Source organism: Silene latifolia, chromosome 11 (assembly GCF_048544455.1).
Source record: "Silene latifolia isolate original U9 population chromosome 11, ASM4854445v1, whole genome shotgun sequence".
NCBI classification, from domain to species: Eukaryota; Viridiplantae; Streptophyta; class Magnoliopsida; order Caryophyllales; family Caryophyllaceae; genus Silene; species Silene latifolia.
The window spans coordinates 4389197-4459504 of record NC_133536.1 but is presented as its reverse complement, the minus strand read 5'-3'; the positions used below and the strand labels follow the sequence as shown (position 1 = coordinate 4459504).

Below are 70308 nucleotides of genomic sequence, written 5' to 3'. Positions count from 1 at the left end.
TTATTATAAAAGATCAATATACTCGTTTAAAAACAAAGATCACTATTAGATACGAGTAAATTTTTTTTTTTATATACCTTCTATTATAATACCGTTGTTGATATTTGTATGTAACAGGAGCACATACCATAGGAGTGTCACATTGCAACATAATCACAACTGTCGACGATAGATTGTACAACTTCAACGGGACCAACATGCCCGATCCAGCCCTAAACCCGAGCTACGTCCCACAACTCCAAGCCGCGTGCCCCAAAGCAAGCACGTCAACATCGTCAGTTGTTAACATGGATCCGGTCACCCCAGCAGTCTTTGATAATAAATACTACTCAAATGTACTAGTAAACAAAGGGTTGTTCACCTCGGATTGGACCCTCAGAACCAACGCTGCCACGGCCGCCGGCTTGAACGCCAATGCCAATAACCAGGCTCAGTGGTTCAATAAATTTACGGCCGCAATTGTTAAAATGGGTAGCATTCCACTTGATGCTGGTGCTGTGGGTGAAATCAGGACAAATTGTAGGGTTATCAATTAAGGCCTAATAATAATAATATAGATAAATTATTATTATTATTATAAATATACGTTGATCATTCAACTTAAGTTAATAATTGTAATGATCAAAATGTAAGTTTGTTTACGTTCTACTCGAATGTTTCAAGTGTAATTCAGTTCGAAATGTTTACTACTCCGTATTTGATATTTTCAGCTCGATCTATTTCTATTGTTGGTAAGTTTTATTGGTTAAATTATCGCGGGTTTTCATGACATGACATGACATTGATCGAACTCTTGAGTCTTGTACAATAAATGTGCAAAATTTTACTTAATATGTTAAATTAAACAACTTAAAATCTCTACTCAAATTAGTAATGTTTTAAGTATCAAAACTCAAATAGAAATCAAGCTTAAAAAGCTTTCAAGAAATTAGAATAACGGTTTTTCTAATGTGTAGCTGTAGGACACACATTAATAACCTAAATGTGGTAAGATTTGCAGGATATTCTCACTAATTATGTTAAAAATGAGTTTATATTTGAACATTTAGATTATTTATGTCTTTAGAACACACGTTAGAAACACCGTTAAACTAAAATAAAAGTTGGACATTTGCTTAGAAAAATTCTTTCACAAATGATTGACAAAGTAACATCTTCAAAACTGTAAAAGTCGAATGTTAAGAATACAAAGTACTTCGTATTACATTACATGAGAAAGTTTGTTGTCTAATACTCCCTCTGTCCCCCTTAGTTGGGCTAGCCTCTTTACCTTTGTCCTCTGGCGCCTCTGGCTGCGCCGTTGTGACTTAACCTTTTCCCCCTCCCCTTCCCTTTCCGCTTCTACCTCTTCCTCCCCTTCCTCTTTCTGTGCCTCGGTCGCTTCCCAAGCTTTTACCTGGTCCCGCGCCTCTGACTGTCCCCCCACTACCCCTGTCACGAGTTCCACCCACCTTGATGCCTTTTGCTACCCTTTGAGCTGGGCCCCTCCGCCGCTTGGTTGGTTTAAAATCAACGTTGACGCGGCCTTCTCTCCCTCTTCTTCCTTAGCTAGCCTGGGGTGTGTCATCAGAGACGGTTTTGGTAATTGGGTTTTAGGTTGGTCCACCCGCTTCCTTGGACCTAACCCTTTCCTTTGTGAGGTCCTTGCCATTCGGGATGGGATTTTACGCTCTAGAATCCTTGTGAACAATGTCTTGATTGCCTCTGATTGTCTTGATGCGGTTACCTCTATTTTATGCCCCTCTGCCCCTTGTGGACCTTTTACTAACATCATTCTTGAGTGTAGGACCCTCTTGCAGGACTCCCCGCATTTGAAGCTTGTTTTTGAGAAGAGATCGGCGAACCGTGTTGCGGATGCCATTGCCCATCACTCCATTAGAGACTCTAGTGATTTGTTAGGTTGTTTTGAGTGGGATTTGCCCCCTCCTTTTGTTGTAGATCTTTGTACGTCGGACTCTGTTGTGGCATGTGCGCCTCTTTCCCCTGACCCGCCCCCGTGATGTACTCGTAACTCTTTGTTCTCATTTATATTATTGTTCCCTTGTTCCAAAAAAAAAAAAAAAAAAAAATACTCCCTCTGTCCCGGTCATTTGTTGTCATTTTCCATATTGGGGTGTCTCAGTCATTTGTTATCCTTTCTATTTTGAGAATGAATTTGAAGAGTAATTTGATCATTCTCATTCAATTTGTTCCACTTGTCATTTCGTTATTGGACATTTCCTCTTTCCTTGATCTTTGTGCCAAAACGAAAGGACAACAATTGACCGGGACGGAGGGAGTAATCAACATGCATGCAAGAAGTGGTCGACTTGAGCCGAATGAAACTGGCTAAGCTGAAGGAACTGAGTTAAACTAAAGTGAGTTTAACCGAACTGAATGGAGCTGAACTATAGCGACAAAGCGAGTAGAGCTAAGCTAAACTCAGCTGAATCAACTTAAACTAAAATGAATTAAGCTGAAATTAAGCTAAATATATAAAACATACGTGGCCCGAGTCGATCACAAGATAATCGTATATACATATACATGCAACATGGTTCGGAGTAGAAATTTCTCCTCAATTATTGCATGATAACGTCGTTATAACTTGAAGATAAGCCACTAGGAAGCTAAGCTTTCTTTGACAACGCAAATTGAGGTTATTAACATTTGATAACAACGGTAGTTACGTTGAATTTTCTGCATGGCCGTCCAACTTTCATGCATCACGCTCATTATTTATTATTCTTCCTTTACTATGATTCTATTAATCGAAGTTATAATGAAATATTGTAAAACTTAATTATTATGAAAAAGTGGTGGTTGACGAAAAATATTTGGTTCTACTCGCGTTGTTAAGATAAAATTAATATCATTAGGTTTGATAATAACACTTGAGTAAAACGATTGTATACAAAAATCATTGTTATGAATTATTGAAGACGGGTTTTCATCAATGTTTAGAATTTTGTTGACAGACTTGCTGATAAAAGTAACTTCACGTACCTTTCTTTTTTAATTGTAATCAAATCAATCGCTCTATATACAAAAATTTGTGATTTTATGATTTTTTTCCTATAGAAAGGGGGAATGAAAGGGGCAAAATGATAACAAATGTACTGTAGTGAGTAAAATATATACTCAGCACCCAATTAAATTTGAACATTTAATCTCGTGTGTGAATACTAACAATCAACAATTGAGCCTACGGGTCGGTGATAATTGACTCCCTAAACTGAGTATCAAAGGAAATCATACACCCTCGTGACTTAACTAAGATCTCCCACTCACCACAAAAACTGTATATCCTCATTAATTTCAACATTGTTATGATAAGTTGATAACTAGTATTCGAACTCTAAACGTATGATTAAGTTAGATTAAACTTTTATTAGCTGATCTAAGTATTAATTATATTAATAAACGAAGGACACACGTTAATTAACCTAAATATGGTAAGATTTGTAAGATATTCTAATGAAATACTCCCTCTATTCCGGTCATTTGTTGTCCTTTTCATATTGGGGTGTCTCAGTCAATTGTTGTCCTTTCTATTTTAAGAATGAACTTGATAATCAATTTGATCATTGTGATCAAATTTGTTCCACTTGTCATTTAGTAATTGATTTATCTCTTTTTTTTTCTTGGTCTTTGTGCCAAAATCAAATGACACCAACTGACCGGGACAAAGAGAGTATTCAAATATAAACTCATTTTTACCATAATTAGTGAGAATATCTTACAAATATTACCTGCTATATTTAGGTTATTAATATGTGTCCTCAGAACACACGTTAGAAAAACCGATTTACGAAGATATTAAGACGTAACTAAACGTGTGTCGATCACATAGCTCAAGAATTATTGTACGTGTACTTTATTTTTTGCTATAAAAGGGTGGCCATAGTGTGCATGTTCCTACAAACTACGAAGAGTAACTTAAGAAGAGTAATAAAAAAATGAGTTCAAAAATGCAAAGCAAATGTTGTATTGCTCTTCTTGTTTTGCTTTCAGTTTTCTCATGTTTTGAAGCACAACTTCAAGTAGGTTTCTATAGCAAAACATGTCCGTCAGCTGAAACCATTGTTACACAACAAGTTACCCAAGCGTTTGGGTCGAACCCTGGCATCGCCCCTGGTCTTGTTCGAATGCACTTCCATGACTGCTTTGTTCATGTAAGTTATTATGGCCACGTAAATTATAATCAGTGACGCATTCAGATAATTCTATCATTTAATTCGAGTATATATAACAATCTATGTTTTTTGCCGATTTTTCTAAACATAGTTGAAAACTGAAAAGTACGCTTTAATTTGTTTCCTTAACAGGGTTGTGATGCGTCAGTTCTCATAGACTCGACTGCTGGTAACCAAGCGGAGAAAGATTCGCCGATTAACAAACCTAGCTTAAGAGGGTTTGAAGTGATCGACGCTGCCAAGGCTGCCCTTGAAGCGCAATGCAAAGGGATCGTTTCATGTGCTGATATATTAGCTTTCGCGGCTAGAGACAGTATTGCTTTGGTAAGCTAATTAATTTAATTTGCATGAAATGTCGTCACCAGCTGGTACTGAATCTCCGTACCATCCCAATTCCTAAAATATCACGTTCCGTCTTGTACAGGTTAAAGGTCCAGCTTATTCCGTTCCATCTGGTAGAAAGGATGGTAGAGTTTCTATGATGTCAGATGTGCAATCAAACATTCCTTCACCAGTAATGAATGTTAGTGCACTCACCACACTTTTCTCAATGAAAGGACTAACTCAGGATCAAATGGTCACTCTTTCAGGTATTAATTAGCTCGTACATTTTCCGTATAATCTATTTATTTATCTTTGATTAAAATACTTATTACAAAGAATAAAAATAGTAAACAAATGAGTGGGACTAAGGGAGTACGTAAATGGACAATTGACGATGCATGGTTATCTCACTTGGTTAAAATTTTAAACATACATGAAATAATAACTCATACTATGCGGATCTTTGACAGTAAGTGGATTATACATCTGATGTACTACCACTACTTTTGTAGTTTTTTTAGCATTATAATAAAGTGTTGAAGTTTTTTTTTTAAGTTTCTGAGTTTTATTATAAAGTTTCTGAGTTCAGAAAACATTAGATCAAAAAATTAAAATATAACTCAAAAATATTATTTAGCATGCATCTCATAAATTTAAGTTTTGAAGATAAAAAATTAAAATATAGCTTATAAACTTTAAAAAGTTAAGAAAAAATACATATACGTAGCTCAATAACAAATGAAGTCTGAGGTGTTTCATCCGAGGTATTTTTCTATTTCTCGTATATTTGACTATATGGAGAAATCAAAATCAATTGAATACAAAGATGTAAAAATCTAACAAAATATACTTGTTCAAAAACAAAGATTACTATTGGATAAATTTCCTTTTTATATACTTTTTATTAGTAAATATTCTGTAAATATTTACTAATACTTTTATTATAATACCGTTGTTGATATTGTAACAGGAGCACACACCATAGGAGTGTCACATTGCAACATAATCACAACTGTCGACGATAGATTGTACAACTTCAGCGGGACCAACATGCCTGATCCGGCCTTAAACCCGAGCTACGTCCCACAACTTCAGGCCGCGTGCCCTAAAGCAAGCACGTCTACATCGTCAGTTGTTAACATGGATCCCGTCACCCCAGCAGTCTTCGATAATAAATACTACTCAAATGTACTAGTAAACAAAGGGTTATTCACCTCGGACTGGACCCTCCGAACCAACGCTGCCACGGCCGCCGGCTTGAACGCCAATGCCAATAACCAGGCTCAATGGTTCAATAAATTTACGGCCGCAATTGTTAATATGGGTAGCATTCCACTAGATGCTGGTGCTGTTTGTGAAATCAGGACAAATTGTAGGGTCATCAATTAATTAAGGCCTAATAATAATATTTATAAATTATTATAAATATATACGTTGGTCATTCAACAAAAGTTAATAATTGTAATGATCAAAATGTGAGTATGTTTACGTTCTACTCGTATGTTTCAAGTGTAATTCAGTTCGAAATGTTTACTATTTGATATTTTCAGCTCGATCTATTTCTATTGTTGGTAAGTTTTATTGGTTGAATTATTGCGGGTTTAATTTTCATGACATGATCGAACTCTTGTGGCTTGAGTCTTGACTATCCATGCATCCATGCAATAATTAATCTTGTACGTACAATGTGCAAAATTTTATTTAATATGTTAAATTAAACAGCCTAAAATCTCTACTCAAATTAGTAATGTTTTAACTCTTTTAAGTATCAAAACTCAATATAGATCAAGCTTAAAAAGCTTCCAAGAAATTAGAATAACGGTTTTTCTAATGTGTAGCTTTAGCGCACACATTAATAACCTAAATGTGGTAAAATTTACAATATATTCTCACTAATTACGGTAAAAATGAGTTTATATTTGAATATTCAGAATGTCTTGTAAATCTTACCACATTTAGATTAACACGTTAGAAACACCGTTAAACTAAAATAAAAGTTGGACGTTTGCTTAGAAAATTTCTTTCACAGTCAATCGACAAAGTAACATCTTCAAAAGTGTAAAAGTCGAATGTTAAGAATACAAAGTACGAGTACTTCGTATCAAATTACATGAGAAGGTTTGTTGTCTAATAATCAACATGCATGTAAGAAGTGATCGACTTGAGCCGAATGAAACTGGCTACGCTGAAGAAACTGAGTTAAACTAAAGTGAGTTTAACCAAACCGAATGGAGTTGAACTATAGCGACAGAGCGAGTAGAGCTAAGCTGAATTCAGTTGAATCAACTTAAACTAAACTGAATTAAGCTGAAATTAAGCTAAATATATAAAACATATGTGGCCCGAGTCGATCACGAGATAATCGTATATACATATACATGCAACATGGTTCGGAGTAGAAATTTCTCCTCAATTATTGCATGATAACGTCGTTATAACTTGAAGATAAGCCACTAGGAAGCTAAGCTTTCTTTGACAACGCAAATTGAGGTTATTAAGACGGGTTTCCTTTACAGCTGCCCAAAAAAAAAAAATTTGATAACAACGGTTACGTTGAATTTTCTGCATGGGCGTCCAACTTTCATGCATCACGCTCATTATTTATTATTCTTCCTTTACTATGATTCTATTAATCGAAGTTCTAATGAAATATTGTAAAACTTAATTATCATGAAAAAGTGGTGGTTGACGAAAAATATTTGGTTCTACTCGCGTTGTTAATTAAGATAAAATTAATATCATTAGGTTTGATAATAACACTTGAGTAAAACGATTGTATACAAAAATCATTGTTAAAAATTATTGAAGACGGGTTTTCATCAATGTTTAGAATTTTGTTGACAGACTTGCTGATAAAAGTAACTTCACGTACCTTTCTTGTTTAATTGTAATCAAATCAATAGCTCTATATACAGAAATTTCAATGATACGAGTAGTTATTCCAAAAATCACAGTTTTGGAATGTTTCGATACGTCTTCTGAGAGATGTCGATATGTTATTGAGAGCCATTTTACAATTTGAGGTAATTGTATCAAAAGTAACTAAATGGATATCTATAATATAAAAAGGGTTTTGCTAATAAAAAAAGTGACAATCTGCCATAAAAAAAAAGTACGATTTATTACGAAGACATGTTCCGAATGAAACAGTCGATACACGATGACAATGTTGCAAGACTAGCAGACTAGATATGTTAACAGTGGCGGATCCAGAAAAATATGTTTTCGGTGTCCCTTATAATATTTTAAATATATTATCAATGAAAATGATATTTCTAGCATAAAATTAAGGCAAAAAACATACAAAAAAAGTTTTTTCCGGTGTCCGAGGACTCTTTCCGTAAGGCATGGATCCGCCAATGCCTGTTAAGTTTGACTTGACTTGAACGTGAGCAAACTGACTTGACAGAACCCGAGAATATTGCAACTCGAAACCGTCCTCTAACCCGACATGACCCGATGATCATTTGCCCGAACCTAAACCAGACCCGACCCGACCTGATATTAACCCGGAGACCCAAGTAAACTGATGACCTGGCAATTATTAAGTTTAATATTGATCAAAATGGAAGTGATTTTGTATTTAGATTGATACGTTTAACTTAATAACAATGAAATAACTAAACCAAATAGTTAAAAAAACTAATTTAATGGTAAAAAATTGAAGTAATGTAATAAAGTAACCAGGCTCAAACCCAAACCCAATAGGATAGATTGACCCGATATAACCTGATCTGACTTAACCCGACTCAAACCCAACCCGATTGACCTAATTGTCATCTCTGCGGACCATGTTATTAGGTCGGGCAATATCCATTATACAATGTTGCAGCCCAAGTTATTGGGCCGAATTTGTTTGGTAAGACTACGGCATAAAAAGGACATTGCCTTATGTGTCTCTGCCCTAGGTTTATGGACTTTGTTGGAAAGTCCTTGGTACTCCTGGTTATATAACTCAGTCAATGTTTGTCGTCGACAAATTATTAATTATCGGCTTATTGTCGACATTCTAACCTAAATTACCCTAAATACCCCTTACTTTCCTTTCCTTCTAATTAAAACTCTAAAAAAATAAAAAAATCAAATAATTTCACAATAGCAAACTAATTAAACTAACAAATCGACAAATTATTAACAACAAACAACAATAGTTTAGTTCGGGATATTGCAAAAAAAAAAAAAAAAAAAAAACTAAAAACTAACATGGATTTAATCTAGAAAATGCAAGAAACAAACAAATTAATTAAACTAATCGGAACTACAATTACTAACAACAAACAACATTGATATAATCTATAAAATTGCAAATGACAATTTTTTTTTTTAAGAAAGGAGCTAAAAAATCAACAACAATGACCAAAACCAAAACCGTTATTGTTGATTCATAAATTGATAATAACAAAAAAAATTATTCAATTAAAAAAAATAATCTGGCTCAAACATGAATATCCCATGTCCCGACATGAATCGAGATGTAGGAGAACCACGTCCAGATGTTCCAACCTAGGTCAGAGCATGGGAGAACCATGTCCTCACCCTAGGCGGAATGTGGGAGATCAACATCCCCACTTAGGTCGGAACGTGGGAGATCAACGTCTGGCCATTATTATCGATAACAAATGGCAATTTTTAATATTAAATGTCTTAAAGCAAACCCGTAAACTTTCACGGATTTATACTATTGGGTGTCACACTTCCTAGCCATCACAAGGTATTCATTCATACAGAGCTATGTCAACACTTGCTACTAATCTACTATAATATCCCCAAATTGTGCAAGATTATATCCACTTGATTGAGATTAAGACAAATGACCTCCAACAATCTAATCATACTCGCACTATATCGTCATTTTAGTACGCAATTAAATTTAGATAATTTACATGCATGACATATCTTGGAACGATAGGCAATATTTAAAAACTAAAAAACAACCTCTCCAACCACCTTTCCTGGCTTCAAAATGTGAAATATATAATCTCATTTTCTTTCTTAAATAGTACTCCATATAACAGTGTTTTAACGTGTGTCCTTATGACACATTAAAAAGCAAATTAAAAAAAAAAATTACAAGATTATTTCATTAATAATTATGATAAAAATAAGTTTGTACATCAATTTGTCATGATATATTCCTACAAATCTTTTTTTAATTTTTTAACGTGTGACCTAAAGAATAAGAGTACATGTTAAAAAAAATCGTATAATCTAATTATACAACTCCACTTAATAATATAGTTATGAACAAGTGGACTTAGTTGTCTCATCTTCGTTAGGCCAAAATAAGATTAAAGCCTAATCCACATCCACTTAATAATATAATTATACTCCCTCCGTCCCGGTCATTTGTTATCCTTTGATTTTGGCACAAAGACCAAGGAAAGAGGAGAGGGTCAATAGCTAAATGACAAGTGGAACAAATTGGGTGTGAATGATCAAATTACTCATCAAGTTCATTCTTAAAATAGAAAGGACAACAAATGACTGAGACACCCTAAAATAGAAAAGGACAACAAATGACCGGGACAGAGGGAGTATATGAATCAATTAGGTACGTAGACAAGTTGTATACAATTCCAAATTTCCTTTATTAGCTTAGCTTCTTCTATCACAGATTCACAAGTACGACTTGGTTAGAAGAAAGAGAATTGTTATTTACCTTTTCCTTTTAACTTTCGAATCTCCCTATCTTGATTCTTAAAGCCGATTAAAGTACTCCCTCTCATTCACAATAAATCTCTCATTTCATTTTGGCACAAAAATTAAGGAAACACACTACTCCACCATATAATTAAATTTGGACCACACAAATACACTACCCCACCATACAATTAAATTTGGACCACACAAACACTTACCAAAAAAGGAAATAGGGAGGTTATTATGAATAACCGAAAAAGAAAATAGGGAGGTTTATTGTGCATGGGAGGGAGTAATATATATTGCATTGTATGAGGTTGGAATACCATACAAGGTATAATTGTAAAGAATATATTACTCGAAGTCGAGGCTATTTATTTACTCGGGTTCATACTATTTGGTTTAGTCGGCATTCAAGGGGTATACGTATAAGCAATAATGGACTATCTTGAAATAAAAATTAAAAGGTGCCAAAATAAACACTTAACTTCTTGTGCAAATAGTTACGCTCAATCAACGAGCAAAGAATAATTGAAGTCGTTCGAGTAATAATATCTTCCTTAAAATATATGGACTACCGAAATAACCAGCAAGGCTCTGGCCCCCTCCTTACATAGTTACATATAAGATTGATCCTCTACTCTGATTAGAAATGCGGGAAAGCTCTATCTCATGAGTTTCTTCAGTGGCCATAAAAACGATGAAACTCTACCTTATGATGAGTTTTAAACCGCTACATGTTCAGCACGCAAATTCAAAACTTCTTATTAAGTTAAAATAACCACTTAATTATCAACTAACCTAAATAGTGTTAAGATGCAAACCCATGTCTCACATCGGTAGATTAAAGATGAAAGCTCATCTTTATAAGTGTCTACAAAATATAATAGTACGAGGCATTTTGGGAAGGAGCCCAAGAGTAAATCCGTGAGTGTTTGGCCCAAAGCGGACAAGTATATCTAGTAAGCCGTAACTAACTAAACGTGTGTTTATCACATATCCGGATACCCCTAGGCAGTTACCACAAATACTATCCTAGAACCAGTTATATATTAGCATCGTACAATCAATATATATCTAACCGAGTTTATATGTAATTTTTTTGAGTTTTCTTAAAGTTTTTTTTTTATGCTTATGTGGTTGAGTTCATAAACTTTATGATATTTAGCTCGGATTCTTCAAAACAAAACTCGGAAACTTTAATATAAAGCTCGGATTCTACACCGACAATTGTACTACAACTGATTGTATAGTCTATTAACTGGGCAGTTATTCTCCCGTAAGACAGAGGTATCCATCTTAACGGTACATTAAAACAAGTGAGATATCATCTCACTTTATAACATTTATGACAAATCATTTGTTTTTTACTATGCAATCTGAGTTTGTCTTATTCATATTATTTGACCCGTTTTAAGCTTATTACGTCCCATACACAAATCTTAAACAAGTAAGGATTTATCCTAGGATTATTGTACGAGTGCTTTATTATTTCCATACTCTTTAAAAAACCCAAACTTGGGTTACTGTTGCTGGAACAGTGTCACACGCTTTTATCACGTGCACTTACTTTTCCATTTTTACAACTGTGACTTCAGTCATTCTCCTCTTCGTCCTTCATTTTCAATTTACCAAAGATTCCCTATTTCTTCTACCAAATACTAAGATCATCCTATCTATCTATTCGACTATTTCCCTTTCAAATCCAAAACACTATATCGATTCCCTATTTCTTCCTCATTTATAATTTGCACTGATCATTTACTTGTGAATTCCACGGGATTAATCCGCGATTCCTAATTCCAAATAGCTGACATGAATGAAGAAGAAGGAACTTATGCATGCAACGTTTTCCTCTTCATTTGTAAGTTTTTTGTTTGGTTTTATATTAGATCTTTCCTGTAAATGGGGTTTTGGGGCTTCTTGTGAGTAATTAGGTTATCTATTTTACCATTTTAAAATTTGATTATTGAGTTTCCACATTATTTTCATGTTATCCGGTTGATCATGAAAGAAATCAACCCAGCAATGTCATCAATTAATTAATTCTAGGTATAGTGTCTAATGAAATCTAATAAGAAATTGGGATTATAGTGTGTTAGAAATAGAAATTGTTTCCCGTATCTATTTCATATTCATAATTTGGAATGCCGTTTAGAATTTCACTTCAATCGGTTATTTCTAGGGTTTTCTTCATTTACTGCAAATTGTTTTTTTGAGTACCAAAAATTGCTTGCTTTAGTTGTTTGTATTGTTGTAGATACTAGATACAGTACGATACTTATGTGCATGAGACAGTCTCACACTATGAGGCGGTCTCCTTATGCAAAAATATAACTTATTTATTAGCATAAGATGAATAGTATTTTTATAAAAATGGTCCATCGCACAAGGTGAGACCGTCTTATTAAAATAATTTGTGACTTCTGTGATACATTTTCGTTCTGTTGTGCTTTATTTATGTTATTTTCGCGACCCTGATGAGAAGTAAGAATGTTATTTAAAGTTGTTATTATGTGCTCGAGTCGGGTTTACATTGTGTGCAGGTATAGTTTGGCAATTGATATTAAGAATTAAGATGTTGGGTGATCTTAATTCGCTTGTTGTTGATGTTAGGATTTAGGTGTCTCAGTTAGTACTCTTCTGGCTAAATATTTTAGGGCATTGTATGTTATTGCAAACAAGGGTTATAACAGTTACATGTTATTCAGGAAGCCATTTGTTCTTCTTCACCCCTTCCTGTTAAGCAAAACAACCAAGTGACCGATGTTTTCGAGTTGCAAGATTCTCAAGCTTTCTTTACTCTTTTGGCCTCAGAAAATAATGGTATTATTTCTACAGGCTTTCGGAAGGTAAGGGAATCAGTTAATCATTGTTAACTTTTTCAAGCTTCATACTGTTTAGTTAAATACTGTTCTTTGGTGTTCGTTAGGGTCAATTTATCCAGGCGTTTTTTATTGAGCTGATGAAGGTAGGTAATTGCATGTTCGGGATATTTATCAAGATGATGGTTGTTGTCATCTTCACCGCTCATTCTCCCTCTTTCAGTTTTAATTTACTCTTCAGTTCCTTCCTCTTACTCATTTAGTCTACAACAATTATTTGGGTGAATGTGTGGTTGTGTTTCTGAATTGGGTGCGTTGATCGGGGTGATATAGGTTGTTGATTGTTGTACTCGTGGTGTGACCTGATTTCTTTTCTTCCTATGCTTTCGTTGAATTTACAGATGAAGGTAATGCATGTGATTGTCAAAACTCCGGTATCCAGTTTTTAATAATTCGGTGGTGATGTTTGGGTTATAATCCTGCTAATGTTTTGAGTCTGATGACGGTTGAGTGCTGAAGCAAGACGCAATGATCTGATCCTATCATCTCTATTATGTTCTGCTCCTTCATTTGGGTTACTGTTGCTGGAACAGTGTCACACGCTTTTATCACGTGCACTTACTTTTCCATTTTTACAACTGTGACTTCAGTCATTCTCCTCTTCGTCCTTCATTTTCAATTTACCAAAGATTCCCTATTTCTTCTACCAAATACTAAGATCATCCTATCTATCTATTCGACTATTTCCCTTTCAAATCCAAAACACTATATCGATTCCCTATTTCTTCCTCATTTATAATTTGCACTGATCATTTACTTGTGAATTCCACGGGATTAATCCGCGATTCCTAATTCCAAATAGCTGACATGAATGAAGAAGAAGGAACTTATGCATGCAACGTTTTCCTCTTCATTTGTAAGTTTTTTGTTTGGTTTTATATTAGATCTTTCCTGTAAATGGGGTTTTGGGGCTTCTTGTGAGTAATTAGGTTATCTATTTTACCATTTTTAAATTTGATTATTGAGTTTCCACATTATTTTCATGTTATCCGGTTGATCATGAAAGAAATCAACCCAGCAATGTCATCAATTAATTAATTCTAGGTATAGTGTCTAATGAAATCTAATAAGAAATTGGGATTATAGTGTGTTAGAAATAGAAATTGTTTCCCGTATCTATTTCATATTCATAATTTGGAATGCCGTTTAGAATTTCACTTCAATCGGTTATTTCTAGGGTTTTCTTCATTTACTGCAAATTGTTTTTTTGAGTACCAAAAATTGCTTGCTTTAGTTGTTTGTATTGTTGTAGATACTAGATACAGTACGATACTTATGTGCATGAGACAGTCTCACACTATGAGGCGGTCTCCTTATGCAAAAATATAACTTATTTATTAGCATAAGATGAATAGTATTTTTATAAAAATGGTCCATCGCACAAGGTGAGACCGTCTTATTAAAATAATTTGTGACTTCTGTGATACATTTTCGTTCTGTTGTGCTTTATTTATGTTATTTTCGCGACCCTGATGAGAAGTAAGAATGTTATTTAAAGTTGTTATTATGTGCTCGAGTCGGGTTTACATTGTGTGCAGGTATAGTTTGGCAATTGATATTAAGAATTAAGATGTTGGGTGATCTTAATTCGCTTGTTGTTGATGTTAGGATTTAGGTGTCTCAGTTAGTACTCTGGCTAAATATTTTAGGGCATTGTATGTTATTGCAAACAAGGGTTATAACAGTTACATGTTATTCAGGAAGCCATTTGTTCTTCTTCACCCCTTCCTGTTAAGCAAAACAACCAAGTGACCGATGTTTTCGAGTTGCAAGATTCTCAAGCTTTCTTTACTCTTTTGGCCTCAGAAAATAATGGTATTATTTCTACAGGCTTTCGGAAGGTAAGGGAATCAGTTAATCATTGTTAACTTTTTCAAGCTTCATACTGTTTAGTTAAATACTGTTCTTTGGTGTTCGTTAGGGTCAATTTATCCAGGCGTTTTTTATTGAGCTGATGAAGGTAGGTAATTGCATGTTCGGGATATTTATCAAGATGATGGTTGTTGTCATCTTCACCGCTCATTCTCCCTCTTTCAGTTTTAATTTACTCTTCAGTTCCTTCCTCTTACTCATTTAGTCTACAACAATTATTTGGGTGAATGTGTGGTTGTGTTTCTGAATTGGGTGCGTTGATCGGGGTGATATAGGTTGTTGATTGTTGTACTCGTGGTGTGACCTGATTTCTTTTCTTCCTATGCTTTCGTTGAATTTACAGATGAAGGTAATGCATGTGATTGTCAAAACTCCGGTATCCAGTTTTTAATAATTCGGTGGTGATGTTTGGGTTATAATCCTGCTAATGTTTTGAGTCTGATGACGGTTGAGTGCTGAAGCAAGACGCAATGATCTGATCCTATCATCTCTATTATGTTCTGCTCCTTCATTATTTTATGTCTTTAGTACATATGCTTAATAATTCATTGGCCCCCATTACACACTCAATTGTCCTGGTTATGGGTAGAAATAGTTTTTGATTCAGTAATCAAGTACATTCAATAATAATACTATTGCAGTAATCTGTCTAATATCCCATAAGTTCCACCGATGTCTTCACTTTATTCTTGTTTAACAATTGAGTCCTACTTTTGATGCTGGAACAGATGCTGGCTTGCTTACCCAAGTGTGACTGCCTCAAAAGTAAGCAAACTGGAGAAAGTTTCTTCATTTAAGTATTGTGATTTGCAAATTGAGGCGATTTATATTATTGGTGGCATATTGAAACTGAGATAAGTCTAATATTTGTTTCAGCAATTGTTAGTTTTGGTGATATTTCTTGCACACAAAAGAAGGAAGCTGATGATGATGCTGGCTTGTCTTGCTTCACCTGGGAGGAATTTGCACAATTGGTAAAATAGTTGTCTTCACTTAAATCTTTTTTTCGGTACAGGAATATCTGAAAGATATATATTTGTAAGGGGAGGGGCATCATAATATACTTGTAACGGCTATTTGACGATTTCAGAAAGATCATTTCTACATAGAAGATGAGATTAGTGAGCATTTAAAAATTTCCGTATTCATAATTTCAGGGAATTGCAGATGGTGAATTTCCTGTAAAACAAAAGAGCAACATCTGCACAATTATGTAAACAAGTGGCACAACGGGTGAACCAAAAGAGGTGATTTTACACAATGAAGTTTGCAGAGGTGTACTCAATGGATTACCTTCTTAGAGAGACAGACAAAGACTGCGAGTTGTCCTTGAAGTGCTACCAAAATACCTATTTGGAAAGAAGAAACAGAGAGAGAAGATTATTGACTTGATTGTAACAAAGTGCAGGTAAGCATGTGATTTTTAATTATTACTCTCTCGTCTGTATGATCACTTACATAAACAAGAAATTCATATTATTTTGCAATCCTTTATATTAACTTTTTCTCTATTTATTTTTATTAATAAAAGAATAAGCGCCTTTATAATATTATCACTCATTGTTTTTTTAGTATCATTTTTTTACAATTTTTTTGCTTAGATGCAGTTGAAACCCAAACTTTTTACGAAAATGAGAATAATATCACGAAAATGGGTCTATGTCATCCCCTTTTTTAACTCCGATATCTAGCTAAGTCGCTCTGCTCCATTTAACTTCATAGTTCTTAGTCGTGAGTTATGCTAGAGCGTTTTTTTAGCGAACTTACGTCAAATAAGGCTAAATTACATTTGTTGCATTGGTAGAGATATCAGCAGGAGGTGAGGAGCTTAAAAAACCTAAAAGGGGGAGGAGGAGGAGGAGGAGGAGGAGGAGGGAGAAAAAGGGGAGAGTGAAAGGAGGAAGAGGCCAGGGTGGGGGGTAGGGGGAGAGGATGAGAAGGGAGAAGGGAAGGAGTGGGAGTGGGAGGATGAGGGGTAGGAGGAGTAAAATGTAGTAGTGTTGGTTTTAGTAATTTAGTGTGATGAGATGGCCATATCAACGTAAAAACTCGAAATGGTTGCAGGAAAAACTCACGAGTATAACATTTGTTCTCTGGCTTTTTAGTTGTTATTGTTTTTTTATAAAGGTTTTAGTTTTTTATAAAAGAAATCTGGACTTCGATTTAAAACTTATAAATTTACCTTGACTTTTGTATTATGTTTCACTCCCTTTTTGTTTTTCACTTTTCCCTTTTTATATTTTCGCATTTTGGGGTGTGCGATCAGCCGATCACCCATGGACGGTTCTAATGGATGATTCATGTCAACTGGCTCCAAATCATTTTGCGATTAAGGCTCTAATGTTGTTGTTGTTGTTGTAAAGGTTTTAGTTGTTATTGTTATGGAAAGCATTTAGTTGAAATGCTTATATTCCATTATTCCGTTATCTAAAGGCGAAAAAATCATAGGATCAATAACAATAGAAAGAAAGGAGATGTTGGTGTTCTCTTAATTGAAAGCATTTAGCTGTCAACCTTTAGATGAAACGAGTTTGTTTTTTGCAAACTTACGATTCTTGGTTTTTATTGAATTTGACATTTTCGAGTTTTTTTTTGTATGTAGTCATTTTATGTGGAACATTTGCTCTCTGCTCTGAAGACATGCAAAATTTAGCTTACTCTCAAATCAATAAGCTGCTGATGAGGAGCTGTCTACGTATAAGTATGGTAACTCAGTGTCAATTGCTTTTACTTCTCCAGTAAAGCGATTCCTTGAGAAACAGAAGAAGCTGCGGGCAGCCTTATTATTACTGGTGTTGTTCGGTGCAAGCATGGTCATTGGTGATGGTGTGCTGACACCTGCTATTTCAGGTGCTTACGATAAAAGCTTATGTTGCTTGTACGTGTTTTCCAGTATTTAAAGTTTTGTTGTTGTTTCAGATTTAAACACCAGAGTTACTAAAATTGCGAACTTGCACTCATAACAAGTAAATGAGTTCAGAGAAGTGTGTTCTTAGTTTCCCTTATCTTGATTTTCATAGAAATAATACCACCTGAGTTGCAATATCTACCCGAGTGCCTAGCCCCTTCCCCTTGGCGGCGTAAAGGAGTTTAAAACTTCAAATGTACTCAGTTTTACCTCTCTCAGTGTTTTGTCAAAGCCATGATGAGAAACACCACTTCACATTATATAAGAAGAGAAGACAGTTACCATTAGCATGTAATTGTAATTGTGTACTCGGTTTTCCAATTTTGGTTCCAATGACAAATTTTTTTCCCCTGAATGGGGATAGTTGTTACGGGAATAATAAAGCTTGATTGATGAATCGCTATTGTATTATAATTGTACATTCTCAGAGTGTTTTTCTCTACTGTTGTAGAATTCCTTCATAAGCTATAACTCTCTTCATAAATCAGGAATACCCTAGCCTAAACAGTTCTTCCAGGTATATAGCAGCCATTATTTTTTACATGTCTATATATTAATCAATTCACTCACTACAGATCTTAATTGTTGTGTTCTGACTCTTGAATGTTGTCCAGATATCCTAAAGGTGTTCCATTAATCACCATGTTCATTCATCCCTCAATGATTGAGATGTTGGATGCATATATTGATGATGCTATTGAACGTAATAGCTGGTAAGTGTCTGTATTGTGCTATAAATTGATCTTAATGATCTGTGATCAAACTTGTTGACATGATCGACCGATCCGTGAATGTCGTTTGTGTCGGCCCCTCAGATCGTGGGGAGTGAAGGAAAGAGGAGGGGAAAAGGAGGAAGGAGTAAGAGGAGAAGAAAAGAGTAGAATAAGAGAATGTTAAGAGTACCCTTTTTAACCACGACAGTTTGAAAGATGTGCTGTTGTTGGAAATTCTGGAGATCTTTTATTGAGAGAGTATAGTAAAAAATTAAATTTGTCATGATGTTTGTGATACGAGACAATAAGGCTCCGTTAGTGAGGTATTTCAAAATTTATATGGAATAGTATTTTTAGATTCAAGGTCAGGGACTATTGCAGCAATTGTACTTATTATTAGCTTCAAGGCGTGTGTAAATCATAATATTTTTTTTCTCCTGCGTAGCTCTTTTACTTTTTTCAATATGAAAGAGAGAATATCTGATACTAATTCTAAGAAATGATAACTGATCTTTATTGCTGAAATTTTTTTATTTCAGCAATTGAAGCTTAACAATTGCTGTAACATTCACTATGGATAGGAATTTCTCTTTGGCAAAAATATGTGGGTTAACGTCACATTTTAAATACTAGGTTAGCCAATGGGATGATAAAGGTGATACTACATTCTATTGAGTTCGTATGATTGTTATTGATGTTGTAGTGTTAAAATGCTGTCTTCCTGCCTTGTGTTTCCAGCTTGACTCTCACTCTCCGCAGCCTTGCCTGCCGAAATTGGTATCAGAGGAGAAGAGATCGACTTTGCATCATCCAAAAGCAGTGTCCTTGATGTGGAAATTCCCTACATTAAGAGAATTATCAGCAAGTACGAAGTAGTAATTAAGAGCCTTTTATAGGAAATGGCTTGTCAAGACTAACAGTAATTTAAGTAATTTAATGTAGCTGTTGTGTTTTGGAAATCTTATTCACAACCGTAACGTATCAATATTATTAATGTTAACCACTTAAGCCTTTTGTTTTTTTGGCAGAATATCGCAAATCTTGTTTATCTGTTCCCCGGAATTATGTTGCGGAGAGGAGCCAAAGGAGTTGGGATCAAATCTATACAATTAGCACTTTCGATGTGCAACATTGTCGACATATTGTTTCACAGTTGACCCTGGATATAAGGAATGGTAAGCTTTTTTCAGCTTATATTCTGTATCGTATCTACTTGGAACTGTCACGTGTGTAGGTGATTGAAACTTGTTAGACGTAACTACTTTCCTCATTCTTCTAAATACTATAGGATATTGACTAGAAGGATTTAGGTTCTCTTTGATTGGATCGAAATCTCAATGGAAACCAATGCTCATTTCACTTGAAAATGCTTTTCAAAGGAAGATAGAATTCCGAATCAATTATTATTCGTTGCTGTATTGAAATATAAAACAAATTGAGAGAGGAGATGGTATTATCAGAAGAGGTAAAATGGCCTTTACAAGTCTGGAAGGGAATATGATTGTTCTTAGAAGACATTTGATACCCCCATATTCCCCGGTATTTCTCCTTTGCACAAACCCACATGAGAAAAAAGTTGGGAATCATTTGTTGGAAAGTGATTCAAATGGCGTTTTAGAATGCTAGGAAATTACCGCATGTTTTGTTTTCTGAGTGCGGCCATAAACTATAAAGTAGTTATACTATAAAAGAAACACTACATTTGAGCTTTTTCTTTTAACATTTTACTCCCTCTATCTGAGTCATTTGTTTACCTTTGAATAATATGCCCCTCACAAGGAATAAAAAAGGTAAGCAATGAATTGGACGGATGAATAACTTTTAGCGTTCTTTTTAAGATAAAAGAACTACGTAGTATGTAGCTCCTTCCCAGCTATAACCGTAAAAGTAGAAATGTAGAGGCAACTATGCTCCAAAAAACTGATAGGAAGGGTAATTTTCACAGGAAAAAGGGAGAAGAATGATGAAATAGCTGAAGATGTCAAACTCAATTGGCTGATTACCAAAAAAAAAAAGTTTTTATGTACCAAGTTATAGGATTCTATTCTTATCTTGCACCATGCAAGCAACATGTCAAAAGTGGAAACATAATCTATTGAATGACACAAAACTAAATAGCTTGTGCCGCTTTTATCCTTCCTTGGATGTCTGAGAGCTCTCTCGTTTAATTATTGATCTTTCACCCGTTTCTTGATTAAGACGCAATTTAAACTAACGACTTCGATGGAGGGATTATATATTACTATGTTATAATGAAGGATCAAATTATACGAAGGGTTTGAATAGTTAAGGTTACTTCATTGTATGGCAGAATTATATGAATTCATCTTGGGATGATATGATGACACAATCTATGATTATCATGAAGAGCATTTGCTTTGTTGATTATAATTGCACGTTTTTTTATCATATTTTTCATGTTGCTAAGAATACCATATCTTCTCTTCATATTCAGTTTTAAATGTCTACGGAGTATAGTAATTTATAAAGATTTCAAATATTGAAAGGCAGTTCAATATTTAAGTTGACTATAGTAAAGGATGTTACGAAAATTGTTCCTAAAATATTTACCGGTCGATGTAGGAGTTAGAGAAGATGTAAGGTAGCCGAGGAATTAATCGTTGATTGCACCTGGGATGGTCATCTCACACTTGAGAGGAACGGTTTCACGGTTGAGAATATCGTTCATACAATGCTCGCCGACTGATTTTATGTGCTTGCTTGGCCTTCGAGGAGTTCGACATTCTAGGATCTCTTTGTTGTACTTTAAATGTTTCATGCAATCATCTTTTTTTATTATTGTTCATATTTCATAATAGTTCATAGCCTCGTACGAAAGCTTCAGCAATCTAAATATATATTCCGTAATTGATTTTGTAGTATATACTTATTCTCTTGTACAGATCACAACAGAATGATTGTGAACAACTATCGTTTCCATCTTTTTAGATCAAGAATGCAATTTTGAATATTTATCTACGTGTTCAAATGACGTGTTTTTTACCAATCAAGACAACCGGTTTCAACTAACTTACTTCAGCTTAGAATTTCACAAAATTGGGGCACTGCGCCCGATAGGGCGCGGTGCAACAACTAGTTGCTATAAAAGTGTGGCCATTGTGTGCATGTTCCTACAAACCACTAAGAACTAACTACTACAAGTAAAATGAGCAAAAATATGCAAATCAACTATTCTATTGCTCTTCTTGTTCTTCTTTCAATTATCTCATGTCTTGAGGCACAGCTTCAAGTAGGTTTTTATAGCTATTCATGTCCTTCAGCTGAAACCATTGTTAAACAACAAGTTACCAATGCATTTATGTCTAACCCTGGAATCGCCCCTGGTCTTCTTCGAATGCACTTTCATGACTGCTTTGTTAGGGTATGTTTACGATCTTCTATAGTCTATCATGTACATACCGTGACAGCTGACAGGTTCAGAAAATTTTCTTTACTTTATTCTTTTGAAAAATATTGTATGTACAGTTAGTTTTTGTTGACCGAGAAGCTTTGTTTTTCTTTACAGGGTTGTGACGCGTCAATTCTCATTGACTCAACTACGGGTAACACAGCCGAGAAAGATTCACCAGTTAACAATCCGAGTCTAAGAGGGTTTGAAGTGATTGACGCTGCAAAAAATATTCTTGAAACTCAATGCAAAGGGATCGTGTCATGTGCTGATATACTTGCTTTCGCTGCTAGAGACGGTATAGCTTTGGTAAGCAACACACTTTATTTAGCAGTATATATCAGTAGAGGACCTTAGTTATGTTGGGAGGGGCTGGGCTCAGTCCCCGATTATTTTTCATACTTCTATGTAAAATTATCATTCGGCCCCCTTGACCAATGATTAAATATTAAATATTCACACACAGAGTCGATAGTTTAAACCTCTGTTGCCTCCTTATTATCATTTTTTTCCCAAAATCCGTCATGCATAATTTCAATAATTAATATAACCTTAGTTTCTTTGTGCAGGCTCAAGGTCCAGTTTATGCTGTTCCATCTGGTCGAAAGGATGGTAGAGTTTCTTTAGCTTCGGAGGTTCTAACAAACATTCCTTCACCGGCGATGAATGTTAGTCAACTTACCACAAATTTCGCAAACAAACAACTAACTCAAGATGAAATGGTCACTCTTTCAGGTATTAATTCGCCCTTATAGCCTTAATTACAACGTCAATTATTCTCTCCGTTTCATTCATTTGTGTAAGGTAAACAAATGATCAGGTGAAACGAAGTAAAAATTGGACAATTGACGATGCATGGTCGTCTCAATCGGTTAAAACATGAAATAATAACTCATGTATCTCACACTCTCACGTTCAAGCCCTAGTGAGTAGGGGCGATACGTAGTAGTAAGGGGTAACTAGTTACAATTATCGATTTCTGTTACTAAAAAAAAACACTGAATATAAAGTCTTACCAAAGATATTAAACTATAGAGTAAATTAAAAATAACTCCCTTTTAAAATTCAGTTTTTAAAAATTACTCCCTTATATAATTTTTTTCTAAAATTACTCCCTTAAAATGCACTTTTATCAAAAATTGCTTCAAAATTCCAATTTAGGTGACTTATTTCGTATGTTTTTGATCTTATTCTTCATTTTTATACCTTTCAAAGTATAAATTGGCAAAGATACAAACGGAATAAGTTCATAAACATACGTAATAAGACACCTAAATTGGAGTTTTGAAGCAATTTTTGATAAAAGTGCATCTTAAGGGAGTAATTTTCACTACAAAAAAAAAGTTCCATAGCGACGGAAAACTCCGTCGCAAATATGTCAATCCCGTCGCAAAAATAGATTTTGCGACGGACTTGCGACGGATTTTATCCGTCGCTCAATTATATAAGGGAGTAATTTTTAAAAACTGGATTTTAAAAGGGAGTTATTTTTAATTTACTCTAAATTATAAGAAGAAAGTTTACTATATTTGACTAACATGCGTGATGCGTGTCTTTGACTATATTTTAGACTCGGTCACCTTGATATAAACAGAAGGGATAGAGGTGCTGGTTTGCACCTGAAATAACGGCTGCGGGTTACTGTATTATATTATGTTAGATAATAACCGTATATATGCTAGTCAATAGTCAAATATTATGTACACAATATTTGACTATTGACTAGCATATATACGGTTATTATCTAACATATTACCCTAAAACTGAAAGTTGATGTTGATAACAGGAGCACATACGATAGGAGTGTCACATTGCTCAATTATCACGAGCGTGGACGATAGATTGTACAACTTCAGCGGAACCAACATGCCGGATCCGGCCTTAAACCCGAGTTATGTACCACAACTACAAGCCGCGTGCCCCAAAGGAAGCACGTCTACGTCGTCAGTTGTAAACTTGGATCCTACCACCCCTACAATCGTGGATAATAAATACTACGCCAATGTTCTAGTAAATAAAGGGTTGTTCACCTCGGATTGGACCCTCCGAACCAACCCCGCCACGGCCGCCTCCGTAAACGCCAATGCTAATAACCAGGCTCAATGGTTTAATAAGTTTACGGCTGCAATTGTTAAATTGGGTAATATTGGTGCGGGTAGTGCTGGTGAAATCAGGACAAATTGTAGGGTTATTAATTAAGGCCTAATATAGATAAATATACTTCAGTCTCAGTCATTTATTTACCTTTACTTAAAATAGTTCTCTCAAATAATATAAAGGTAAACAAATGAACGGGGCGGAGGGAGTATACGTTGGTCATTCAACTTCAAGTGTAATTCAGTTCGAAATGTTTACTATTATTTGAAATTTTTAGCTCGATCTATTTCTATTATTAGTAATTTCTTTTAGTTAAATTATTGCGGGTGTTTATGGCGATGGTCGAACTCATGACCATCCATGCATGTGATGCATCCATGCAAATATGCAATTTGTAGAAAAACTCAAATTATAAATTAAACTAAATGAAATCTTTGCACTATTTTTTTTTTTAGGCTAGTCTTATACTATAAGATGGTCGTATAGAAAAGCTGTCGTAAATTTTTTGTTCAAAAGTGTGTACAGAGAAGTATGCTTACTGTTGGCCAGTGTTGGGTCGTTACACAATGTTGAAGGAGCCCAAGTTATTGGACCGAATTTGACATAGGATTTGTTAATGGACTTTGTTGGGAAGTCCATGTTTGAGTTCAAGTTTTTTTCGGACTTAATCTCAGCGCGTTTCATTTTAATGTAATTCATTTTATTTATGGGTTCAATAATATATACTCCCTCCTATTCTAAATAACTGTCTCATTTGCCATTTCCGTCTATTCACATAACTGTCTCATTTCCCATATTTGGACATGGTTTTTTTACTTTCCTACCCTTAGCTCTTTTCTTTATTTATTACCCCAACCACCCATAACGCATCATATTTAATACTTTTCATTATTTAACTCATATATTCTTACCCTTATACAATAGTTTTCATTATTTTAACTATATTCCTTAATTTCCGTGTCATTGTCCAAATGGAACACTTATTCGGAATAGGAGAGAGTAGAAAATAATAATTTAAATTGAAAAAAAACGAGATAATAGTGAAATGGATTAATCAAACCAAATGCCCATAGCGAAGTCATTTTCCTATTAATATTTAGAACCTTATATTTGACTTTGTAGGTAGCCCAAAAAACTAGAAAAACAAAGACTAACTAGTTATAGTAATTTGGTGGTAAGGATCCTCTCCATTTTCTTAAAAGAAATGGAGGTCCATTACCTTATTAATATTCCGGATTTTATTCTGAGCCGATCAAATGATCGTAAATTCACTAGAAAATAAAATAATTAATGTGTTGAATGGATTTATACAATATAACATATCTTGTGAGAGCAACAAAAAGAAATAAGCTTTCAAATTAGTTTTCGCTTAAGCCTTAAGGCCTTGAAAATTCTTGACATGACCTTGACCTCCAACAATCTAATCATAATCGCAGGGCATTAGCAATAGACAACCCTTCAATAGGTTTGTTCTCATGCCACATAAGATAATATATAAACTCATTTACTCACAAACCTCATACCAACAATAGATAAATCTCTCCAAAGTTTTATAACATGACCCACTATACACTATTTCTTCTCTCACATTCTCTCTCCACAAACCTGTATATTATATTGTAACCCCTATCATCCATGAACCTCAACACACACGTCCAACAATAGAAAATAATGGACATATCATCTTACAAATCTTTTGATAAACCTCTGTTGCTAATGCCCTTATAATCGTCAATTTAGTAATTAATTTTAGATATTACATGCATGATGCATGACATAACTTTAAACACAAATTCTCATTTGTGACATGCAATATCCGTCACTTTGGAGTGACGGATACCATTTTACCTCACAAAGTACCCACTTTTTCTCTCTCTGCAACATTGTTCATGTGGTCCCCTTTCTCCACTAACCCATTTTGTTACCATTTTTACTCACAAATTATCCGCCACAAATGGTAACCCGTCACAAAGGAGACCAATTGAACTTTAAAAACCTAAAAAACGATGCATTGGCTAACACCGGACCCATATGTATAGAGCATAGACTATAGACCTCTCTCCAACCACCCTTTTTGGCTTGGAAATCTTTTTTTTTTTTTTCTATATATTTTACATTTGTCTTATTCATACTATTTGACCAATTTTAAACTTAATACGGATACACCTGTCTTAAACAAATATTTTTCGTATGATTTTTGTACGATTACTTTATTCTTTTGCTATAAAAGGGTGGCCATTGTGACCATGTTCTTACAAACCTAAGAACTAAATAAGATTAAAATGAGCTCATCAAAAATGCAAAGCCACAATTCCATTGCTCTTGTTGTTTTGCTTTCAATTTTCTCATGTCTTGAGGCACAGCTTCAAGTAGGTTTCTATAGCCAAACATGTCCTATAGCTGAAGCCGTCGTTACACAACAAGTTGCCAATGCGTTTCTGTCTAACCCTGGCATCGCCCCTGGTCTTGTTCGAATGCATTTTCATGACTGCTTTGTTAGGGTATGTTTATTACAATCTTCTTTTGAAAAATATTGTTATGTATAGTTAGTTTGTATTGACCGAGAAGCTTTGTTTTTCTTAACAGGGTTGTGACGCGTCAATTCTCATTGACTCAGCTTGGGGTAACACAGCCGAGAAAGATTCACCAGTTAACAATCCGAGTCTAATAGGGTTTGAAGTGATCGACGCTGCAAAGAGTATCCTTGAAACTCAATGCAAAGGGATCGTGTCATGTGCTGATATCCTTGCTTTCGCTGCTAGAGACAGTATAGCTTTGGTAAGCTACACAATTTAGCACATTTGAGTATTGCTACGGCTGTATAAGAACTTTTTTTACAGCTGTCAAAAAAAATATTGCTATAAAATAATTAATTTTATTATTTACCGAGTAAAATTTACAATATAACATTTTCTATAAATATAAACTTATTTTCTCTCTACAGTCCTTTGGTCCGGTTTATCAAGTACCATCTGGTAGAAGGGATGGAAGAGTTTCTTTAGCTTCGGAGGTGCAATCAAACATTCCTTCACCCGCAATGAATGTTGATCAACTTACGACAAATTTCGCAAACAAACAACTAACTCAGGATGAAATGGTCACTCTTTCAGGTATTATTACCAATTTCTATTACCCGGAAAATTCTGAACGTAAAGTTTTAGCAAAGATATTAAACTACAAGATGAAAATTTGCTTCCGAAATTTTAATTTATTTCTATCTTCACCCCTACGGCCCTACTAGTGAGGGTATGAGACCAACAAGCATGCCTTTGACTATATTTTGGACTCGATCAGTTAAATAGAAGGGATAAATATGAAATTTTATCAATCAGTAATAATAATGCCAGCTTTTAAACTGGTATACACATTTTTTTATTTTTTATTAAAAATAATTATGGTGATTTCTTTATAAATCTAATTGAATTGATACAGAATTGAAGCCAAGACGCGTAGGTATTGTTTATCTAGTAGATAATAGTGAATATATAAAATTATCATAAATGCACCAAAAATAGCGGTTGCAAATTCCGTAATTCCCTAAAATTAAAAGTTAATGTTGATAACAGGAGCACATACCATAGGAGTGTCACATTGCTCAATTATCACGGGAATTGACGATAGATTATACAACTTCAGCGGAACAAACATGCCCGATCCGGCCTTAAACCCGAGTTATTTACCACAACTACAGGCAGCGTGCCCGAGAGGAAGCACGTCCACATCGTCTGTGGTCCCCATGGACCCGAACACCCCAATGGTCTTGGATAATAATTACTATGCTAATGTACTAGTAAACAAAGGGTTATTTACCTCGGATTGGACCCTCCGAACCAACCCCGCCACCGCAGCCGCAGTAAACGACAATGCTAATAACCAGGCTCAATGGTTAAACAAATTTACGGCCGCAGTTGTTAAAATGGGTTACATTGATGTTAGTACGGGTACTGCTGGTGAAATCAGGACAAATTGTAGGGTCATTAATTAATTAAGGCCTATTATAGATACATTATATTACTAATTCTCATTTCAGACGGATTATTTCGTATGATGGTTTTAAAGGGCCTTATATGACCATTTTTAAGGTAAATGGGTTCCATATAGCATGTTTGAAGCTTTCAGAAAAAAGAAAATGAGCGTCTGAAGGAGAACTAAATATTATATGTGGTCTTTCAACGTAAGTTAATAGTTGTAATGATCAAAATGTGAGCTTGTAATTTACATGCATTGTAATGTAATGCTTCAAGTGTAATTAAGTTTGAAATGTTTTACTATTTTCAATTTTCAGCTCGATCGATATATTTCAATTATTGGTAAAGTACTACGGAGTACGTATTAATTTATTTCAAAATTCTTCGTGTTAAATTAAATTATGTGAGAAAATGTTGTCTACTCCTAAAGTACTTCGTATTAAATTGTATGAGAAAATGTTGTCTCAAAATTAAATCAGCAATAAATTTTTGAACTAAAATGAGTTTAAATGAGTTCAATTCAGTTTTACTCAGTTCGGTTCAGTGCAGTTCAGCTGAAGTTAGCTTCATTAAGTTCAGTTCAGTTTAGTTCAGATATTTTCAACCAAAAAGAACAGAGCCTAAATAAATCTGAACTAAACTGATGTGACCTTAAATTAAGCCGAAAAGAACATGATCCCAATCGATGACGGAATAATCGTATATACATACTATATGATAGAAAATTCTACTCAATGATTGCATGCTAATGCTATAATTATAACGCGGAGATTAAAGGGTTTAAACTTGGCACACGTAGTTTTTGTATGGAGATTTAACATTTGAAAACAACGGTTACGTTGAAGTTTCTGCATGGCCGTTCACCTTTCATGCATCACAGTCAATCGTCATTAATCATAATTATAAGGTTTACAGTTTTGTTGACAAACTTGACAGACTACTAGTTAACAATAATTTCACGTTTCTTTCTTGCTTAATTATTGTAATCAAATCAATCACTCTACATCGAGAAATTTCAATGATAAATGAGTGTAGATACCGACAATTAGACCTAGCAAAATTGACCCGATCCGATGCGAATGACCCGACTTAATAAGGGTGACCCGAGACCCGAAAATGACCCAGAATGTATGACCCCAAAGAGACCCGACTCGAAGTGACCCGACTTAAGTGACTCAAAATGACCCGATGGACCCAATATGACTCGAACTAACTGAATAAATGCAAAATCATGACTCGAATGATGCAAACGACCTGACCCAAATGACCCGATCCGAAGTGACCCAACCCAAAAGTGACCCGGTAACATGTTGGCCCAAAAATAACCCGATCCGTAGTAACCCGACTCGAATGATCCATTTGCTATTTTGCCATGCCTAGCCACAATAAGAAGTTTCGAAAATCACACTTTTAGAATGGTCGTCACTCATCAGTAGATCTTCTAAGAGACTTAATAAAACAAATAAATATAATATAAAATGCTTTACTAATAAAAATGATAACAAATTATGATAAAAAGGTACGATTATTATTCTTTTGGTATTAATCAGGAGTATCTCGTGCCGAGATAATTTTTGTGTTCGCAGTATAATTGAAGAGTGCGTACTGTTGGGTCGTTAGTCGTTACACAATGTGGCAGCCCAAAGTATTGGGCCAAATTTGTTTGGCACGACTACGGAATAAAATCCCATGTGTTTTCCCCGTAGGATTTGTCAATGGACTTTGTTGGGAAGTCCTTGGTTGGAGCCTAATTCATTCTCCTACTAGACGGTCTCATACCATATGGATCGTGCTAAAGATCGTCGACACTTTTACTAATTATCGTCGACAATTAACACATCTTTCCAATATTACCCCCATTCACCCCATTTGTCTCCCTCTAATCTTTCTAAAACAAAAAAAGATGGTTTTTTGGGGAAAAAAATCATAATTTAATTTACGAACTTTTCGATTAAAACGGTTTTAAACATATCGACTAATGACGGTAACAACGATCAAGCTAGTAACGATGTTCAAGAGATATGTTTACGTTTCAAGTTTATGATTTGACGAACGGATTAGCGATTATTGATCCACGCACCCAAAACTAATTTAAGACGGAAATTAATAAAAAAAAAAATTTTAAAAAAAATGTTGAAAAATGGCCTGGATGAAGAAATTTTTCGTCCGGACAAAGAAATTTTTCGTCCAAACCATGGTCCAGACAAAAATATTTTTCGTCCAGACCCAGGTCTAGACGGAAAATATTTTCGTATATTTTCGTCTGGAATTTTTTTTAAAAAAAAAAAAAAAAAAAAATTGGATGGTGGTTGAAGTCGTGGTATGCAGGGGAGGTGAAGGATGGTGATGCGGGTGTAGCTGATGAAGTGTGCAGCTCGTTTGAATGCAGGGTGTTGCTGCTGCTGCTGCTGCTGTGACGATTTGCAGGGATGAATGAATCATCAAAGGTGATGTCAAAAAATGGTTGAGCAGAGGAGTGATGGTAGAAATGAGTGGTTTATGGTGAATGATGAAGGCAAATACAGGGAGGTTGATGATGATGATGATGAATTGTTGATGGCTGGTTGTAGCTGATAGCTTGGCTAATGTTGGTGAATTGTTAATTGATGGTGATGATGGTGAGTGGATACGAATGAAGATGAAGATGAAGATGAAGGAGCAGGGAAGTTATGAAGGAGGTGATGATTAATGGAGAGGTCAAAGTCAATCTTTGGTGCGGTAATCGATAATCGCTAATCCGTTCGAACAATAATTATTCTATTTTAAACTACCTAAATCTACTAACTAATTACAAAAATTTTAAAAATTAAACTAGTTTAGATTAATTGTCGTCGATTTCTTGAATTTGCTAACGGAATTGAAGCAGTGGGGACGGAAATGTCGTACTTGAAAAAAAAATGTTAATATATGGAACTTTAGAGTGAGGGGTAGATTAGGAAAGTCATTACAAATTGTCGACGATAATTAGTAATGTGTCGACGATCTTTAGCAGACAGGTACCATAAAACGAGCTCCAAAAAAAAGACTAACCCAAATTTAACAGTTAACTTTTAACTTAGTTACGCTGGCTCAATTCTATAATAAATATAATACTAACGAATGAGACGAGGTGTTATGGGGATTATCGGTAGTGCGTGAGTAAGAGTGGGAGCCATGCTTTCTGGAGGCGGTTGCGGTGCTCGATGATCTACATGAAGCTCTTGCGAAGGGACATCGGGACGTGCTGATGGAGAGTGATTGCCTTCAAGTGGTTGATGCGCTGAAGAGAAAGAGTAATGGACGCAACTTATTTTCACTTGTTATCGATGATATTTTTACTCTTTGTAACGAGTTTCATTCTGTTATTTGGTCACATACGAGTCGCATTAACAATAGTGTTGCTCATGTTTTACCCAGGGTCGTTGGCAAGATTAGTTGGTCGGATGATTGCGAGCGTCCGTCAATTCTGCTGTTATGTTTGATCTATCGTTAATGAAGTAATACCCTTCGGGGTCGTTTTCTCAAAAAAAAATGTGTGAAAATATGACATGGATACGGGTAGCCCTGTTATATCTGCCCTAGATCACCTATCAATATCCCTACCAAATTACAAATCACCAATATTCAGTCAAATTTTAATCTATCAATTCAATCAGATAATAAATAATCATCACTCTATATACTCAAATACTCATTAAAGTTCTTCGATACCAGAAAATGACCTAAAAAATGTGACTCAAGACTGACCTGATAGAGCCGTGTTGACCTCTGACTTGACCCGAAAATGACTCGACTCAAACTAACCCAAAATGAGTTATTTAAGGCAAAATTTAATTCGATGGAATTAAAATGACCTCTAAAACGAAAGACTCAAATCTCGACCTTAAAAAGACCCGATAACTATTTAACCCAAAAGGGTAAAATCGTCATAAGGGTTTTTGTCTTTTAGACCACCGAAGGTTTAACGACTTGTTGATTCATCACTTGCCGCTCTATTTCTCTACAACACCTGTTCTCTGCTCTTTCTCTTCCTTCGCCGCCATTGTTGCGAGCTTCCCACCTTACTCTATGCAGGACCGATCCTAAGGTTTGTGGGGCCCTAGGCAAAAATGTAGATTATGACCCCTTTTAAAAAACACAAATTCTCATTACAGACGGACACTATCCGTCTATACGTATAGACGGATACCATTTCCCCTCACAAAATACCCATTTGCCACAAAGTGGGAAGCACATGGAGGGTGTCCTACCTTGTCCCCCTACTCATTTTATTAGAGGTCTTTACCCGTCTGTTCGTCCCACCCGTCTATACCAAAACCTATTGTTTAAAAAAATACAATGTATGATCATTTTTTTTAAATCACTAGTTCTATTACCCGTGAAATTCACGGGTTATCTATGTTTTTACGTTGATGGTGTTTTGTAAACCCGGATTCGCGATTGATTGGCCTTGAGGAACAAAAAAAGACTCGTAAAAAAAAACTTTTATTAATCAATATGTATATTGCCATAATATATCGCCAAAACATATGTTATGTTTATGACCACAATTTACTAAACTTTATCACAAATTACTAATACTTTGCTATGAATATTGTTACGTTTATTAGTCTTTTGCCACGATTTTTGTTATTATTATTGTTTGTCTTCAATATTTTGTCTTTATTTATTATACTCTCTCCGTTCCGGTCATTTGTTTACCTTTTACTAACTTTAAACCCGTGCAAAAATTACACGGATCTACTCATTCATTTTATTTGTAAAATCTAAATAATGAATGAATATTTTTACAAAAAATGCACAAATATCTGACTGAATAATGTTTTATCAAGATTTATTGATAAAAAAAAGTATACAATTTGTATACGAAAGTTATGTCTATATTTATGTTATATTCTAAAAATTAGAAAAAAAAATATTCACAGATTACTCGTATATTCTATGTTATCTTCGATATAATCATATAAATATAAAAGCTCAATATCCTCTCTCTTAATAAAATTAACTGCCCGACAATTAATACCAACAAGTAGTGATACTGTCGTTTTAGTACCAAAAATAAACCTAATTATAACTAACAAAGAAGCTAGCGATAAGCAGGGTCGATCTCCACAGGGAGGCAAGATATCTGTTAAAGTGTCCGTCTATTTGGTCACAAATGGGGGGGTTTGAATTTTGATTTCTAAACTAATAAAAGTTTAAAGGAAAGAGCAGTAAAGAGTGAGCAATAAAAGACGGAAAATGTAATAAAGATGATCAGATGAGAGAGAACATGTCATGACTTCGGTTCACCATGCTAGTCTAGCAACCCAACTGCAATTAGCCTAGATAAACTATTGTGAGACGGATACAGGAAAGATCCTTCTGGTCCACTTTTTATCCTAGATTTCCACTAATTTAACTTTCGTCCTCGTCAGGGTAGTCTATTGTTCATAGCAGGTCTATTTAATCCAATATTCCGACCCAGGAGTAAATTTAACCAGATTAAAGGTAACTTAGAAGCGTGCACTCAACTAAGTCGGTATTATAATTAAATTGCCATGAGTACTCTTCTCACAAATAAATCATCTAGCCTATTTGCTAGATCGTCACTATCTTACCATGGATTCCCTAATCCCAACATGAGTGGATTTAGCTACTCATATTACTAATGTTGTCAATAATAATAATAATGAATAAACTAAAAGACATGATGAAATAACAATAAAATTGCATAAATGAAATTAGGGCAGAAATTAATGATGAGAGAACAAGGAATTAAAGTAATAAATAATGAGATTGAGACTAATAAAGGAGGAGAGATTACAATCACAAGAGTTCCGGCTTAAAGATCGAACAACCAAAATCCAAGCAAAGAGATCCAAGAGTAGAGTTACAGTAGAAAGTTTAAGGGAGAGATTAAGAGAGTAAAGTGGCGTTCTAAGATGAGTCAAAACGTAATTAATAACCTAATTATCAATGCTTAAATAGAAAAACAAAAGTCTATCAAGAAATAGGTCCAACACGGGTTAATTAAGCCCGTGAAAACTCAAAACCTCTCGATCGAGCAGTATAAAACCACTCGATCAAGGACTTCAAAGGCTAAACCTCTCGATTGAGAGAAAATATTACTCGATCGAGGAAACCCTCAAAACAGCATTTCGATCGAGTACAATAAAGCACTCGATCAACCTCTTCAGCACTCCAAACCACTCGATCGACCAAATAAACCATTCGATCGAGTGTTCTTCCTCCAAGTCAGCTTCAAACTCGTCGTTGACCATCCTTCACGCATCCCAATGCAGTACTCTTGCTCTAACATTCCCGTCTCCTGAAAATGCATGCAAAATAGGACGAAAAGAGTACAGTTTCACCACTTTCAGGTTCGTTTATGCAAAATAGACAAAACAACCCAAAGTAGCCAATTCAGGGCATATTGCAATACAAAACGGTATAAAAGTGCATAGAAATACGTGCAAATTAAGACTAAAAAGGCTATATAAAATGTACGTATCAAATGTCCCCAAACCGAACAATTACTCGTCCTCGAGTAAACTAAATGCAAACTAATGGAACGGAAATGAAAACTCAGAGCTAGCTATAACTTCTCTACTTGAACCAATTTAATGCAAACAAAAATCAATGGTTACAGCTACAACATTCAATACGCAAACGAATTATAAGATGTCCATAAATAAAGCTGACTTATCGACCTTGCAAAACCAACAAAATCCGGGCATAACGACGGCCCAAACCCGGCCCTATTCCCAAGCCTGGGGAAAAATTGGCTGGGCCGGGTGGGGTTAGTGGGGTTGGGCCATATGATTAGCTATAAGTAACACACATGGTTATATTTTCTAGATTATGATCCTTTCAATTTCCTTCTTTCAAGCCCCATTTAATAATAATTTCCCTTCTAACTTTCATTTTACCTTTACTTTTATGAATATTTATGAATAAATTTAGGACCGTTAGATGTTTGGAGAAAACAATCTCAACCAAATGATCAATGTACTAGGCTCCTTCCCTCTTTAACAATTTAGAAAGAGAAAACCTTCTTAAAAGCAAAAAAATCCCAGACTTACAGAAGGTTTAAATTAAGGATTTAATAGCAATATTTATCGATTTACCTTTGTAAATTGAAGTCATTGTTGTTTTTTTCAGAATATTTCAGCCCTTTTTCTTCATTTTCTCCTTCTTAAAGATTAGACTTTATTTTGCTCTCCAATTTAGCTTAGGAGGGCATTTTTTAGTCACATATCTTAGTTAAAGAAGATTTAAATTAAGGATTTAATAACAATTTTTATCGATTTACCTTTGTAAATTGAACTCATTGTTCATTGTTTTCAGAATATAAAGTTTAGCTTTTTGATGAATGTGTATTGAAGTTTTTAATCCTTTTGGATGCGTAAACAAATCTGGTTTTTAGGTTTTTTCGTTCCCCTTTTGTGTTCTTTACAGTTTGGTAAGGTTACTTCTCAACTTCTATTTTATCGTAATGAATTTGTTTGTGGGGTTTTAAAGTATCCGACTTTTCAACGAAAGTCTCCTTCTCTGTACCCTTTCTTATTATGGTTCTCCGTGGTAAATGAAAATTCTTTAAATTTCGTTTACCTTTCTCATCCGAGAGGATGGTATAGGTTGATTAGTCAACCTAGTTTCTTTACCTTATCAATTATTTTTTTTTTTTTTTAAAAAAAGCAATGTACTCCCTCCTATCCCAGATAACCGTCCCATTGTAAAGATGACACAAGAATTACGAAAGTGAGTTTAAACCACACAAAACGAACAATGGGACAGTTATGTGAATAGACGAAAATGGAATTGAATTTGGGCCATACAACACTTACCAAAAATAGACAATGAGACATTATTGTAAATAAACGGAAATGGACAATGAGACGGTTATCTGGAATAGGAGGAAGTACTAAGTATGGACTCGAATATGGACTCTTATTTTAGTGTGTTTCTTTACCAAAATCCCAATTCATTAGTTAAACCCAAAACCCACCTGTAGGCTCTAACCCTAAACGAACCTCTAACCATAAACTGAGATTATACGGCAGCCGACGACGATAGTGACCGGCGAAGACGACGACGACGAAGGATAAATTCCTCTTTGTTTATTCCTATTTCGAATTATTTAGTAAGTATGATTTTAATCTTTTTATTGTTTTTAATTTCATATGCTTATTTGAATTGAATCTCATACGAATTTGCTATTCAGTTTTCTATTCAAACGAATTTGCCCTTAAATTAGTACTGTATTAACTTGCTATTCAATTGATATTAATTTGTTCTTAATTTCATATGTTTCGTCTGATTTTACTGATGATGATTTGTCCAAGAGTGTGCTAGTTAATGAATGAATGCTTTAAACTTTGAGCTTTGCTTATTTGATTTTCAGGGATAATGTACATGTGCTAGTTAATGCAACTGAAATCAGTGGTGTTTGAATTTTATTTTTGCGTATACCTTTCCAATTACAAAAAAATGCATTAATTACTCTAGATAATTGTCCTCTTATTCTTTTGGGGTAAATCCAGTAGAAGAATAAGATGGTGGCCGAAATTTGGAGTGGGTATAATGCAATTCTTTCGTGTAGCGGAAGAGGCTTTGTGGATTTTGGGATGAGCCATGCCGGGTTTTGGGCAAGTGGTTTGCTGCTTTCGCTTAAAAATAATATCTACCATGAGGGGTTGTGGCCGAATTTTAATAGTGACCAAAGGAGTGGTGGTCGAATTTTAGTAGTGAGATAATGCAATTTTGGTGGTAATTTGGCCAAGAGGCTGGTGGCCAATAATTTTGGCGGTGGTTGACCAAGGAGTTGCGGCAAAACATTAATAGTGGGTTTGTGTAAGGTGGATTAAGGGTGGTGGTAGTGGAAGAAGATTAACTCTTAATTAAGGCGTTAACTTTTATCAAGAGCCTCACCCTACCACATTTGAAAACCATCTCGATCAAAGCTTTAAGGTTATGATCGACTCAATCAGTTAATCAGTGATCATATATCTTATATCTTGGGCCATTGAAATTAAGAAACCGTTGCTTAGGAATTAGAAGATGAGTTTTTAAATTCTAAATTTCCAATTAAAGAAGAAAAGAGTTGGGAATTCGGGTATTAGAAAAAAAAAAAAAGAGGGTAGAGAGTCAGGGTGAGAAATTAGAAAAGCATTGCTTCGTTTTTACTAAATTAGATTTTTTTTCTTTTCCTACCACTATTATTATTATTTTAAAACTCTGAACAATGTGCCCCTTTCTAGCTTGGGCCCTAGGCCGCCGCCCCTCCAAACGATCCTCTTTATTCTTCTCCTTTCGATTTTACCCCTAATTATTGCATTATTATTTAATTACTGTCTTAAAATGTTTGCTAATTGTTTAATTTTGATTATATTGTACGAGTAGTTGTTAATTACAATTAAGTAGGTAAAAGATGATAGCAGCAGTATCATGGATTCCGAAAGGTGTAGCAAAGATGGTGCCGGAAGTTGCTGAACTTCCTTCTAAAGAAGAAATTGAAGAGATGCTTTTATCTGGTGCTCTTGATGCTCCGTATGTTTTCGTATCGTTTACTAAACTGGTTGCGCTTCTTTATGTTATGTTGTGACACGGGACGTAATTTTAATTACGTGTCATTCAGAAATAGCCTCTTTGTGTTCACGAATACTCCGTATCTAATACTCCCTATTCCCCATTCATTTGTTTACCGTCTTTATTCTTTGTGAGAATATTTTAATTAAATGTAAACAAATGATTAAGACAGAAGACCGTATATATCACTTGGTATTTGAGTGACGAGAGTTATAACAACATTACTACTTTGCCTCATAATTAGCTCGTTGATAAGTCGGATAGGGTGAAGAGGGGATCGCATATATGCAACCTTAGGTTTTTGACGGACTGTTGATATGGCTCTTTGGTAAAGCCTTATCGATGAGATGAGCTGAGCTGAGCTGTCTAACGTATCATGTCATGTGGTTATTGAGTGACAGGAGTATAACAACATTACCGCTTTGTCGGAAAAATAGCTCGTTAATAAGCTGGGTACGGGGAATAGGGAGGGGAGGGGTGTCGTATGTATGCAAATAATGGGTCAACTGTTTAATAGACAACGCGAAATGTAATTTAAAATGGTTCCATTGGTAAAGGGAACCCCAAATCCAATGTTTAGTAGTTATATAGTTTGTTTGGATGGAAGGATTTGGAGGGGAAGGACGGACGGAAATGGGTGAGGTCCTTTGTTTGGCTAGTAAGTGTGATGTGCGTTTGCCGCTTTTTTCCTCTAAAAGGTTATCCAAACATGGTGGTGGTGGTGGTGTATATTGGATTAAATAAACGTCTACAAAATTTTATGTTTTAGCTTGTTGATCTAGTGGGAGTCTCTTTAAATGGTGTGTATCATTGGCAGAGATGCGGATCATGAGGAAGAAGATGAAGAAGAAGAAGAAGAGGAAGGAGACATGGACGTGGATGCTGCTAAGGGGGCTGATGAGGTTGCACTTGCCTCAGCTGCTGCTGAAGCACTCGGCAAAGATTCAAATGACATTGCAGATGCACTGGGGGAACTTGACATGGACAATTACGATGATGACGAAGATGATGGTATACCTGTGAATTACATGCTGTTTTAATCATTGTACTGCTGTGTTGCATAGTTTGTAACTGCTTCCAAATTTTTGTCTCATATCTTCTCGTTTCATTTTCTTCTCCACTTTCTTTTTTGCCTGTCTTTGTGTTACTATTTCGTCTTTTTTTTTTCTCTCTCAATTTTGTTGTACCCTCCCGCCCCCTAGTTAACATTTGATACGGTGATTAATGTTAGTTGACCCTTTGTAAACTTGTGACTAAGTCATAACTGTTGCTGGTGCTGCCTTCTGATCATGCTTCCTTTCATGAAATCTAGGCATTGAAGTATTCAGCAAAGGGCTTGGGGATGCTTACTATCCAAGCAATGAATTGGATCCATATCTAAAGGATAACGCTGTAAGTAATAGACACCATATCTTCTTGTGTAAAGATTTATTGTTGCCATTTGATGCTAATATTGATTTATCCTTCTTACCAGGACGAGGACTCTGAGGAAGAAGCGGACATGATCATAAAAGCAGAGGATTCTGTTATTGTTTGTGCGAGGAACGACGAAGAACTCAGTCACCTTGAGGTATATAGTGATCTTAAATGTTTTTTTCCTGTATGTGCACCTTTTTTTTATTATGGCTTGCTACTTTGCTAGTTGCTCCTGGATCCAGATATGGCTGGGGAGCCAAGGAATATGCCTGCATTTATGGATATCTTCGGAACTTGCATCATTTCATCGTCATGTATCTTGACCTCTTGGGTTATTGACATGTGATTCATTTTCTTGTATGGTCTTGGTGAATACTTGGTAGAACTAGCATTATATGTTGATAATAAGGATGTAAGTACCACCAGATACAATAAATGTTAGCCAATGAATTTAAAAGTGAACTAGGGTTTTAAAATGTGAAAAATGAGATTAAACAAAAGATCCTTTACAATGGGAGTGTAAGAGGTATTTAATTGTAGCTAGTGCAAATTGTAGACAACTCGCAAGAACACAGCTCTGGGACACCACCGAGCTTGTCTAGGAATTTTTCCGTTGGAAGGACTCAGTTGTGCCCAATACATTGGGTAATACTCCCAGTGGCTGCGCTGTAGCTTCGCTTTTTTTTAGCTTCATTTTACATTGCCAAGTGGCCTTCACTTATCTCTGGTTACCGGACAATTGAGCTAGCAGACCTGTCTTCTGTTTTTACTCCTCTAGAGGGTGAATTTGTGCATTCTATGACTGGGTGATGCATGAACTGGACTTGCAGTCTATGGCCTCTTGGATGCACCCTGTGTCCCTTGCAAGCTTCTTAACTTCTTTTTGCAGTGTACATCCGTTCATTGACTCTGCATTCTCCTCTAGTTCGATTGCGACTGATCGAAACATGTTACTGGTTCCTATCAAACCGAATCATTCGCAGCCAATTCTTGATGGAAAATGCAATTTTAACCGAGAACACAAATTTTGACATTAAGCACACAAAGGAAGGGAAAGGTGAATTTAGATTAGTATAAGGGGCATGTGGGGTTCTGAATATATATTAATCTTCTTGTATGGTCATAGTCATCCTTTTTTTTATTTCGGGGAAATTGTAATGTTTGTGCCTTGTAGTGAGTTGATTTGGAGGAAAGGAGGCCAGTGTCTCCCAGTCTTGCATGAAATTGAGTTACGTAGATCATACATTTTTTTTGGCTCTGTTTCAACTAATTTGTTGTATCCTGACAATTAGGTTTATATCTTAGAAGAAACAGAAGATGGTCCAAACTTGTACATTCACCATGATATCATCATATCAGCATTCCCTTTATGCACAGCATGGCTTGACTGTCCACTAAAGGGCGGGGAAAGAGGTATGGCACTAATAAGTTCTCTCATATTTCCTACTGTCTTTTGTAGTCCCAGTTCTTACTCGTTCATCTGCTAATACCTACCTGGTAATATTTTATACAATTGAGTTCAGTCATGGCATAATCATGAGGGGATGATTCCAAGTATGAGAACTATTTGAACGCTATATCTTCTAGTCATTGAGGTTGAATAGATCAGAGGCTAGATGGAGCTGTTAGATTGTTGCTGTAAATTTTATAAACTCTCCTGAGATATGGCTTAGTTTTGGAACGTCTTGGCGGAAGGCATACTGAGGTGCTGACAAAACTATCACATGGTGCCTGTCTGGCACCCACACACAATTTGCATATTTTCTCATATTTTATCTTACGGCCCTTTCACCCTTGGCTGGCGGTTGATGAGTCAACTTGTTTTGAAATCAGTTTTAACCAGTTCAAACCCTTCTGACATTGATTTTAATGGTCAGCCATTCAAGGTCTTCCATTAAGCACTTTGGGGAGCGGAGTTTCAATTCTCTTCGTAGCCTCGACTTGCTGTTTTTATTTTCAACGAATACTAGTTGGCATATTTATCTTACCTACACAACATCATTATAAAACTCAGTCAATTGAGTATGAATCGGAATAGGGATTTGATAGTGCTATACACATTGTTCTTTCCATTAAACACTTTCTGGAAAAAAATATGGCTTTTTTTTGGTTTTGGAGAATGAGATTTACTCCATGAATTTAACAATTAAATGGAGCAAAAGAATACTTCTTTTATTTTGTTGCATAAATTCAGTTCCTATATGGATGATATACTTGTTGCTAACTTGCTACAACTGACGTCATTCTCTGAACCTTCTCATTAATTTTTTTTTTGCCTCCTACAGGAAATTTCATTGCTGTAGGCTCGATGGAACCTTCGATTGAAATATGGGATCTTGATACTGTGAGTTGTATACCTTATATCTTGAGTTTTACTGAATTCTAGGCTGTTTAAGCTAATGAGTTATGAAGTTTAATATTTGATTGATTGTGTTTGCGGCAGATTGATGAGGTTGAGCCAGCATTAGTATTGGGTGGTGTTATTGAGAAGAAGAAAAAGAAGAAAGGAAAGAAGGTAAAATTTTAAACATACTCAGTTCTACTGTTTTAACTGTGTGCGGCACTGTTGCCAGTTCCTTAATCTTCTCCATTTACTTGGTGTGAGATAAACGTCATATCGTAGTGAATGTCCGAACTCAGAAGGCTGTTTGAGTTGACTGGTAAATTTGCTTAATATGATCAAGAAAATTGGTTCTGTTATAACAATTAAAGAAGCAACAAGTACAAGGTTCTTCATGACTATTGTTCACAAGGAAGTCCAATTCCGTTGAATAATTGAATTGGCGATGCTTAAAACAAACGTAATTATATTGACGACACTCCTTTAGAAGTTCCTTGTGCGACTCCTTGGCAGCTGGTTGAATAGTGACATGTTCTGAGCATGTCAGAACATTGCTGTCAGAACATTACGTTCTCATCTTTCTGATTTTGTCATCATTGCTCTCCCTTGCTTCAGAAATCTATCAAGTATAAAGAAGACAGCCACACCGACTCGGTTCTTGGTCTTTCATGGAACAAAGAATTCAGGTCTGCCAATTTTTCTTTCGGTTTAATTTCTCTTTCATAGACTTCTCCTGCAGGTTTTTTTGAAAGCCACAACGTCCTTACTTCTTTTCTTCACACACTATAGAAATATACTTGCTAGTGCAAGTGCGGACAAACGAGTGAAGATATGGGATATTGCTACTGGAAAGTGTAGTATAACCATGGAGCACCACACAGACAAGGTAAGGCTCGGACCCTAGTTACTGTGGTATATTTGTGAAGTGCGTATTCTGACTGCACAATCACTAGCAATTTTTGTCTTCTGAAATGATTATGCTAAACAGAGTGGCCAAGTAAACAGTGACTTACTGGGATATCATATTGGGACGTTATATAGGATATGGTATCCTAAGTGACAAGATTACAATGATTGTGAAAGACATTGTATAATGGAGATATGGAGTAGTACTTTAACAAAGCTTCTGTGTAGCTGTATTTTTTAGAATTCAAAGCAACTTGATGTTTTCAAATTTCAACTAAGAAAGTTTAGTGTCATTGGAGGTGAAGGTGCTCATTTAGTCATTTTCTTATGCTGGATGCTGGCTAAGTAGTGGCTTTTGCTTAAAATCATTAATAATTAAACATTAAGGGCACAATTGAAATTGAGCTCTAATCATATGCAATCTCTCGTGCAGGATATGTGTACATTTTAGATGATACTGTATTGTATCCTATTTAGTATAGTTATCGTATCCTGGAAGGCTTTCGTGAGCTGTCTGATAAATGTCTCTTATGCGTTTCTTGCAGGTCCAAACTGTTGCTTTCAACCATCATGTGCCACAGATTCTTCTGAGTGGATCATTCGATCATTCAGTTGTCATGGTAAGAGACATATACCTTATGGCTAAACTTGTCTTTCCTTTTTTTTTTCCTTCATCGGTTCAATCTGAGACTATGGGTTGTACTAGTTGAAGAATTCTTATCTATGGCTTGTACTGTATCAGTGAAAAAATCTAAACTCTAAAGCGTGCCTTCTTTAAGACTGGAAGGAGAGTGGGGTTTTGAGGAATCATGTTAACAAGCTATTTTCTGCTTGATCTTGTGAGAATCGATCTGGGGACATTTTAACAATCAATTGCGCCCCCAACCCGAATAAAATCCTGTTGCTTTGTCAAAAATCTCAAAGCTGACTTTATTTTCAATTCTCCAAATGTAATTTAAATTAATTTCTTGTTGCCCAAACCTACCACTAATCATAATATCTACTGTCTGAAGTTATATTATCGTAAATAATCCCTTATACATCTGTTTGATTTGGTTGTCATTGAGTGTGTGTTTTGGACTTCGAAAAAGTTATAAATTTCTATTTTATGTTGACATAGATGGAGCTAAATTGTATATTTAGTGTTTACATCTCAGCATGCTCATTCACATTTTCTTTGCTTTTCCTCTCATTTGCTTTCTATACAATCTTCACTTTTAACAACACGCGTATTGAATTTTACAGAAGGATGGGAGGAATCCTTCCCACTCTGGGTATAAATGGTCTGTTGATGCTGATGTCGAGAGCCTGGCATGGGACCCTCATACAGAACACAATTTCATTGTGAGATTTCTTAAATTTCATGTAACCTGAATGCATGCTTTCATGATCTAGGAAACTCGTAAAGGTGAGTAATGGGACTTGAAAAATGAATATTTGCAGGTCAGCCTTGAGAATGGCATGATCCAGGGCTTTGATATTCGAGCTGCTAGTTCTAGTTCAGATTCAGATTTAAAGCCGAGCTTCACCATTCATGCACATGAAAAGGCTGCAAGTTCTATTTCATACAATTTCTCATCTCCCAACGTAAATGCTCACTCTTGTTATACCTATATGTGATTTGATTATTTGAATTTATGAACTGCTTAGTAGCTTTAAGCTATACCTCACTTTCCTGTTACTGCTTTCTGCAGCTCATTGCCAGTGGTTCTGTCGACAAAACCGTAAAATTGTGGGATCTGTCAAACAATCAGCCATCATGTGTCGCCTCCAAGAACCCAAAAGCTGTAAGTATTTCTTTTAATAGCCGTGGTCTAGGTAGAGTGGTAGAAAAACCTGAATCCGAATGATCCCAGCCTGAAAACGACCTGTTCCAAAATGATCCAACTCTTTACTAGAGACTCAAAAACCGCCCTGACCCGAGCTCACTCATATCTCAAATTATCCCATAAATGCTTACCTGGAATGATCCAAACCTGTAATTCCAAGCTAAACCCGATCCAAATAATCCATTTGCCATGTCTTTAATCAATGATCTATGATGATAAATATCTCACATCTGTCTGAAAGGAAATGTCTCTTGCCTTTACCGTGGAGATTGCCATTGTATTCTTGAAAGTTAGTGGTGTATGGTTCTTTATAGAACATCTGTCCATTAAATATTTCTCCACATTTTATGATGTGTTTATTTGCTTCCTTGTGCTACAGGGAGCTGTATTTGCAGTTTCATTTTCAGTAGAAAACCCGTTTTTGCTTGCTATTGGAGGATCGAAGGGCAAATTAGAAGTGAGTTTGGAAGATTTTTTTTAAGCAAACAATTTATCTCACTGATTTCTTTCTTTCGTTCTTTTTCTGATTACCAAAATCAATTATTCTATGGCAGGTATGGGATACATTGTCGGAGGCCGGGGTCGCTAAGAGGCGTAATAGTACCAATACTAAGAGTCAATGAGAATTCTACAATAAGTTTTGGTTTCTTTTTGACGTCTTTAGTTTACTTTATTTTCGCCGGACTTCAAGGTACACTTCATGTACTATATAGGGTTGCGAAAAAATTGGATTGAAGATATAGCATCATAGTTTGCTGGAATCGAGGATGCTTCAAGGGAGCTTTAGTTTAGTACTGCAAATGACTTGAAAATACAAAGCTTATCAAGTTTATCAACGGGCTCTCACGATTTTGTTCTATTTTTGAAGTTCTAATTCGCGATTTTAATAAAACAACTAAGGGGACGTTTGGTTCAACAAAGGGAAAAAAAATGAACACAAGGGAATATAGGGGTAATGAATGAATTTACCCCAAATCTAATCACTTGTTTGGTTACATAAGAAAAGGGAATGCCTTATTATCAGTCCACCACCTACTTACTCAATAACCACCACTCATACAACTTTTTCTACCACAACTACCGCCCACCCCACCACGAGAAGACGTCGGCGTCGACCACCTACTGACGGTGACGACTACCTACTGCTGACAACCATCAATACCATTATCCCTCTGACCACCACTAAAAACACCATTTTTAAACCTTAAAAAGTTACCCCAATAGTCGAAATCATCCCCCCCCACCCCCACCCACGAAACCACTAGATCCGGTGTTTCGTGGGTGGGGGAAGGGATCCGGTGTTTTTAGTGGTGGTTGGTGGAGTTTCGAAAGAGGAAAGGAGGTTCGGTGGGCTTACGGTGGAGGCCGCCGATGAGAGGTGGTGTCTCTTGGGGGAGGAGGTTCGCTCATGTTTAGATCAACGGATCACTATATCAACTACCAACAAGTGTCATTATAGATTAAAATCTACTCTAACTTACTGTAGTTATCCTGAAATAATATCGATGTATTGTATAACGGTCTTACAATACCTTTTACCGAGTATTTTCTTGCATTATTTGCCCAAATTGTAGGATGATTTGCCTCTAACTTAAACAAATAATTTGCAATTGACTTAATTGTAATAGCTGCTTAATTACTGAGATAATGAGATGACTGAGACAACTACCAAATATAACAAAATCAAAATACAATCGCACTTCTTAAAACTGATAAGACTTCCAACCAAGATCCAACGTTACGTCATGATCATCAATTTAATACTTACCTGAATTCAATTGATAATTATATTGTGTATCACTGTTGTACATTTTAGGCGAATTTTGATTTATAACAATCTTATTTTATAATTTATTTTTGTAACAATCATTTGGTCATTTTTAAGCCGGTTATATCTGACTTAAGTATAACACAAGTAAAATAATTTGCCATTTCATAAGCATTCTACTTTTATCTTATATTCTTATCTATCTATTTGACGGGTTTTTTTTATTTAAGCCGAATATGTTCGTCCAAACTCCTAATTATTTTCCATTTGTATATATCCGTCTCAGTATACAGAGGTTCAATTGTACAAGTAACTCACCCGTACTGTCATACACATCCTGTTTGTTCTGAAACCAATAATTTCCTGTGTTTTTTTAGGAGTAAAATTAAGAAAATGCAAAGAATATTTGCAGCAAGAAACAAGCTTTCATCTGCATTACAATGGAGGAAGAAAAACCCAACTCAAATGTGTGCTGCTTTTTCTACTTCTCTTCTTTTTGATGTTACCCAAATACAGGTTTTGTTTCTTTTTTCAATTCATCTTATTTGATTGAACTAATTGTTGAACCGTCAATTCTTGTTTAAGACCGTCTTAACTTACGATTGGGTTCATGAAATATGTTTATAAAATCGGGTGGTTTGTTTATTTAATCTAAGTTTAAGACAATTATGGGTTTTAGACAATTATTAGTGATGGAAAGTTTAAGTCTTTGAGATTGTAATTAACTTACTGCATTGATTGTGTAGTTAATTTAATTTAATTAGCTCAGTTAATTTTCAGTAGTTTATGTTATGATGGGGATACTGTAGATTTCATTTCAAATAATCAGGATGGTAGTTAGGCAGCTACTGATGCGACCGCGTTTGGGTAGTTGAGTGGCATCAGTAGCTGTCTTAGTCTAGTGATAAAGATGGAGGTATTGCGGAGAATAGGTAGCAGGTTCGAATCTGCTGTCCCTATGTATTGCCCTTGTGAAAGTGTAGAGTGGTCAAGTTTAGAAATGAGTCCAATTCAGATGTTGGTGAAGATAAAGGTCCCGACTTTCGGAGCACTTAGTAATTGTGTTGTTGCTTTGATTGAGCTGTGTTGGATGGTGCTTCCAAAAGTGTGAATAGTATTGGCATTAGGTCATGAAGACTAAACGACAGTGTATAAGCATTGGTTAAGTGCTAAGAATGGGGTATGATCGTTTTAGACTGATGTGCGTGGTAGCCTTGCAGTGGGGGAATTCGATGATAAGCCCCACTTGAATCCCATAGAAGATCAACTTTGAAAAAAATATTTCAGTTACTATCAACTTTTACGGTTTTGTAAGTTAATGTTGATGCCCCATAGGCCTACACTGCTATACAGTTGAGTGTCTTGCATTGCTTCCCTCATTGTAAGCGCATCTACCTTCATAACTTCATTGTATGCGCATCTATGTCATCTCGACACTTCACTTTGGCCGCATATTACATGCTTGACACTTCATTTTAGGCTACGGCTTTAAACTTACTATGCGATTCTTTGTTGGATGGCTAGAGTTGTTTTTTTTCTTACAATAATGAAAGCAAAAAACAAATTACTCTTGTCGGATGCAAAGTGATAGCCCTTTTAATTGGCTCTCAAAGAAGTTCTAATATCTTGAGGACATTTTTAAAATAACATTACTGCGAAATGCGAATGCTTCAAATTCTGGTTTCTCTTGTACAGCCGGCCTATTTAACTCTTTTTGACTTTTACTGTTTTTACAGTTTAAAGAAAGTGTTGCTCAATTTGCTCAAGAAAATATTGCGCCTTTTGCAGAAAAAATTGACAAGACAAACTACTTTCCTCAGGTTAGTCATTGTTAGTTTGTTGACAATCCAATGAGTTCCTTAATCTAGGCTTTCAAACTCTCAACTGAAGCATTTTATGCTCTCTTGCTTTAGGATGTGAACCTTTGGAAACTTATGGGTGAATTTAATCTTCACGGAATTACTGCACCAGGTTAGCCTCCTTTTCACTTTTGGCACTAAAATTTTTCCGAACTGTTTGATTTGCTTTGACGAGACAAAAAAATCTGTGATATTGAACATCACCGAAATTTTGATGTGAGTATGTGACCAACTACAAAATTTTCTTAGGACTATTTCTGACAAGATTGATGCATATGGTTCCAATGACAGTATGACACAAAGCTTGGAGAATTTTTTTGCAAGGTATAAAAAACGATACCATATCCCTTTTAATCCCCGAATGGGCCTTACCCATGTTTTCTTAGGACATACACGTACGGCCGTACCCCTCTCAATATTTTCACTTCCGATTTCTTCAAGCCTCCTAAAATGTGCGCGACTTGTCTATTGGTCTTGCATAATGAATATATTAGCAGCAGACTGAAAGTTTGCTGATTTGCCGCAAGCATTATTCTTCAAAGGAATCTATTTGTTTCTTGATCTTGTCTAGTTTATGAGCAGCTGTCAGTAGTCTTCGTAGTTGTTACTCTTTGAATACTCCGAAAATTTTGCTTTGTCATGTTTTGTTGTTGTTTACCAAAATATTTATGGAGTTGACTTTAGGGTTTTGTTTCAGAGGAGTATGGGGGACTTGGGCTTGGTTATCTGTACCACTGCATTGCCTTGGAAGAAGTTAGTCGCGCTTCAGGATCAGTTGGCCTATCATATGGTGCCCACTCTAATCTTTGCATTAATCAGTTGGTAAGTCGATGAATTGAGAATTCAAAAAGTAATTATATTGATGCACTTCTCCAGATACTGAATAAACACTATACTTTTACTTCAGGTGAGGAACGGAAACCCTGAGCAGAAGAAGAAATACTTGCCAAAGGTATTATTTTTATGGATTACAAGATATATTATACAGTAGTTAAATGATATGGTTAGAATCCTGGTGGTTTAGATGTTTGCAGTCTTATCGAATTTAGCTGCCATTTTACCAGGATCGACATAAAAATTCAGTTGTTCTGCCCCTTATTCTACCATTAATGATATTGCACCCTTGCACCGGAACTGAAAAGTATATTAGCTTTAGTAGTACTACTATTGGAACCGTGTTTCAGTACACTAAGCACATCTTGTGTATTTGAAGCTTATCAGTGGGGAGCACGTCGGAGCCTTGGCGATGAGTGAACCAAATTGTATGTCTTTCTAGACTAATTCTTTCCTCCCACTAATAGTAAAATCCGTTGTTACTCATTATTACTAGTAAGATAGTGTGGTTGACCTGCTAAATGCTTCATATTCTGCAGCTGGCTCAGATGTTGTTAGCATGAAATGTAAAGCTGATCGGGTTGATGGCGGCTACGTCTTAAATGGGAACAAAATGTGGTGCACAAATGGCCCAACTGCTCAAACACTGGTGAGCACACGTTTACAGAATTTTAAATAATTACATGGTCCACAAATTTGAATCAACACCTCATTATTATAAAGAAATATATTTCTGACAACAATTTTATGCATTAAAGCCATATTCAATGGTATCTCGAGTTTTCAATTTCCAGTAACAAAAAAATTATAAACGAGGGGCCGGTGTGCTTTACTTTTGATAAACAGCTGTTTGAAATTTTGACGAGGGTTATCTTTCGGAAGCTTGGCCTCTGTTCTCCATTGCAGATTATGTTTTGGTTATTAGAGGTTGCTTATGAAAGCACTTTGAAACTGCCTTATTCGCATGTTATTTGTAAGAAGCACACAGTAATCATGCGATCGCCTATGTTCTCACGTTTCCAATTATTTTCAAGCTTTCATGCAGATGGCATATGAACATATTAAGTAATCTGAAAGGTCACAATATGCCTTGATAACTTAAAACAGATTGAGAGAGAATATTTAATCAGTTTAGCTTAGATTACCCGATTCTCAACCCAGCGAATAACTATCTGATTGAGTGTAATCTATTTTGGCAGTTACTTAATATCTATCTCTCAGACACTTTATCAAGGCGTATTATATATCACGTATCATTTCATGTGTGGATTAGCATATCGATTTAGGCAACTTGGGGTGGACCTTAGTATCCCATCAATAAGAAATAAACTGCTGTACTTCAAATTTATCTTTCCTGTGTTAAATGACACATTTGTTGGGCAGATTGTTTACGCAAAAACCGATATAGCCGCTCATTCAAAAGGAATCACAGCATTCATCATCGAGAAGGGGATGCCCGGGTATTAATCTTCTTTGTATCTCCTTTTGTTCCTCCAAGAAATTTGGAGGCTCATTGCGATTCCCAATGAGAAAACTTTGCTGTTACGCTTTATCAAAATATTAAAAGAGTTGGTGCTTTTTGCCACGTATAGTAGATGTGAAGCGTTTTTAGTTGCAGTTTCAAGAGATTTATGATGCTTTATTTTTTTCCATCTTCTTCATTGTACCCATGGCTCATTACTTGCCTCTTTTTTTTTTGTTTCGCATGAACAACAGATTCAGCACTGCTCAAAAGCTAGACAAATTGGGAATGCGAGGAAGTGACACGTATGTCTTTACTTGCTGGCTCAATAGGTCATATGAATAGCGTCTTCATGTAGACCACTTGTTAATTCTTTTATTTGGTTTATTCTACTGTGCAGATGCGAACTTGTTTTTGAGAATTGCTTCGTGCCCCAGGAAAATGTCTTGGGTGAAGAAGGAAAAGGTGATAATTTAATGACATTTTCCCTGTGACACATGATGAACATCTTAAAGTCGATAGATAGAAACAAATGTGCTCATGATCTTGCCTTACTATCATCATACCGTTAAATAGCTTTATGTCGTGAACTAAATGTGTAACACTATGATGATCAGTTTCACTGTGCACGGTTAAAGAACTTATATCAGTAACATGCTGAGAATTCGGAAACAAGAACTATTCTGATGGAAGCTATTTAAACACTCTTTTGTTCTTGAAACATTAGCTGTATGTTCTATGGCAGGAGTATACGTTATGATGTCGGGGCTGGACTTGGAGAGACTTGTTCTGGCAGCTGGCCCGCTTGGTATTATGCAAGCTTGCCTTGATGTTGTTCTACCTTACATCCGACAAAGGGAACAATTTGGACGTCCGATTGGAGAATTTCAGTTTATACAGGTCCTTTTTTAATAACATTTCCAAAATGTTCGAAAAGTCTTAGTATTGTAGTATTTCCAGCATTTAATGAATTGCATTTACCTGCTTGCGTGCCTTCTTATTACAGGGAAAAGTGGCTGACATGTATACTTCTCTACAATCGTCAAGGTTTTTTTTTATTTCCCCATTTTCATTTAAGATGTTCCTTCTCTCATGAACAAGAGTAGTCAGTAGAGAGTAACGAGTGATCTAATTTTGTGAATATCTCGTGCAGGTCGTACGTGTATTCTGTTGCAAGAGACTGCGACAATGGAAACGTAGTCTCAAAGGTGCATTTTTTATCCGCTTTGCCTTTATTTTCATCTTCTCTATTTCAGGTTCTAGGCCATATTCTCAATTGCGGTGCTAATTTGTCTTCCGTTCATCCTTAGATGTCACAATATGAAATGATAGCCATAGTGCTAAGTCTCTAAGCAATATCGAAAAACGGCAATAGTTTATAGAGTAATTTTCATTACACTCCGGGTTTAAGCTTTTAGCTCAACGTGCTTCTAGAGTTCTCGGTCATCTATTCATCCATATGAACTAATCATATCAACTTATAAGTCAAGAAGACGGGAATTTTTTTTTTTTGGTTCAAATGAGCTCACTTTGAGCGGGTAAGAATCGAACCCCCAACCTCACGGTTGGAGTAAGAGAGCTCGTATCACTTGAGCTAATTCTTCTTCTTAAGAAGACGGGAATATTCCTTTGAACTTTATAGGCTATGTATATAGATAATGAATGTTAGAGATCAAGAAATATAGGAAAAAATGGCGTAAAAGTGAAATATAAAAAAAAAAAATCTAAAAATTCAATAAATAATATTGAAAACAGGTACACTATTGAACCATTACTTTGTAGTTTGTACTAAAATTGAGGACATGACTTCCATTTACGGGCCTGTTGGATTATCTTCTCTTTTAATCCATGCAATTAGTGAAGAATCTCATTCATTCTCATGAACGACCATTCATCCTAAGACAGAAGATAATATCGATGGTTTTAGACTTCTAGTAGACCATTGAGCTGAAGCTGAAGCAGAGCTAGTATAATCCCGAACAGCTGATCCACCTTCACAGTCAAACAATTTTTTTTTTTTTTTTTTTTTTTTTTTTAATTTTCGTTCTCACGAGCAACAGTAAACCCCAGTTTCTCTTTTCTGATACTCTGCCAGGAAATTCTGTTTCTTTAATTCATCACTTTCATAACGCACCGTGATTTTCCTGTGTGTGTTTATATACTTCTATATTTCTATTCGTCATCGAATAACAAACTTTGCAGGACTGTGCTGGAGTTATATTATGTGCTGCTGAAAGAGCCACACAGGTTGCATTACAGGTAAAATTGCTTTCACATATGTGCCATGACTGCACTTATATCACGATTATCGCACTCGTCAAAAACTCAAATGAGACCATTGTACTTATATACCCATAGTCCATAGACCTGTTTCATGTTATATATACGGCGGTCACACAAGACTAACTGCACAAAGCGTACCTGTATCATTCTGTGATCTAGATAGATGCACACAACAGCTATGTGATTGTTCCTGATAGGAGTTGTAACTTATAAGAGAGATGTTGAATTTGCAGGCGATACAATGTCTAGGAGGAAATGGTTACGTGAATGAATATCCAACAGGGCGTCTTCTCCGGGATGCCAAATTATATGAGATCGGTGCTGGAACCAGTGAGATTAGAAGGATGATAATTGGCCGGGAACTTTTCAAGGAGCATTGACAGCACAGTTCTAAGAATCTGCAGCAATAACCAAGTTATAGTTACAGCAATGGCGAACAAGTGGTCTTGGTCGTATATCTAAATTCGTATGTAAATGTTTTAGGACATCAACCCTAATGTCTCATGTATAAATTGCAAATCATATCGCTGATTTTTCTTCCCCGGAAATACAAGTCTTCTACATTCCATTACCTTTTCGCAATTTTTTATTCTTCCCAAATGATTTCGGTGAGGATAGCTCACACAGGTGCGAATGACCCCCACGCTTCCAAAAGTTGAATAAGTAAATAAATGACCGAGAAGGAGAAACGATAAACTATCTTCAGTTTGTGCACACAGACAAGTTTCGACGTGACCATATACAGTTGTGCTAGCTATAATATAAGTAGTGCCGTTCTTAATAATTTGTGGTTGCTGTATTATCATTATTGCTATGAACAATTCAATAACAGTATTTGAAACTTAATTTGATCATATTTTGAGATACTATTTGTCACGTCGAGAGCGACCTTATAGGGATTAAGCCACTTACGTGTCGATTGACCTTTATTTGAGACGGAATATTACCTAGTATATACACATGAAAATAACTTTACGTCATATATTTAATTTACGTACATTTGGACAAATTAATGGGAAAAATTAAACTTCGTAGACTATCGAAGTCAAATATATTAGCAACATAAGCAAATTGTCGTAGTAAAACGTACTGTTAAATCATGAAAAACGGAATAAGTTAACGATAATTAACGACATAGTTACAAGTAGTGTTACTACTGTCAATTTAACACGTATGAAAATCATTTCAACCAAAAGTTAAAACTTATGGCCGATGTCTAGTCAATGGTTATATACCTCATTACCTAAACACGTCCTGGATCGATCTCATTCAAATATCCTTACGTATATGCTCAGATTTCACTTGTGAGATTTGGAGACTCCCGCGATGATCAAGGCACGTTATGCTCTAGTCATACTCATAAATTATCTAAATTATACGGAATACTAATCACCAACCGACGTATATTTTGGTTACCATACTGAAATCTTTGAATGATCTTTTTTATTAATAGAAAAGTCCAAAATTATTATTGAATGTGAAACTATAATATCCATCACAATAAAATATTCATACACAGCTCATGGCTTGTATAACTATAATATCCCTCAAATTGTGCAAGATGATCTTCATTTGATTGAGATTACGACAAATGACCTCTAATCTAATCATACACACTATTCTAATCATTAATTTAGTAATTTAATTTCGTTAATTACATGTATGACATATCTTAGAATGATATGCAACAAACTTTTAATTCCAAATAAATTATTTATTTATTAATGTATTTAATTATTACTCATAATTCCAAAGAAATTAATTGTTTTTTTTTTTGTCTATGAGACGCAATGCTAGTATAATATTGAGGGAGGGAATTCAAAGCATTTACCTATTGTATGTCACGATATTTCAGTCTTAACCACTAGATTAGACGTCTTCGGTATGTCACCTTTCTATTTGGGAATATCTTTGATGGACAATTTGATCCTGCACACTCAATTATTAGGTCCACTTGTCACCCAATAATTAAAACCCCCTTTCTTCTTTCCTTGGTCTTTGTATCTACACAAATTTTTGTTTAAAACGGAGTTATTTGTCTTAAACCTTATCACGAGTCAAATACATACCAAATCACATGACAAGAAATTCCTAGAAAATACCAAAAGTTTTGTCTTCATTACCACCATGTGGTAGTATTTGACTTTGACTTGTTTTAAGATTTAAAATAAATATTCCGTTTTAAGCAAGACTTACTCGCGCGTGTATAAATTAAAGGTAAACAAATGATCGGGATAGAGGAACTAAGACGTAAATAAATCAGTAAGGATCCTCTGTCTCATTTGGTGTGCCATTCTGTGTCCCACTCCGTACATATTCTGACACATCAACTAATTAATATGTATATTGCATATTTTATTCTTGCAACTAGTGATGTGTCAGAAGATAAAGGGACTGCGACACATAATGGAACACAAAAGTGAGACAAAAGATCCTAAACATGTGTTTATGGCATACCTCAAAAGACTAAAATCATAGTATGAGTGTACATAATTCTTTTGCTATAAAAGGGTGGTCATTGTGTGCATTTTCCTACAAACCACCAAGAACCTACATTTTAATTAAGAAGATTAAAATGAGCTCAAAAATGCAAAGCCGCAATTTCATTGCTCTTCTTGTTTTGCTTTCAATTTTCTCATGTCTTGAGGCACAACTTCAAGTAGGTTTCTATAGGCAAACATGTCCTATAGCTGAACTCATTGTTAAACAAGTAGTTACCACAGCGTTTATATCTAACGCGGGCATCGCCCCTGGTCTTGTTCGAATGCACTTCCAGGACTGTTTTGTTGGGGTAAGTTATCGTCATATATATTTTCATGACGAACTAATTTTCTTGTATATTTAGTTATAAATTTATAAATTTTTTTACTTTTAAATACTTTTTATCTCAGTTATTTGTTTACTTTGTTTTGTTTACAGGGTTGTGATGGGTCAGTTCTCATAGACTCAACTACTGGTAACACCGCGGAGAAAGATTCACCGGTTAACAAGCCTAGCTTAAGAGGGTTTGAAGTGATCGACGCTGCAAAGGCTGCCCTTGAAAAGCAATGCCCAGGGATCGTATCATGTGCTGATATATTAACTTTCGCTGCTAGAGACAGTATAGCTTTGGTAAGCTATACTATACACATTTTTTTTTTTTTTTTTGATGACGAGAGGGTTGAATCCCCCCGGGCCCATGCATTCCCGCACTACTACATGGACCATGTAAGCCACCCTCTTCGGGGGCTGTAGTGGCCAAGTGATTATCACCCCAGCTGGTAGTCGAACCCGGGACCTCTCAAATCCTGCATTTCTGCAAGCTTCACATTCACCATAGAACATTTCATGATATTAATTCATCATTACAATTTACATTATTCCTTGCCTTACCTAGTTACCTTGTTCGTTCGTTCCCTTTGCATCGTACAGGCCGGCGGTCTACCTTATTCGGTACGATCCGGTAGAAGGGATGGTATAGATTCATTTGCTTCAGAGGTGTCTGCCAACATTCCTTCACCTACAATGAATGTTGAGGAACTTATCACACATTTTGGGAACAAAGGACTAACAACGGATGAAATGGTCACTCTTTTAGGTATTTCCTTCGTTTTTCTATATATGAAATTTTGCTTTTTCGAAGTAAGATTCTGACCTAAATATTCTAAAAAATATTTGTTCAAAACATTATAAAATTTATATAATTAAATTCCTTACTATAAACTCTTTCATATGAGTATACAAGCGTGCCTTTGACTATATGTTAGACTCGGTCACTTTTATTTTAATAAATGATCAATTTCATTAGTATTTAATAATTTAGTTATAAATTTATAATAAGTCATACAACAATTTCAAAAGAAATCAAAATCAATTGACTATAATGTTGTAAAACAAAGATTACTACTATAAGGCAAAACCGATTGTGTATACTCTATATAATACCGATGTTGATACTCATAACAGGAGCACATACCATAGGAAGGTCACATTGCTCAACAATCACGAAAGTTAACGATAGATTGTACAACTTCAACGGAACCAACATGCCCGATCCGTCCTTGAAAAAAAATTATCTACGACAACTTCAGGTCGCGTGCCCCAAAAGTGGCACGTCCACATCGTTAGTGATCCCCATGGACCCGAGCACCCCGAGGGTTCTGGATAATAATTACTACGCCAATGTACTATTAAAAAAAGGGTTATTCACCTCGGATTCGACCCTCCTCACCAACGCCGACACAGCCGCTGCCGTAGAAGCGAATGCCAATAATCAGGCTCAATGGTTAAGTAAATTTACTGCCGCAATTGTGAAAATGGGTAACATTGGTGTTATTACGGGTACTAATGGTGAAATCCGTACAGATTGTAGGGTCATTAACTAAGGCCTAATAATATACTTCCTCTATCCCGGTGAATAATTTACATCAACTTTATTTTTTGTGGGGGAAATGAAGTAAATGTCAACTATTGACTGGAACGGAGAGAGTAGATAAATATATATGTAATCATTCAACTTAATTTAATTAATTGTAAAATGATCAAAATGTGAGTTTGTTTACATTATAATTAATGCTTGTAATTCAGTTCGAAATGTTTACTATTTGAAATTTTCAACTCGATCTATCATTCCTATTATTGGTAGTTTTCCTTGGTTAAGTTATTATTGCGGGTTTTCATATGCCAGTGATCGAACTCACGACCATCCATGCATAGTGGCGGAGCCAGGGGCCTCTTTCCGAGGTACAGGACACCGTAAACGGAATTTTTTGATGTACTTAGGTAGAAATTGAGTAAATTTATATTCCGTATTTTCATGTACAAATAGGTATTATGGAACCCACAAAGAAATTTTTCTTAATCCGCTACTGCATATGACCATGCATCTATGCAATCTTAACTAAAACTTTCTTTATTTCGGACATGGGTCACTAGTATGCGTGATCACGATACAGGATACAAGGATAAGATACGGGATTAGGTGCAAAGAACCAAGCCTACGTACACGCACCCTCGTACATCCTCGTCAAAAAATAATGATACGGCGGCACCGGGTAGCGCCCAATTTCAGCGCTACCCTTTCACATGCACCCCTTATTATTGGGCGCCACCGTATCTTTATCCAAAAATATAATTGTATACTTAGACGTAAAAGGGTAGGCTTAACGCCAGTAGCATCATATACTAAAGGAACGTGAGATAGGGTAAGGAGTATTTTTGTATTGAATTGAATAAGTTACAGAATACATGAGTAATGCCTTATATACACCCTAAAAATATATCTTCTAAATAATATATTCCTAATCTAAGGCCTAGAAATTAGGTAACAAAATAACAATAACTTACACAACAATTAATCAATATTATATATTATATATTTCGGAAATATCTTCTCAATACTCCCCTCAAGTTGGGAAACTCGGTAACGTAACTGCCAACTTGGACTGAAGATATTCGAAAGCTTCTCCACCTAAGGCCTTAGTGAATAGGTCGGCTATTTGCTCCTTACTTCTCACATGCGAAGCGGAAATGGTCCTTTGAACAAGATGATGACGAACGAAATGACAATCCACCTCAATATGTTTCGTTCGATCATGAAAAACCGGATTCTTGGCAATGTGTAACGCGGCTTGGTTGTCACAGAAAATTCGCATAGGCTGTGAATGATTAATACCAAGTGACGCTAAAAATGATTTTAACCAAAGAAGTTCACTAATCACTAGTGACTCCGGCTAAAGCACGATACTCGGCCTCTGCTGTAGACTTCGCAACTGTCGTCTGCTTCTTCGCCCTCCAAGAGATAGGCGTGCTTCCCAAGGCCACAAAATATCCAGTCAACGACCTATGGGATAAGGGACAGCTCGCATAATCCGAATCCGAGTATCCTCGTAATGAGAAATCACACTGCTTGTCGATCACAATTCCCTTTCCTGGACTTCCCTTAACATATCGTATCACACGCAAAACTGCTTCCAAATGCTCTTTTCTCGGTGCGTGTACAAACTGGGATAAGACATGGACCGAATAAACCAAGTCTGGTCGTGTGATCGTTAAATAAATTAAGCGACCTACCAATCTACGATATTTCATTGGATCACGCAAGACATACCCATCAGCCAACGATAATTTGTGATTCGGTTGGATAGGAGTACTAATCGGTTTCGCTCCGTCCAAACCCGCTTCATTTATTATTTCCAATGCATATTTTCGCTGGCTAAGAAAAAGTCCTTTCGACCCATGTGTTACTTCTATACCCAAGAAGTATCGTAATTTTCCGAGGTCTTTTACTCCAAATTTTCGGTCCAGAAATCGCCTAAGTCGTGTGCTAGCTTCATCATTATTGCTTACGATAATCATATTGTCCACATATACCAATAGACCAATAAAAACATCTTCTTTATTATAAGTAAACAGTGAGTAGTCGGCCAAAGATTGCACAAACCCATACTTGGTAAGAGAATTAGTTAATTTAGCAAACCAATTTCTAGACGCCTGTTTCAACCCATAAAGTGACTTAAGCAACCGACATACCTTGTTTTCGCCTTTCACATTGTATCCGGATGGTATTTTCATGTAAACTTCCTCGCTTAAGTCACCATGGAGAAATGCGTTATTCACGTCCAATTGAGCAATCGACCAACCCTTTGCCACTGCCACGGCCAGCAAGCACCGCACACTTGTCATTTTCGCAACCGGAGCAAACGTTTCATGATAATCTACGCCTTCTATTTGAGTGTATCCTTGTGCAACAAGCCTAGCTTTATATCGCTCTATCGTTCCGTCAGCTTTATACTTTACCTTGTACACCCACTTACACCCTATAGCTCGCTTCCCGGCTGGTAAATCCACCACTTTCCAAGTACCGTTGGTTTCCAAAGCATTAATTTCATTTGCCATGGCTTGCCTCCATTCGGGTATCTTCTCTGCCTCTCGGTAATGGTGTGGCTCTCTAATCGCATCGACTCGTGCTAGATAATTCCTGTAAGATTCAGAAAAATAATTTGTAGCGACATAATTAACCATTGGATATCTCGTACCTGACTTTGATGATGAAGAAGGAGGCACTTGAGCGCTTGGAACGGGGTTTATTACGCGGGTCAATTTGCAAACATAGTCACTCTTCCAATAAGGTTCGAACCGCTGTCTCGCACCACGACTGAGCTGCTCCTGAACAACTTCATTCTCTTGGCTTAAATTATTACCATCGCTGATGGTCTCCTGATTCCCATTATTTGTGTCTTGTAAATTTTTATTTCCCTAATCATTACATACTAACTTCTCCTCTTCGACGTACTCGTCGTCGTTTACGAAACTTGTGTCAGTAATAGGATCATCATACACTTGCTGCACATTTTCGAAAATACCAGGAGAAATAGGGGAATTCGGCTCTCTTGTAGCTGATGAGTTTTCGACCAAATACGGGAACACATGCTCATAAAAAATAACATCTCTCGAGACAAAGGATACGTACTTTACGTTTCAAGTCAAAAACTTTCCATCCCTTTTTATTTTGCGGGTACCCAATAAAAACACATCGCTTGCCTCTTTCATTAAATTTGTCACGAGGTTTGTCTTTGTTGTGAGCGTAACATAAACTACCGAATACCCGTATATTATCAAGTTTCGGTTTTGCTCCATATAAGACTTCATAAGGTGTTAGGCCATTGAGAACCCGAGAAGGTGTTCGATTAATCAGGTACGCTGCAGTTAATACACACTCCCCCCAAAACTCAATTGGTAAATTTGCTTCAAAACGTAGAGCTCTAGATTTTTCCAAAATGTGTCTATGTTTTCTCTCGACTCTACCGTTCTGTTGTGGGGTGTCTGTATTACTAGTCTGAAAAATTATGCCACAATCGTTATAATACTCTTTCATAGTTCTTGACAAAAATTCGGTTCCATTATCACTTTGAACAACTTTTACTTGTTTACCGAACTGGGTTTTAATCATTTTGCAGAAATTGATCATTAATTGACTTACTTCACCACGATCTCTCATTAAATAAGCCCACACTCCTCTACTTCGATCATCCACAATGGTTAAAAAATAATGCGCTCTAGTTAGACTCTCAGCATGATACGGACCCCAAATATCACAATGGATAAGAGAAAATAATTCATTGCTACGTTTATTATTCAACTTAAAAACAAAACGAGTTTGTTTGGCTCGACAGCAAGAATCGCAAACATCACTAGAGTTCCAAAATAAATCACACCCAACTAAAGACGAAAAAGAAGATAAAATACTGCTTGAAGGATGGCCGAGTCGTCTATGCCACAATCGTATGTCGCCCTTTGCACTGGTTTTTGCGACAGTTTCCTCTCGATCATTCTTTAAGTAATAAACCCCGTCCTTGAGCTCAGCACGTCCAATCTTCATCCTCGTAGACTGGTCCTGTATAACACAATGGTCGGGATTAAATGTCACAACACAAGTATTTTCCCTAATCAATTGTTGTACAGAAATTAAATCGCAAGTCAAAGACGGTACAAACAACACATCGAATAAAACGAGATTTTCATTTATTTTTACGCTTCCATATTCATTCGCTATTATGTGCGATCCATTTGGTAATCCAACTGTGGACGATCTTCCAACTGTGGGCGTTTGGAGCAGCTCGCGTCTACCTGTCATATGGTGAGACGCCCCACTATCTACCATCCAATTACCAAAAATTTTACCTGACGGTTTCTGGGTCTGACTACCTCCGGTCTTTCCTGCTAGAAAATTTCGAACCCGAGTCAATTCATCAGCTGTTAAGTCGACTCGCTGCTGTCTATCTCCTTCGCTAGTCGTCGCGGCATTAGCAGTCTGGTAGTCATTGTTCCTTCCACCGCCACGGCCTTGACCACGGCCTCCTCGCCTTCCACGGCCTCTGCCTCTAGAAGGATACCCGTGTTTGCTGTAACACTTATCTTCTGTGTGCCACGGCTTTTTACAGTATGTGCAGCGTGGTGGCTTCACTTCCTCTGGTTCGCCATTGTTGTCAGTCACGGTAGTTTGAACAACCATGGCCACTTCGATAACTTCATCCTTGCCCTTTGTGACGGCCTTATGCCTCTCTTCTCGAAGAACAAGAGCATAAGCTCTGCTTAATGAAGTCACCTCATCTTCCATGAGCAAGTTAGATCGAATGTGTCCATATTTAACCGTATCAAGACCCATCAGAAATTGATGGACTTTTTCCTCTTCACGCTCCTTATTAAAGAACGTAGCTGCTCCACACGTACAATTTGGCACTTTTGCATAATTACCCAACTCATCCCATAGCGATTTGAGACGGGTATAATAATCAATGACTGATTGTTCTTTCCCTTGCTTGCACTCACTGAGTTCCGCTTTCAGTTGATGAACCCTTGGTGCATTGCCAGTTGAGAACCTTTCTTTCAATTCCCTCCATATCTCCGGTACTGTACTGGAGAAGGTGATGCTAGAGTGAAGTCGTATTTCAATGGGGTTTCTTAACCACGCCTTTACCATGACGTTACACTGACGCCACGCGACGGCTTCAATGGTCTCTTCCTCTCCAATTTTCGTTTCTGGTCTTGCAACAGTTCCCTCAAAAAAGGCTAACTTGTTCTTGGCGTCAAGACCATTGCGAATAGCGTCGGCCCAAAGTTCATAATTTTCACCATCAAACTTGATTTGTGTTAAAGACAAGGCGGGACTATCTGAGGAGTGGAGATAAGACGGAGAAGACGGCGAGATCATCTCGAACTTTGTGCCGCTGCTCCCATCTTTGTCGCCTTTTTCACTTGGAATGATAGTTCCCGTCATTGTTCTGATTGTGTGATTGTTATTTGAGAGAAAAAAAACGGTGAATAGAATTAATTGAATTAATTGAAAATTGGGATCGAAACCAATTGCTCAGATGCCATAAAGGAACGTGAGATAGGGTAAGGAGTATTTTTGTATTGAATTGAATAAGTTACAAAATACATGAGTAATGCCTTATATACACCCTAAAAATAAATAATATATTCCTAATCTAAGGCCTAGAAATTAGGTAACAAAATAACAATAACTTACACAACAATTAATCAATATTATATATTATATATTTCGGAAATATCTTCTCAATATATACTCATCGGCGAAATACTTTGAATTTGCCACAACTTCTGCAGTGTATAACCCAAGGACTTGACAGAAATAAGAGAATTGTGGTAAGAACTCAGACACAATCTCCTGAATGCTATAAAGTTTACAAATTTGATAAAAATGGCAATTGAACTGCTAAATTTATGAAACTTGGTGACAAATTAATTTAATGATCAAGCAAGCTCTGAGTAAATTTTCAGGATTTTAGAGGCACTCTAAGTATTTTAAATAAATTAATAAAAACTGACTGACAGATGAATTCAGACAGCTTGACACAGGACTGTTGTTTGGGACTGAATAAGGACCAAATGATATAATTATCAACTCAACAGGGAAGTAAGTCAACAATTTGGACAACTTAAATTGGGATTTATCACAGCCAAGCATAGATAAATATCCAACTCAAGCCAACATCAAAGCCAAACAACCCACAGACTAAGCACAAGATTGAATAAACTTTACCAACAAACTTTGTTCAACATCTACAGTCTAAGCACAACATGTTAACAGGCCTGACTCTTAACTACGACAGACTAAGCACAAGTTAAAGAGGTTTGAAATTGAGAGAAATCTCAGGTTTAATATTCATCAAAAGCTGCCTCAATGCAGATGGGGTAGAGGTCCTTATATAGGTTTCTCCCTTGGAATTCTGTTACAATTTAACCCTAGAAATCTCATCTAAGGGTCGGAATTAGTTCTTAGGATACAAACAAAGTGATAGAAATGGTTACGTGAATGAATATCCAACATGGCGTCTTCTCCGGGATGCCAAATTATATGAGATCGGGGCTGGAACCAGTTATTAGAGTAAAATGGGAAAGTTTTATATTGAGATGAATAAATCAAGTACAAAGGGAGGATATTTATACTAAGACACCTTAACTTACTTGTCCTACAAATAGGGAAACTACCCATAACATTAGGCCACTAATTATCCAACTAATCCACTACTTTATTGGCTCCTAATATGACTCCAACAACATAAGACCATAACTAACAAATGACCACATGTTCCTAAACACTAGGACAACTTTGAATTAGTTTCAACACTCCCCCTTGATTCAAAGTCACTAACACCCAACTCGGACATAAAGAACTGAAGCTTGGCTTGCGGAAGCGATTTTGTGAAAACATCAGCAATTTGCTCATTTGTACCACAAAACTTCAGTGCAATTTTTCCATCAGCTACTAGCTTGCGTATAAAATGATGCTGAATATCAATGTGCTTTGTTCGCCCATGGAAAGCAGGATTTTTTGCCATAGCAATAGCGGACTGGTTATCGCAATATATCACAGTAGCTCCATTTTGTTGAACATAGAAATCAGCTAGTAACTTCAGCAGCCATAAAGCTTGTCGGCTTGCTGAACTAGTCGCAAAGATACTCGCCAGGACGATGAGAGTGCGATAGTTTCTTGCTTCTTCGAACTCAAGTAATTGCACAGAACCAAGACTAAAGATGTTACGAGGTACTCTTTCGATCATCCAAACAACTGCCAAATCACCGTCGGTGAATCCGACTAATCTGAAATTTTCCTCCGGCACTTTAGTATACCAAATACCGAAGTTCAGACTACCTGCCACATAGCGGAGGATTCTTTTTGCTGCACCAAAATGTTGCTTAGTCGGATTGTGCATATATCTAGACACCACACTCACCAGAAAAGCAATATCCGGTCTAGTATGAGTGAGGTAATTCAAACCTCCAACAATGCTCCTATATAGTTTTCCATCAGCCGGCCCGGTTCCATCTTCTCGTTGCAACTTCTCATTTACATTCATAGGTGTAGTTGCAACTTCACAGTTGGACATGTTGAATTTCTTCAACATATCAGTAGCATACTTCTCTTGGCAAAGAAATATACCATCTGCACTTTGCTTAATTTCAAGCCCCAGAAAATATTTCAACGCTCCCAAATCAGTCATCTCAAACTTACTCTTCATGGATAACTTAAATTCATCAACTAATGACTCACTTGAACCCATATAAATCATATCATCAACATAAAGGCAAACCACCAGAAAGTCATTACCTTGGCGCTTGATATAGAGAGTGGGTTCATTTTCACTCCTCTTGAACCCACTAGCTTGAAAAAAGGAGTCTATCTTGCTATACCAGGCACGTGGTGCTTGTTTCAGCCCATACAGAGCTTTACGCAGCTTATAAACTTTGCCTTCATTTTCATTAACAAAGCCTTGAGGTTGTGAGACATATACCTCCTCTTTTAATTCACCGTTAAGAAACGCTGACTTCACATCAAATTGATAGACTGGAAGCTGAAATTGAGCCGCAATAGCCAGAAAGACTCTTACCGTCTCAAATCTCGCAACGGGTGAAAAAGTCTCATCAAAATCTACCCCTTGCTGTTGCGAGTACCCCTTTGTGACTAGCCGAGCTTTGTGTTTTTGAATGCTTCCATCAGAATCGTATTTTGTGCGGTACACCCATTTGAGTCCGATGATATTCTTGTCAATCGGTTGATCAACAAGGTCCCAAGTTTCATTCTTTTCTATGGATTTCATTTCTTCTTCCATAGCAACCGGCCACACATCACTTTCAACAGCCTCGTCAAAAGTAAGAGGGTCAGTCATATACAAAGCAAAATTGCAAGTCCTGTAAATATCACGAAGTGAACGATAATGCTTTAGAGAATTTGTCGATGAACTTGAGGAAGCAGGTGTTGATGGAGTACTGGGGGATGAGCTTTGAGGCGTGGTTTGACCACTGTTGTTTTGAGGGCTGCTAGGTGGCGTGGAACCGGAAGATGATGATCTACTGCTGCTATTTTGCCCCATATCAGCAGTAGGAGGTTCTGGTTCATTAGGCACCAGACCTGCTTGTGGATGCTGCTCATCATCGCTCCAAACCCAACTCTCTGCTTCATTAAACCTAACATCTCGACTCACAATCACCTTACCACTTACCGGGTTATACAATTTATATGCTTTTGATTCACTACTATAGCCAACAAAGATGTATTTTTCAGATTTACTATCAAGTTTGCTACGTAAATTAGAAGGAATCAAAGCATAAGCTAGACATCCAAATATGCGCAAGTGTTTTACCCGGGGTTTCTTACCTCGCCATGCCTCAAATGGTGTTTGATTCATCACGGATCTGGTGGGGGATAAGTTCAGCAAATACACAGCCGTTGCTACTGCTTGTCCCCAAAATTTATTTGGAAGACCCTTTGTAAACACCCCCTCATACCAAGGTACCTTACCAGGACTACCCAAGCATGAAAGGCTGTTACCATCTCGGTTGCCCGAGGTTAGTATATATCAAAAGCGTCCGTCCTAAACATCATTTATTAGAAGTACTGTAAAGTATTAATGTTTACAACAATCCAATTCCAAACCAAAACCAATAAGGTGAATACAACTGAGGACAACTACAAAATCATAGCTAAGACTCGTGATCGTGATACTACTTTGGTGATGACGACTTCCCCATGACCGCCCAAGCTCACCAAATGCAATACCTGTCAAGTCTGCTCACCATCCCCGAATGGATCACCGCAGGTTTTACAAAACAACAACAACGGGGTCAGTACCATTCAATCAATGTAAGACAACAAACAATATAACCGGCTGATCATCCTCCATAGTAACCGACTACACACCGAAGTGTGTAGCCCTGCCAGATTACCCATCGCAACAGGTAATCCACTCCGCCAGTGGGTGACCGCAGTCCATCCCCACCAAGTCCAGCTCATCAACGAGCGACTAACAATCCCTGTCCCTTAATGTGCACATCCCCTCCCGTGGCGGGTTCCACGGAGGGCGAACTAGGGTGTGAAGCCACTCCCGCAAGTGACTCCACCACAATCACACACACAGCATCACAGCTGTCACACACCATAATTGTCACAGCACAACCACACCAATACCGTCACCACAACACCCAACCTCCGATGATCAGCAGATAACCACAATTACAATACAATCACAATCTTAAATCAATTGTGATGGCGAGTAGGAAACCCTACCTTTTTCGCAATCCGCTTACGTTGCAATCAACCATACAAATGCATAACAATTACCACATCGTCACCTACAACAACAATCATATAATTCTAATCACTAACTGCAAAACCCCATTTCCCCCAATTCATAATCAAAGACAAACCCTAAATATCAATCATTGAATATAAGGATGAGGACTTACCGACGATGAATCAAAGGATAGAATACGATTGCTATGATCACCCAAAGGAGAGATTCAGAGATGATTAGAGCGTCGTAGGATGTTTTAGGTTTTGTCAATTGTAATTATAAACTGCTTATCGTAATATATAACGCCCTAACCATTTCCAAATCAAACCGCGAAAATAACACTCGACGGACCGGATACTCGGTCGAGTATAGAGCATACTCGGCCGAGTATCCTCTACTCGGTCGAGTATTCCGCATACTCGGCCGAGTATTCCTCGGCAGAAGCCAAACATATCACACACTTAGCACTACTCGGCCGAGTAGGCTCTACTCGGTCGAGTATTCAACTTAACAAAATCTGTAGTGTTACAATCTTCCCTCCTTAAAAAGAACTTCGTCCCCGAAGTTCAACCCATGCATAAAAACAAACCTACCAACTTGACTAAGACACAACAACGCAACTAAGACTCAAAACAAAACCTCACCCTATAACACATGAACTCTTAACACCGACTCCACCAACTATACTTACCTCCACAACATGTCTCACGATATCGTATCAACTACATCATATCTCTCTCAACACTAACTCCATACACCACTTCTAGCTCCGTAACATATCATCCACAAGAAAATCCAATATCAAAACATTCACAAACATCAAACGGAATGTTACATTCTACCACCCTTAAAAGGAACTTCGTCCCCGAAGTTTACTCACCCTCATAACCTCATCCTCCAATCACAACACTATAGAACTTATATACATCATCATCCAATCGTCAAGACTATATAAAATATTCTCACACTCCGAAGCATCATACTACTACAAGCACGACCATGACCTTTAACAAAGTCAACCCCAACACGAATCAATCTTTTATTCTACATCAAGACTCAAACTTCCAAATCTACTACAACCTGTACAACCATTAAACTCCATGGGCAACCATTAAACTCTCTTTGTCGCATCCTACTCCTCTTAAGATAAATGTTACGTCCTCGTAACTCACTAATACCAAACCTTATCTATATCTCATTACCCTCTTTACCCCCACATGTCAAAGATAACCGTCTATAAACCAAACACTCACCATGCATATATCTAAGGCTCTCTTACTTAAACAATTCTCATACTTTAATTCACTCATCACTCCACCTAACCTATACCTCAACATCTTTAGCTTAACCCAAAACTTCAACTCTTCCACATTATTGCAACATGACATACCTCTCTATATAAACTATATGAAAATCCCATTGCCAAAAGCATAACTCACGATCCACACTTGTTACGTACACTCACACTAGATCCTCAAGTTCTTTCTTCCATTACCGAACAACTCATAAATAACTCAACATGGCACTAATTCCCCAACACCCTACACTCACTGTCTACAACAAAGGATTAAGAACCACCTGCATCTTTCGGGTCATTACCACACATGTTCTACGACTCACTTGCCATTACCATGTCTCCTGAAGCCTTATCTAGAACAAGATCAAAATTACTATAACAACCTCTCACAACTGTGTCCCATTAACCGAATATCACTATACTATGACAACAACGAAAACATATACAACTCTATTTCATATCATACTCTACCCTCATTCTCAAATTTAAACTGGTAAAGAAAACATCAATAAACAAAACATCTGTCTATCTCGTACAAATCAAGCAACATCAAACAAAACAACAATTTATGTGTAATGGTATGTACTTTCGAAACTCGAATCATAATCATTCCGCTTACTCCACCACAACCGGTGTGATAAAGATCGCAACACCGCAACCAACAACCCACCGCGGTGCGAAAATACCCGCGTCACAACACTAAATACCATGCCCGGATCACCACCCGAGGCACAACAACCACATCGATAAACATCACAACCACATATAATTCCCATAAACACCGACTCAGTATGGCATTTCGAACAACAAAACTCATTCAAAACCGTTTTACTAGATTATAACACAACATATTATACGGAATAAACTGACAAGAACCTCATGAACATCATCCTTACCATTTCACGGAATAAACATGTATCATCAATACACATACAATTTTAACTATCCATGCCAGATCAATCAAATTATTGCCTTTTTAAACCTCATTCCATAGTATACCGTACCCAACATAAATTACAAAACATTCATATAACAGCTTTATAATTATCACACCATACCCCTTCTTGTGAGGTCAGAACCTCACACAACCATTTACCCATATCGTAGACCCATAATCACAACCAACTAGTCAATCCTGATCACGTAAGTTACCACTCAACAAAGGTTACCTGTCGCCCGAGCTTAACTCATATGCCCCCTCATAACCTATTCCCCCACTCGCACAACCATTACTTCCTACCAAGTATAACCATACCATTACTATTCAACTATTAGCATCCGCCTTCTAACCACCTCTTATACCCTCTCACAATCATACACAACAATAAGGTCCCTACCAAATCAACCTCTTTAGAATTGCTACCTTTCTAATATACCATCACCCTTAACCACTAGTCACAAACGATAACACTACTATTGTCCGGACATCAACCTCTTACACTCATCTCTAAACCTCACGATTTCTTTCCTAACTTTGGTTAACATCACTAATAACAAACATCAAATCCATCAACAAAATTACCTCAACGTTCTTCCCAATACTATTCTTAATTGTATTATTACTCGACTCACCACCAAGATTTTATATCGTGCAATTCTCTACCCAACTTTTACTTTACTTAATTCCTCGAAACTCCTGACTAATCAACGTTGTTCTGAAACTCCTATATAACCATTAACTCAAATCCTCATGATAGTATCATAGATCTCGACGATTCCTTACTTTATATCACATAACTCCGGTGAACATTTTCTTAGTTTTACTCCCCTCATTCTTTTCTTTTTACACTCGACAAACGCAATTAACCACTCAACTCCTTATTACCTCTTACCTAACTTTTTAATGCTCCGGTTACCTTCTCATTGCTCCAAAACTCACATCTCATTATTTCATATCGATATCATCTAACTCTTTCTTACCATAAATATTCTCTTATTATGCTATCACTCACCCTTGTCACCAATCCATCCATAGAATCAACGTTTATTTGTTTAAACAATTGCATCTCCCTTTTTACATCTCTAGAAATCAAAATTCATTTTATACCGTTAATTGCCCAAGGAAATCACACGTTAGTTTCACCTCTTGATAACACCAATTCCCAAATTCGACCACTATCTACCCATCGCGGCATAACTCGATCTCACTATACAACATTTGTTTTCATCCCTCTATAACGGCCTTTTCCCACATATATCCTTAACCAACACAATCTTAACCGTCTCCCTCCATAAATCCTTACACATACCACTATATCACTATACACATCCCTCATCTTAATCTTTTCTTTCTCACGTTTCTTTACACCCACATCACCCTTGCTCATATATACTTACTTTTATATTACTCAACACACGACTATATCACTCACCATATCTCACAAAACATGCTATTTGCCTCAATTAGCTCACATTCTTCCTTTTTCTTTTTCCACTATCTCCCACATGTCTTCCTTATCCAACACATGTTCCTCATAAGCCATCATTCTCCATGTCATAACTTTCGGTAACTTACGTATCAAGACCGTCTCACATATAAAAGGATGCGTTAAGACTCAAAACATACATGTGTATATACCCTACGACTCAAAACAATGTAAAAACATAGCCACCGGCTCAAAACAAAAGTAAGATCATAGTCACCGACTCAAAACAAAAGTAAGAACATAGCCACCAACTCAAAGTGGCCGCCCAATGA

At 36.4% G+C, this 70308-nt stretch overlaps 8 protein-coding genes across 19 annotated transcripts in view; all 8 read left to right on the top strand.

Annotated features, from left to right (window-relative positions):
• LOC141610710 (peroxidase 5-like) overlaps positions 1-706 on the top strand; it is a 3086-nt gene extending 2380 nt beyond the window's left edge. Inside the window, exon 4 of the mRNA XM_074428930.1 lies at positions 118-706. Coding sequence (XP_074285031.1) covers positions 118-536 — 419 coding nt within the window. The 3' untranslated portion in view covers positions 537-706. The remainder of the gene's footprint in view (positions 1-117) is intronic.
• Positions 707-3884: 3178 nt separating this feature from the next.
• Positions 3885-6058, top strand: LOC141610709 (peroxidase 5-like). The gene is made up of 4 exons (XM_074428929.1): positions 3885-4154; positions 4308-4499; positions 4600-4765; positions 5470-6058. The coding sequence occupies exons 1-4, from the start codon at positions 3939-3941 to the stop codon at positions 5886-5888; spliced, it is 993 nt and encodes a 330-aa protein (XP_074285030.1). The 5' UTR covers positions 3885-3938; the 3' UTR covers positions 5889-6058.
• A 7502-nt stretch (positions 6059-13560) lies between these two features.
• Positions 13561-21484, top strand: LOC141610712 (putative CoA ligase CCL6). 8 transcript variants are annotated; one of them, XR_012528391.1, is made up of 11 exons: positions 13561-13880; positions 14725-14865; positions 15172-15245; positions 15625-15661; positions 15773-15870; positions 16054-16304; positions 17499-17746; positions 18256-18321; positions 18419-18517; positions 19256-19692; positions 21101-21484. XR_012528391.1 is itself a non-coding variant. In XM_074428933.1 (11 exons), the coding sequence occupies exons 1-5, from the start codon at positions 13836-13838 to the stop codon at positions 16111-16113; spliced, it is 381 nt and encodes a 126-aa protein (XP_074285034.1). In that variant the 5' UTR covers positions 13561-13835; the 3' UTR covers positions 16114-16304; positions 17499-17746; positions 18256-18321; positions 18419-18517; positions 19256-19445; positions 19546-19692; positions 21101-21484. The 8 variants fall into 8 exon arrangements, 3 of the variants coding, with proteins under 3 accessions (XP_074285034.1, XP_074285035.1, XP_074285033.1); XM_074428933.1 differs by lacking the exon at positions 15172-15245 and having other exon boundaries at positions 19256-19445; positions 19546-19692; XR_012528389.1 differs by having other exon boundaries at positions 15172-15661.
• Positions 21485-21678: 194 nt separating this feature from the next.
• LOC141610714 (peroxidase 5-like) lies at positions 21679-24321 on the top strand. The gene is made up of 4 exons (XM_074428935.1): positions 21679-21899; positions 22044-22235; positions 22496-22661; positions 23713-24321. Exons 1-4 carry the CDS (start codon positions 21684-21686, stop codon positions 24123-24125), a joined length of 987 nt encoding a protein of 328 aa, XP_074285036.1. The 5' UTR covers positions 21679-21683; the 3' UTR covers positions 24126-24321.
• Positions 24322-26267: 1946 nt separating this feature from the next.
• Positions 26268-28304, top strand: LOC141610708 (peroxidase 5-like). The gene is made up of 4 exons (XM_074428928.1): positions 26268-26524; positions 26610-26801; positions 26968-27133; positions 27590-28304. Exons 1-4 carry the CDS (start codon positions 26306-26308, stop codon positions 28006-28008), a joined length of 996 nt encoding a protein of 331 aa, XP_074285029.1. The 5' UTR covers positions 26268-26305; the 3' UTR covers positions 28009-28304.
• A 3596-nt stretch (positions 28305-31900) lies between these two features.
• LOC141610705 (uncharacterized) lies at positions 31901-44891 on the top strand. 4 transcript variants are annotated; one of them, XM_074428924.1, is made up of 16 exons: positions 31901-32040; positions 37355-37501; positions 38358-38551; positions 38853-38932; positions 39015-39110; positions 40249-40369; positions 41242-41300; positions 41400-41471; positions 41913-41983; positions 42087-42183; positions 42749-42823; positions 43449-43547; positions 43647-43790; positions 43898-43990; positions 44412-44489; positions 44587-44891. In XM_074428924.1, the coding sequence occupies exons 2-16, from the start codon at positions 37383-37385 to the stop codon at positions 44653-44655; spliced, it is 1467 nt and encodes a 488-aa protein (XP_074285025.1). In that variant the 5' UTR covers positions 31901-32040; positions 37355-37382; the 3' UTR covers positions 44656-44891. The 4 variants fall into 4 exon arrangements, with proteins under 4 accessions (XP_074285025.1, XP_074285027.1, XP_074285024.1 ...); XM_074428926.1 differs by lacking the exon at positions 31901-32040 and adding an exon at positions 35911-36095 and having other exon boundaries at positions 37376-37501; XM_074428923.1 differs by lacking the exon at positions 31901-32040 and adding an exon at positions 35912-36095.
• A 955-nt stretch (positions 44892-45846) lies between these two features.
• On the top strand, positions 45847-52809 carry LOC141610707 (isovaleryl-CoA dehydrogenase, mitochondrial). 2 transcript variants are annotated; one of them, XR_012528384.1, is made up of 15 exons: positions 45847-46316; positions 47537-47620; positions 47714-47771; positions 48357-48481; positions 48567-48611; positions 48873-48921; positions 49033-49142; positions 49877-49953; positions 50210-50260; positions 50356-50420; positions 50701-50855; positions 50962-51002; positions 51109-51218; positions 51861-52214; positions 52472-52809. XR_012528384.1 is itself a non-coding variant. In XM_074428927.1 (15 exons), exons 1-15 carry the CDS (start codon positions 46194-46196, stop codon positions 52616-52618), a joined length of 1242 nt encoding a protein of 413 aa, XP_074285028.1. In that variant the 5' UTR covers positions 45847-46193; the 3' UTR covers positions 52619-52809. The 2 variants fall into 2 exon arrangements, 1 of the variants encoding a protein (XP_074285028.1); XM_074428927.1 differs by having other exon boundaries at positions 51109-51163; positions 52158-52214.
• A 1998-nt stretch (positions 52810-54807) lies between these two features.
• Positions 54808-56651, top strand: LOC141612646 (peroxidase 5-like). The gene is made up of 4 exons (XM_074431455.1): positions 54808-55029; positions 55158-55349; positions 55650-55815; positions 56184-56651. Exons 1-4 carry the CDS (start codon positions 54814-54816, stop codon positions 56600-56602), a joined length of 993 nt encoding a protein of 330 aa, XP_074287556.1. The 5' UTR covers positions 54808-54813; the 3' UTR covers positions 56603-56651.
• Positions 56652-70308: the final 13657 nt, after the last annotated feature.

Excerpts from the sequence above, each read along its gene's own strand:
- LOC141610709 (XM_074428929.1), top strand. The coding sequence starts at position 3,939 with ATGAGTTCAAAAATGCAAAGCAAATGTTGTATTGCTCTTCTTGTTTTG. Across the intron at positions 4,155-4,307 it reads TCCATGACTGCTTTGTTCAT|GGTTGTGATGCGTCAGTTCT; the intron begins GTAAGTTATTAT and ends TTTCCTTAACAG. Across the intron at positions 4,766-5,469 it reads TCAAATGGTCACTCTTTCAG|GAGCACACACCATAGGAGTG; the intron begins GTATTAATTAGC and ends ATATTGTAACAG.
- LOC141610712 (XM_074428934.1), top strand. The coding sequence starts at position 13,836 with ATGAAGAAGAAGGAACTTATGCATGCAACGTTTTCCTCTTCATTT. Across the intron at positions 14,866-15,624 it reads TTTCTACAGGCTTTCGGAAG|ATGCTGGCTTGCTTACCCAA; the intron begins GTAAGGGAATCA and ends ATGCTGGAACAG. Across the intron at positions 15,662-15,772 it reads CAAGTGTGACTGCCTCAAAA|CAATTGTTAGTTTTGGTGAT; the intron begins GTAAGCAAACTG and ends TATTTGTTTCAG.
- LOC141610714 (XM_074428935.1), top strand. The coding sequence starts at position 21,684 with ATGAGCAAAAATATGCAAATCAACTATTCTATTGCTCTTCTTGTTCTT. Across the intron at positions 21,900-22,043 it reads TTCATGACTGCTTTGTTAGG|GGTTGTGACGCGTCAATTCT; the intron begins GTATGTTTACGA and ends TTTTCTTTACAG. Across the intron at positions 22,662-23,712 it reads TGAAATGGTCACTCTTTCAG|GAGCACATACGATAGGAGTG; the intron begins GTATTAATTCGC and ends TGTTGATAACAG.
- LOC141610708 (XM_074428928.1), top strand. The coding sequence starts at position 26,306 with ATGAGCTCATCAAAAATGCAAAGCCACAATTCCATTGCTCTTGTTGTT. Across the intron at positions 26,525-26,609 it reads TTCATGACTGCTTTGTTAGG|GGTTGTGACGCGTCAATTCT; the intron begins GTATGTTTATTA and ends TTTTCTTAACAG. Across the intron at positions 27,134-27,589 it reads TGAAATGGTCACTCTTTCAG|GAGCACATACCATAGGAGTG; the intron begins GTATTATTACCA and ends TGTTGATAACAG.
- LOC141610705 (XM_074428924.1), top strand. The coding sequence starts at position 37,383 with ATGATAGCAGCAGTATCATGGATTCCGAAAGGTGTAGCAAAGATGGTG. Across the intron at positions 38,552-38,852 it reads CGATGATGACGAAGATGATG|GCATTGAAGTATTCAGCAAA; the intron begins GTATACCTGTGA and ends CATGAAATCTAG. Across the intron at positions 43,991-44,411 it reads CCTCCAAGAACCCAAAAGCT|GGAGCTGTATTTGCAGTTTC; the intron begins GTAAGTATTTCT and ends CTTGTGCTACAG.
- LOC141610707 (XM_074428927.1), top strand. The coding sequence starts at position 46,194 with ATGCAAAGAATATTTGCAGCAAGAAACAAGCTTTCATCTGCATTACAA. Across the intron at positions 47,621-47,713 it reads AGACAAACTACTTTCCTCAG|GATGTGAACCTTTGGAAACT; the intron begins GTTAGTCATTGT and ends CTCTTGCTTTAG. Across the intron at positions 49,954-50,209 it reads ATCGAGAAGGGGATGCCCGG|ATTCAGCACTGCTCAAAAGC; the intron begins GTATTAATCTTC and ends CATGAACAACAG.
- LOC141612646 (XM_074431455.1), top strand. The coding sequence starts at position 54,814 with ATGAGCTCAAAAATGCAAAGCCGCAATTTCATTGCTCTTCTTGTTTTG. Across the intron at positions 55,030-55,157 it reads TCCAGGACTGTTTTGTTGGG|GGTTGTGATGGGTCAGTTCT; the intron begins GTAAGTTATCGT and ends TTTTGTTTACAG. Across the intron at positions 55,350-55,649 it reads CTAGAGACAGTATAGCTTTG|GCCGGCGGTCTACCTTATTC; the intron begins GTAAGCTATACT and ends TGCATCGTACAG.